Source organism: Hydra vulgaris, chromosome 08 (assembly GCF_038396675.1).
Source record: "Hydra vulgaris chromosome 08, alternate assembly HydraT2T_AEP".
Taxonomy (NCBI): domain Eukaryota; kingdom Metazoa; phylum Cnidaria; class Hydrozoa; order Anthoathecata; family Hydridae; genus Hydra; species Hydra vulgaris.
In genome coordinates, this window is record NC_088927.1 from 34859537 (window position 1) to 34931625 (window position 72089).

Genomic DNA, 72089 nt, shown 5'->3' on the forward strand with positions numbered 1-72089 from the left:
TCTCAAGCTGAGTTTTTATTTCTGAAAGTGCTTTTTATTAGTATGAATAAACTTAAAACTATTTTTTTGATTAAAATAATAATAAAAAAACACTGTTTCAGTTATTTTTAATTAATAGTTGATCCTGAAAAAGATTTTATTTTGAAAAATTGAATTCAAAAGATTCTATGAAAAAAACGGATCACATAATTTCAAAAATTTTGCGCCAAATTAAATTCCTTTAAGCTGAAGAATTTGAAATATTTCGCAAAAATTATATTCAGCTCATTAAATTCATTTAAGAAGACTAACCGGTAGTAATTTATAACTAATTTCGAATAACATTCTTATAGTTATAATAGTTATGATTTATTTAACAATAAAATAATTGAACCTGTCATTTTGAAAAGGGCACAAGTCCATTTATTTAAAGTATTAAAAATTAACAAAACATGGTTTTTAATAAAATAGTTTCTACACTACTAAAGAAATTAAACATAAAAGTAGATAAATCAAGAACATATATAACTTAAGTAACTTTTATTTTATATAAAAAAGTATAAATCATACAGAAGTTTTTAATTTAAATTTATTAACTAATTGTTAAAAGTTTTAAACTTGTGTCCTTTTCAAAATGACAGGTTCAATTGGCAGTTCCTCAAAAGTTTTCATAATGAAAAATGAAATCTCAAAAGATTCTATTGCAAATTAAGAGACCTTGTAGAAAAACAGTTGTTTGACTAAAAAAAAATTAGAATTGTTTTTTAAATAAGTAAACAAGTTTTTTAAACGAATTTTATTTTATCGATTAAATCCAGATTGTTTTTTACCACCATGATAGAGTTTAAGAAATCATTTGAAATGCGAGTACGTAAATGGCTATAAACCAAAGCAAATCCAGAGAAATCACGTTCAACTTTTACGCTGGAGAACGCTGCACCGTAAACTACTTGCGAAATTTCATAGAGCCGATCCCATTTTGTTTTTTGATTTTTCAACGTCTAATGTCACTCGCGCTTCATTAAGAGCCCATTTTAAAATTAGTTGACGAATATCTTCATCTGATTCTGAAGATGCATTAACAATACCTTGCCTTGTTCCTCCTCCGGTATATTCAATGAAACGGCGTACTTTTTCAGCTTCAACATCTTCTGAGTTCATCGGAATCATCTCTTCAGAAGTATTTGATGAATATGACGCATTTAATTGTATGGATTCTTCTGTTAATGAAGAATTTGACTGTTCTTGTCGAGTGCAAAGTTTTTGATGGATTTTGATCAACTGTATGATTCCTCTATTCAACAGTTCTGTATTGAACAGTTGATGACCCGATGTAAAGCAAAATCTAGGATCCAGAACTAAAGCAGCAATAAATGCTTCACATTTAAAAAAAACTTGTTCTCGTGTATTAATTGCGTTGGTCAGTAACAATTTTAATCCCAAATCACCTGCTGGAACTTCCTCGATTTCTATTTTCATTTGAATCCATCGAACGTAGAATTCACTCATTGATAATTTTGGTGATTCAAAATCCATCATGGCCAAATGTATTGGTAAAAATGCGTTGAAATATTCATCTATTAAGCTCCATGATGCATCATTTAACTTTAACTTGTCGTGTCTTATCATTTGATATGATTCTGCGTTGGTATGAAAATCTTTTATCATCAAAAAAGTGGAATCCCAACGAGGTGTAATGTCTATACGAGGCTTTTTTAGATTTTTATATGTATGAATCTATGCTACTTTTTTGGATTCATTAGCAACCTTTCTTATATTATTCAATGCATCTTCAAACATTGACGTTACGTCCTTGGCAGCTAGCTGACACACATGTGCGCCACAAAACATGGCTGAACAGAACAATCCTACCAATTTTTCAACGCAAACAGTGTGGGCTTTACTATAATTCCCTTCTTCATTCTCTAAAGCGCCAATATCAATTTCTTTGTCTTCAAAATCTATAAATTCGTCACCATAAATTTCAAGGATTACTTTCATTTGATCTTGTGCATTTTGGAGAATATTTGAAGCCTTCATCATATTCTTTCCCTGATCTGTGCAAGTTGTGGAGATACATTAGCACATTTTCCAAATTTTCCAATCACATTTTCCAATTGAGCAGCCAAAATTTCGCCAAACTGTCGACCTTCTTGAGTAATTATGCCTAAGGTTCTGTCAACTATTTCCCCGTCCTTGATATATCTGCAACTAACTCCAAACACGTTTCTTCCATATCGCGACGCACTATCAAACATCAACGACATAAGAACATTTTGAGTTTCCTCTCTTATTAGCGAAAAAATATTTTCACATGCATATTGAATGTAGCGTTTCATGCTGTGACGATTTATAAAAATATTGAATTTTTTGAGTGCATTTTTTACTAAAGACATTTGTCCGATTTTATCAGCTGATGCTAAAGACAAGTTACGGCGCATCATTAATCGAATCATTTCTCTAATTAATTGCTTTATATCAACTTCCAGCTTGATTCGTTTAATTAATTGAATTTCATCGTCATTTCGATGCCTTGTAGCTGGGGTAGCTTCAACTCATTCAATTTTGTCGGCTTTTTCTTTGTGTTTTCGAAGAAGGTGATCTTTGAGGTTACTTAATTTGCCTTTGTAAAATTTTTTGCACATTTTACATCATAACTATTATAACTATAAGTATATTATTCGTAATTAGTTATAAATTATTAGAATCTTTTGAATTCAATTTTTCATAATGAAACCTTTTTCAAGATCAACTATTAATTAAAAATAACTGATAATGTTTTTTTCTATTATTATTTTAATCAAAAGAATAATTTTAAGTTTAGTCATACTAATAAAAACCACTTTCAGTAATAAAAACTCAGCTTGAGATGGTTTTTAGATTCTTATAACGGGAAATCGCCAATACTAATTGATACTAATCAATACTATCAAATGATGCATCAATACTAGTCAATATTAGTCACTACTATCAAATGATGCATCGCTAAAAAGAGCAGAAAAAGACCTTTATGAAACAACTGATTTTTGCTTATAGGGATTAAAATAAAAGTTTTATAAAGCATAACTGATTGCAAAAAAGCAACAAATTTGTTAGACTATTTTCACTTTACTCTTTAAATTAAGCTGAAATGCGCAATAAATTTGTTAGATTGAGATAAAATAATATGTCAGACATAAAATTATGTCAAAATATGTCAATAGGAAATATGTCTGACATATTTTATGTCAGCAGAAATTAATTCAGACATAAAGTTATGTCAAAATATGTCCATAGAAAATATGTCTGACATGTTTTATTTCAGCAGAAAGTAATTCAGACATAAAATTATGTCAAAATATGTCCATAGAAAATATGTCTGACATATTTTATGTTAGCAGAAAATAATTCAGACATAAAAATATGTCCATAGAAAATATGTCTGACATATTTTATGTCAGCAGAAAATAATTCAAACATAAAGTTATGTCAAAATATGTCTATAGAAAATATGTGGGACATATTTTATGTCGGCAGAAAATGTCTAAAAATGGCTATTTCCACGATGGAAGAGATAAATTTCGTGTTTAAAAATATCTTTTTTCAAAAGGTTTTATTTCTTTAATTATAGTTTTAACACCTTAAAATTATTGTTAAAATAAATTTTGAGTAGAAAATGTTTGAACCGAGTAGATAAATTTGATGAATGTTAGCAACTGTTTGTTCTTTTTATTATTCGAAAAAGTGAGTAAAATTTGAGGGCGAGTTATTGCAATATTTTAAACAAAACATATCCATATTTTTGTTTAGAAAGAATCTTTGAGATTACATATATGTCTTGAGTAAAAAAACTTTTACTCTTTAAAAATAATTCAAGTGTTTTTTTGTCACATACACATCTGCAAAAATTACGTTGCGTCACTGAACTAAAAGCTAAAAAAGTTTAATTATCGCAATGAAATTATGCTTTATGGCAAGGTTTTTTTAGAAATTATATATTTTAATGTAAACTTTTAATAATTACTAAAAAAAAAATTGTATTAACATATAGTTATAGTTTAAAAGCTGTTGCGTCACTGAACCCATCGACGGGATAATTAGCGCTTTATAAAATAGCGCGGTAAGGAAGTCAAAATATCATCCAAAAAGTTCAGATTTCGTTGTGGGTTTTCAAATTTTTCAAATTCGAATAAATTTTTGCATTTTATTATTGTGAAAGGCTATTAGTAAATATTAGTAAACTTTTGGATTTATGTTAACATTTTCTTATAAAGTTGTACATTTTTAAGAAATGGAATCAAAATTAGAAGTAAAAAAAAAAACGTTATGCAGAATACCAAGCTAATTATGTTTCTCGGAATGCTAATAAAAAGAACGAAATGTCCAGAGTTAGATCTAAGAGATATCGAGAAAAATTGAAAGCCGATCCTAATAAAAAAGCAGCTTATGCTTTTTATGCAAATTAAGAGTTTTAAAAAGTCGCGCTTTAAAAAGAAAACTTTTAAATCAATATCAAAGACCAAGCTCATCTTTTAAAAACGTTCAACAAAGAGGAAAAGCATTGAAAAAAGTTTTAAAAGCACTACCAACTTCAAAGGAGAAACAATCTGAAATTCTTTCTATTCTTTCAAATAGCTCTGCTTGTAAAGATAATTCGGGTCTACCTCCAGCATATTTAAAGCTGTATGGTCTTTCTGAAAACGATGTTTTAGCAGTTGTAAACTTTTATAATGAAGATGAAGTTTCCCAAATATCACCAAACAAAAAGATGTCACTCGAATTCAATTATCTGACGGAAAAGCAAACAATATTCAGATACGTCATTTATATTATACGCTAAAAGAAGCTTTCGAGTTATTCAAGGAAAAGCATCTGCACATAAAAATTGGACTCAGCAAATTTTGCGACCTTCGTCCACGCAATGTAAAATCAGTTACAAACTCCGCATAATGTTTGTGTTTGTAGTTTACATGAAAATATGGGATTTGCCTTAAATGCATTAACAAAATCAATTCAAGCGCCTTCAATCAAAGTTGGATCTGAAATGGTAAATAACTTTGTTTGTGAACCGTACACATACGATTGCGCCTATGACAAATGCGTTGCATGCAAAGATATGAAACAGTTCGATAAACACTTGCAAACTGTTAATACATTTGGTTTCGAAGTATCTTGGGACGAGTGGAGAAAGCCTGAAACTAAAACATATGCAAACATTGAAAAAATTTCAAAAAAGTCTACTGTAACAGAACTCATCCAACACATATCAGCGATGCGTGATAAGTTCGTTAAACACGCATTTGTAAAGAAAAACCAATCAACAATTTTTAATAAACTGAAGGAGGTTTCGATGAGTGTTAATTCTGAAATTGCGGTAATCCAAATTGACTGGGCTGAAAACGCTAGGTGTTTCTATCAAAATGAGCCACAAGCGGCTCATTTTGGTCAAAATCAAGTTTCTATCATGACCCTAGCAGTCTGGAACATTGAGTTAAAAACATTTGCCATAGTTTCAGATTCAACTGATCATACTAAGTCTTCCGTTATACCGTACATTGACAAAATCCTTCACTTTATTCCTGATCAAGTCAAAAAAGTACACATGTTCAGCAATAATGCCACTTCTCAGTTCAAAAACAAAAGCATTATGGCTGCAATGGTTGTGTTTGAAAAACGTTTTCATAAAAAATTCTTCTGGCATTTCTTTGCAGCAATGCACGGGAAAGGAGTGGTTGACGGAATAGGAGCTACTGTTAAGCGAATCGCAGCCCTGAGAGTTAAAACTAGTCAATACGAAATCAGGTCAGCAGCAGATTTTGCGTTAGCATTACAAGATTTGCAAATATCTGTAATTCACATGTCAGAAAACGATACAAGACAACAAAAAAATGAACTTGGATTCAGTTTAATTTTAAGTTATTCAAGAAAAATCAAAGGTATATCAAAATCACATTATTTTTATGTTTAGAATGATAACGTTTTCCGATGCTTTTTTTTTTCTTTCTGTAAAATAAAACGTTATGAAAACTTTATTGTTTGTGGCTTTTTTTATGACTACCTTATTGCCAAATGAATAAATTACAACAAAAAAATCTAATAAGTCAAGTAAGAATTAAAATTTCAGCGAAAACTCCATTTAAAAGTATGCTGATGGCTTGGCAGTTTTTAGTAAAAAAAGCGGCCCTCAAATGGAAAAAATAAAAAAGCATATTGTCGAAATTTTTAAATGCAATGGCTTACGGATTTCTATACAATGCAACATGAAAATTGTTAACTACCTTGACGTGACTCTAAATCTTAGTGACTGCACTTTTAAACCTTATTTCAAACTTGATAATACATTACATTACATCCATGCTGATTCAAATCACCCGCCGAGTATATTAAAACAAATACCACGTTCGATTGAACTTAGATTATCTACAAATTCATCTAACAAAGAAATATTTCAAAATACTATTCCTCTATATAATGAAGCTTTATTAAAGTCTGGTTATAAATGTAGTCTAACATATAATCCTATAACAATATCAACTCCAAAACGGAACAGAGCCTGCAACATCATTTGGTTTAACCCTCCATTTAGTAAAAACGTTAGCACCAACGTGGGAAAATTTTTTTTGAAACTTATTGACAAACATTTTCCTAATAATAATAAACTGCATAAAATCTTTAACAGGAACACAGTCAAAGTTAGCTACAGTTGTATGCCAAGTGTAAAATCTATTATAAATTCGCACAACAAATACATTTTATGCAACAATACAAACCTTAATCAACAGGACTGTAACTGCTATAATAAAAATCTCTGTCTGTTGTTTAATAAATGTTTAACAAGCAATATTGTATATCAAGTAACTGTTACAACAGATAATCTTGATTCATTTTCTAATGAAAAAACCTACATTGGGATAAATGAGACTCCTTTTAAATTAAGATACGGTAATCACGTTAAATCATTTAACATCTCTAAATACAAAAATGATACTGAACTCTCAAAACATGTATGGAAGTTAAAAGAAGCTAACTTAGTCCTTATAGTTAAGTGGAAAATTCTCAGGCGATGTAAAGCATATAATCCAACATCCAAATCTTGCAAATTATGTCTCACCGAAAAATATGAAATTCTATATTATAAAAATAGTAATTTATTGAATAAAAGGAGTGAGATTGTTTATAAGTGTAGACATAGAAACAGATTCCTTCTTTCCCAATATGACACTGGCGATTAAAAAAGATGTTTTTTCCATATTATTATTATTATTATTACTATTATCATTATTATTACTATTATTATTATTTGATGTCAGAACTCATTCCATTGTTTTTTTTAATTTTGTAACGGTTTTTTAATACACGGTTTTCGAAATTCGAAAAAGTTGTAAAACACACTCATGTTAACAAACACACAAAAATTTCGAGTAAACTAACTTAAAAAACGGTACGTTTTATAAGGGAATCAAGCTGTTTCTTTGAATAGATTTTATATTTTGGTATGTTTTTGCAAAATGAAATAATTATTTTGAAATAAAAACTGCTAAATAAACTAACTATTTTGATTTATTATTTTTGCTTTAGTTTTAATAAGTAGTTATTGGTAAAATGGCATATCATTGCGTTGTAAAAAATTGTTCAAATGGAAGCTATAGACTTATGAAATGGAAATATGCAATATGCACTGAACATAAATGTAGAAAAAAGGATATTGCCTCGCCTTTTTATTTATTTCCTTTTTCCAACTATCAAAAAATCTCCCTCCCAACGTGAAATTTGGATCAAACTAATTAACCGCTTAAACACTAATAAAAAAAATGATTTTTTCTGCCCAAAGAAAGATGCACGAGTTTGTTCTAATTATTTTAAAGATAAAGAGCCTACTATTAAAAATCCTTATCCCACTGAGAACCTTGGATATGATTCTAGACATAAAGTTGCTCTTTTGTGTCCTAGCTCTCGACCTCTAAATAGAAACAGTTTAATAAATACCGACTCCACACAGCCCTTACTTAAAAAATTCAAATCAAATGTTAACTCCAATACATACTTTAATACAATAGTTGATCAAAATCAAGACACCATTTCTGTTAAACAGTTATGTTCTACTTCCTCGTTAATTAGTGTCAACTTCGCTACAAAAACCCTGTTGACTTTATGATTGAACCAGTACCAGTGGTAGTAGTAGATAAAAAAGAAAATAATATTAATTCACTTTAATCATAATGAGTTCACTCAAGCTCAAGAATCAACTTTTTTAAAAAGTAGCTTAAAAAAAACTATTGACAAATTACAAAAATTAAATCACAATCTTCTTTTAAAAAGAAGATTGTGATTTATTAAATCACAATCTTCTTTTAAAAAGAAGATTGTGATTTAATTTTTGAAAAAGACTTTTTCAAAACAAAAAATTACAAATTCAAGTAAATATAATTCAAGTAAATATAATTAAAAACAAAGTCAAAAATAATCTTCAAAAGAAAGTCTACAAAAAATTATTAACAAATGACAAAAAGTGTAACTTTTACACAAAGATTCCTTCCCTGAAAGTTTTTCACATTCTTCATGACCTTATAAAACCAATTGTACATCGTCGATTTAGTTACAAAACTGAAATGAAATGTTCTCCTAAAAAAAACCCTCATAAAATCACACCAAAAAAACTTGGAAGATGCAGAAAACTATGTTCACAAGATGAGTTTTTACTCGTTCTTATGAAATTACGTCTCGGACTCTTAAGCAATGACCTAGTTGATAGATTTAGTGTTTCTCTTGGCACTGTTTCAAAAATATTTAAATCGTGGATTAGAGGCATGTCACAGTATTTAAAATCATTCGTTTACTTTCCAGATGAAGAAAAAGTTTGCTTGAATCATCCTGATCGTTTTAAAAATAATCAAAGTCTGTTAGGAATATTTGACTGCTCTGAAATTTTTATTGAAACACCAAAAGATTTAGAACTGCAATCTGCAACATGGTCTGAGTACAAGCACCACAATACAATGAAGTTCCTTGTATCAGTTACATCCAGCTCTTTCATAAATTTTGTTTTGGAAGCATATACTGGAAGAATATCAGATAAAGCAATAACACTGGATTATAACTATCTTACAAAATTCCCTCCTTATTATTATATTGCTAGTGAGTGTGCTGCTTATAGGATACCTTTATTTCCCCACCTGGAAAATGAGGAGCTTCTCAAATGACACCTGAAGAAGTAGTAAAAACGAGTAATATTGCTAAACTCAGAATTCTCATTGAACAGATAATTAGAAGAATGAAAACTTTTTGAATAATTGGACAAGAATTTCCTATATCACTTCTTGATAATCTTAATGACATTATAGTGATTTGTGCAGCTCTTTCCAATTTTAAATGTTTAATCATGAAATAATACTTTATCGATGCTCCAAAACAAAAATTTGTTGGTCCAAGTATATATATATATATATATATATATATATATACTATATATATAAATGTATATATATATATATACACTATATATATATATATGTATGCATATATATATATGTTATATATAATATGTATATAATATATATATATATGTATTTTATATATATATATATATATATATAGCATATATATATATAAATATATATATATATATATATATATATATATATATATATATATATATAATACATATATATGCATACATATATATATATATATATTTATAACTATATATACTATAAATATATACTATATATATATATATATATATATATATATATATATATATATATATATATATATATATGTGTATGTATATATATGTATTATATATATATATTATATATATATATATATATATATATATATATATATATATATATATATATATATATATTATTGTTTTAAATTCTCTCTCTCTCTCTATATATATATACATATATATATATATATACATACATATATATATATATATATACATATATATATATATACATATATATATATATATATACATATATATATATATATATACATATATATATATATATACATATAAATATATACATATATATATATATACATATACATATATATATATACATATATATATATATATACATATATATATATATACATATATATATATACATATATATATATATATATATACATATATATATATATATATATATATACATATATATATATACATATATATATATATATACATATATATATATACATATATTATATACATACATATATATATATATATATATATATATATATATATATATATATATATATATATATATATGTATATATATATGTATATATATTATGCATTATTAGATACTTTAATATCGGCTGTAACTTTAGTCGGAAATTGCACTTGGTTTTTCATATACTTAGATAAACCCAATTTTTAGTCATCTCTGGATAGTGTGTTTTTTTAAAACCAGACTGCTCTTTAAATTCTCTAGATTTTAAAATAGGCTTGTTTGTATTTCAACATTGAATACTTAATCTTTTTATAAATAACTTGGAAATCCTTCATCCAGTGTGTTGTTAGTGAAAAATTTGATTTTCAAAGCAAGGTAAGTTTTTATTTTCGAAATTTTTTGCTTTTTGTGCTAGATAGTCATTTTTTTATTAAATTTGCTTAAGGATGTATGTATCTAATTTACTTTTGTTTATTTTTTATGTAAATAAATTACCCAATTTTAAAAATAAATGCTTCCCAACGAACTTACCCACAAGTAACCAGTTATTACTACCGATAATGGGCATTTGTGGTGTTGCACAATCCAATTTAGAATAAATGTTTTAAACACAAGTTTCTTAAACTACTATTGTCATTTTTTCAAAATATGGTTGAATTCTAATTTCATAAAATTTGACATTTTTTTTACTTAGTTATAATGATAATAAAGTGTAGTAAATTGTGCTTAAATGGCATAATAATTAATAAATCAATAACAATATAATTGAAATAGCTATGTCTTATTTATCGTAGATTAGTTGCTAATCTACGATAAATAAGATTTATTTAAGAATTAATACTTAGTAGTTTTTCTTTGTTTTTATTACGTTGCCTTGTTAATTATTAAATATATAAATCCTTTTTTTTTTATTTCAGTTTTTTGCAATAACTTGTTTTTGTGACATGGAGAAAATAATTAAAAAGGCAAAAGACTTTGAAGAGTTTCTTGGTTCCCACAAGTATAAACTACTTTCAAATGGTTTTGTGTACAATGTTTTTTTACAACAGAACAGAAATGCTACAGAAACAGCTAAATATTTAATTCAGCAATTTAGTAAAAATGAATGTAAAGTTTCATCATTAACACTATCAATTCTGAGAGTTAACAAAAAAATCCAGTTTTCTAAAAGACACATACATTATAGCTGGGATAGGATAGTTGTTTTTTTAAGTGAAGACTTCAAGTTTCCGCTAGCCAGGGCATCACTTCTCCCTGTTCAGCCAAAGACACCTCCTTCTGTGTCTCTATTAAAGACAAGGATTAACAGAGAATGTCATTCCTGTGAAAAAAGGAAACTTTATAATAAAGCCTTACTTACTCAAAACAAAAAGCTTAGGACAGTGATCAAAACAGTAAAAAAAGAGAAAACAACAATCAGTAAGACTTTTCAAGTTAAGAGAGTGAACCAACTAATTAAAAGAACCTCACGCCGGATCTCGAAATATCAGTTGAAGGCCCAAAAATATGAAGCTGATGTTATATCTTTAACAAAATCCCTGAAAAAGTTGAACCTCAAATGCAAAAGTTTGGTTAAAGAAAATAAAAGTTGTAAGAAGAAGATCCTGACATTAGAATTTACTATTTTAGATTTAGAAAAAAAACTTAGAGCTCAAGACTTAGCATTGAAAGAAAGTGATATTACCATAGACCAGCTAAACTGCGACATCAATCAAATTGAAAAGGGTTCAATTTTTACAAAAGAAAAGAAAAGTTTCAATGCCTCATTGCGTCTGGTTGTTTACCATTGCCTTGAAAGCAACGTGCCTGTAGATGCCATACCTAAAGTGATCATGTCATGTGCAAGTCTTGGTAACGTGAATTTGAAGCCTCAAGATCTCCCGAATCTGTCAACGATTGCGCAGATGTCCAGAGAAATGGGAGTAATTGCTCTGCTACAAGTGGCAGAAACAATAATAAATGCTGATGTTGTGACATTAGCATTTGATGCAACAACAATTAAGGGCATTCACATAAATCAAATTCATTTTGCTACTAAGCAACAAATCCTTACAGCCAGCATCACTGAATTACCAGGAGGCAAGGCAGAGGACTATGTAAAACACATTACTGATATCATTAAGGATTTAACCAACACATATGCAGCATATTATAAATTAGAGATTGCTGATGTAAGCAAAAAACTAATGGGCAAAATAATGTCAACGTTGACAGACAGGGCCTCGGTTAACCATGCAGCAGTTGTGAAGCTAAACAGCATACTTGAAAAAGAGCTGTTAGAGTTAAACTGTCATCTGCATCCACTTGATGGAATAGCCAGTGAGACCAGGAAAGCACTTCAAAAGCTGAATAATATAATACCCAGTACCACTTATGGGTCAGATTGCAGAGCTGCAAATCTTTTGTACAGCATTCAATGTTTGAATTATGTATTTGATCCAAATAATGTAAACAAACTGCATATTGTTACTTTTTTTATAAAATCAGAGTTTAATTGCTTGCTATATTTTAAGTCTGCATTATTGTATTTCAGATACAAGGCCAAAGGAGATCCGCATGGTTTTAAATCCTTTCTCAAGCAAAGTGGATTATCTTGCAGTACTTTTCCAAGGTATGTTGGCAACCGATTGCACATACTGTTTTGTTCAGCTGGCATTGTATACAGGTACTGACAATTGGTATTCAACTATCTAGTCCATGCATTTGATTTTCTAATAGCAAATGCATAATTTGTTTTATTCTGTTTTTAGGCACAGACAAATACTAGTCAACTATCTGGAGAAGTACTGCAACAACACGACTTTACTAAGGACATCTCTACTAAGAGATTTCAAGAATGAGGAGATAATGATCCATCTACAAGCCCTTGGACTCTGGGGCAAATTCTTAACTGGACCTTGGATGGCCCTTTTTTATGCAGAGGAAAAACAAAGAAACCATTTTGAATTGGTATGCAATTTTTTTTATTCTTACAATGTAATTTAAACATTTAATGCATGTATTAATTTATGATCTAAAAAAATAACTTCTAATAAAAAATAACTTCTTTTTAGGCTGAGTATCTCAAGTCTGCAATTAAGGTTGTGGAAATACTTTGTGATGAGCCGGAATTTCTATTGTCGTCACAGTTAGATGCATTTGGTTGCCCACTGATTTCTTTAGTTTATTAAGGCAGTTAGTGTCCCTATTAATAATATTTGGGCTGAGAAAACCCTTGGCATGATAGACTTTTTTACTCGCAGGGCGCCTAATGCTGAAATTTTTTTTTAGATGGCAAGACAAAGGTAAAGGTGAACAAATCTCTGGACTGGCTGTGTAATAATACAAAAAAAGAGCAAGAAAAAATAGTTAAATTTTGTATATCTAGGGGGCAGTTTCAAGAAAACAAAGTAAAGAGAGAAGGTTGAGAGGAGAAGAGTTAGCAAAGTTACGGTTAAAAGAAAAAGGTCAGAAGAGAGAAATGGAACAGAGAAATAGATTAGCTAGAGATATAAAAAAACTTATTTTAGAAAATAGTTTAGATATTGTACATAATTCCATTTTCTCTTCACTCTCAGAATACCAAAGAGTCAAAGTATTAGAAATGTTAAATGAGGATCCAGTTAAAATTGAAGGAGCTAGAGTTGAACATTTATGGAATGAGGAGGGGAATGAAGTAGCTTATAAGGGAAGAATAGTTATGAAGTTACCACCTGTTACTGGAAAAGTTGTTAGTTTTAGAATTGCATATTAGAAAGAGGATGAAGAAGAAGATGATGCAGAAGACTTTAAAATACCAGTAGATAGCCTCTTGGCTGACTTTGCTCTTGGTGATTTAATTTTCTATTGATTCAGGTTCTACATTTAGTTACCAGTATTTAAATATTAGAAAAATGTTTACAATAGTATTTTATTTTAGTTATGCATTTTAATTTTTTTGTTCTTTTGCACGTATCATTTTTTATGATTAATTGTGTTTAACTTTATGTTGTTGTCAATTTTACTTCATTTTAAAAGATTTTCAATATTATATTGATAATTAATATTTATATGAGCCTCCTTTCAGCAGACTAGTAATTTGTACCTTAAACATAAAGTTAATGTAATGAGTCATATACCTTAGAAAAATAAGTCTTCTTTGCACTTAGTTTGTGAACTATTAATTTGATCCATAAAAAATATAATAAATTAAAGATCTAATAATGATGAATCACTGTTTTAAATTTTATTACATTATCTCAGTCGGTTTTTTACTTATACAGATTTTAGTGCCAGTAACGCAAAATATTGGTCACGGTTTTTCTTAATTTTCTATAGCAGAAATTACCACTTTTACACGCGGAAAAAAAATCATAACTTCCGTCATAATTAACATAGACAGACAAATTAGGCGTCATTGGATAGCTCTCATTAAGCTCTATGTAACAGCATAAGTTTTGTAATTGTATTATTATATTGAATTTTTTATCAAAGTACCTAGCATTATATATAATTTATATAACATATTATTTTTATATAATATATAAATATATATAATATATATATCTTTAATAAAGATATATATATTATATATATTTATATATTATATAAAAATAATATGTTATATAAATAATAATATGTTATATATGTTGAATAAAGACTTTATTAAATAAAGAAAAATATATTGCCTTCCCACTAGAGTATCCAATGATCCAGATGTTGATTTTTCACGTACTGATAAAAAAGACTTTAATGCTATTACACTGAATAGTTTAAATTCATCAATAGATTGTTTTTGGAGTACTAAATCATCATTGTTACTCATTTTAATTGGATGTTTTGCCTGTGTTTCACTGCGATAATCTGTTTGTTTACTCAAAATTTTTTGTTTTGTATATTCTAGTATGTATATTTTGCATAACAAAAGTTGAATTTCGAAAACCGTGTATTGTATTTTTGAACGGTTTTTTCTTGATTTAAATATATGGCTGATGAGTGCCGCAAACAGCATGAAACTTTAAGTACCGTAAAAAAGTTGTTTTTTTTCATCTTACTTTTATATATATATATATATATATATATATATATATATATATATATATATATATATATATATATATATATACATACTTGGGTTTAAAAAATCTTTTAATAGAACATTGATCATGATTTCAGAAAAAAATACACCAGAATAAAGAATTGTAAGAAATTTGATTGCCTGGCACAACTTACTAAAAGGGAATACTTAGAATTTCCAGAATATAAAGTAAGTAAGAGATTTTTATGTTTGTAAATCTACGTCCTAATTAAAACGTTTAACTGATACTTACAAAAAAATATTTCTGGTCGGGTCAGGTTTCAGTTCATTGCAACTTTTGATATATGAATCTATTTATTTATGTGTGAATAAAGATATTATGCATTTGCTTTATGTATGTTTATGAAACTTTTATTTTTAGCTCATAGTGGATACTGTCAGAAATAGAAAAGCAAAATCAAAGGAGCTACGCAATATCATTATTATCCAAGAAAAAAATCAAACAAATCAGAAAATTTTGTATTGTAGTACCAGATATTTTGGCACACAATGGTCATATTACCAAGGTATTTTCAATTTATTCTATTCATTTTATTTGGTATTTATATTAGGTCTTTTCCAGGTATTAAGTCTATTTCTTTTTGTCTTTACTATGTGAGAATACATTTATACCTACAAATATAGATATAAGAATGCTGGTATAGCACAGAGAATTGACCCTAAACTGGTATCGGTTATTGACATGTATGTTAAAGAGGGTGTATTGAGCACAAAAGAAATGAAACGCTTAATAAAAATTCAATTAAAGAACAATTTCAATAAAGCTGGTCATGTTCTACCAGAATCCTCAAATAAAAGATTTTATCTTCGGAATTCCACTATTCACAATCACATAACAATTTCTAGACGAAAGTTATGCCAATCTCTTATTGATCAAGAATTTCTCCATTCAAAGATCAAGTAAAGGAGAGAATCTGATCCTACTATAAATTCTTTAGACCCAAAGGTTTGTTATTCTCTTATTGATCAGTTTTCTGTATATCCATTTCTGGATTGCTTTTAGTAAAACAATATTTTTAAATTTCTGGTCATTCTGTAAAAGACGTTACTGTAGACAGTGACCATGAAGATGACAATGTAAAATTAACAGGTACAAATGAAACATCCTTACTCTTTGTTTATCAAAACGGATGGCAGGAGAGATTGTTAGCTAAATATGGTAATGAACTGATATTGTTGGATACAACATATCCTACCACACGCTATGCATTGCCACTTTTATTTTTTGTGGTAAAAACCAACATTGATTATGAAGTGGTTGGGTTATTTGTGTGTGAAAACGAAACTGAGAGTTCTTTCAGTGAAGCTCTGTTGTATAAAAGGTCTTGGAATAATGACCTAAATCCAAAATATGGAATGTCAGATTATTGTGTTGAAGAAATTTATAGTTTAGAGAAAGTTTCTGTCGATGTGAGTTTAAATTTTTACTATTCATATTTCCTAAACTATAATAGATAATAAATTTTGTTTAAGCCACATTAAAGTGGAGTTTAAAATTTTAAAGTGCTGTTTTACCATCACTAAACTGTGCATCTCTGTAGTTTTGATATTAAAAAAACTACAGCCGTTCCTACTAAATATATTATAAATATAAAAAATCATAGTTTATGATAATTTTAAGTAGGATTTTTTTCTTCCTTTTTTATTGTATTGAATTGTTGATGGAGAAGTAGTTATTTTATTTAAACCAATATCCATTTTGAGTTGTGTTGTATTCATATGTGATTTTCACTGAGAACAGGTGTGCGACCGTTGGCTGAAAACAAAATCCAATAACTTAGCGCAAGAACGATTTAAGATCTTATGCTTACTTAGAATGATAGCCCGTGTAGATACACTTGAGATATGCGAGACTGAAATACAGAATTTGAAAAATTCTTCTTATTGAATAAATAATGAAGCTCTAAGAGATTATTTATCAAGATATTGGTTACCAATAAAGCATTTAAGTTTTTATTTGTTGAGGGTTTGAAACCTGAGTGAAACCTGCAAATGGAAAACTGTATAATTTTTGTTTTTTTCTTTTACCTCTCAAAAGTACACAGGCAACTACAGTTGAGGCTATTAATTACTCTAACTATTCTTTATTATTAGCGTTGGGTGAAAGCATATCGTCAGACTCATTTGTTGGTCAATTGCAAAACAAATAATGATGTAGAGCGACAACACAACACATTAAAGCATAAGTATCTTTTGAATCACAGAAATAGTTCTCTCAGTGGAATGTTATCTATAGTGATTGACAGTTTTCTTTCTGATAAGTATTAGAGGTATGATAAAATTAGCTGTTTTTCAGTTTTATAATAATTTTTTATTTATGTCGCCATTAAATAATTTTGTAATACATATTTTATAATGAAACAAGTTATTTATTTTTATAGCTATATCGACAGTAATAGATTAATGAGCTCTAAATACATGCATTATTCTGATGTTGATAATTGGATGATTGATTGCCCTCGACCAATGGTGAAGGATTGTCTAGTAAAAAAATTCCTTGCTGAGAATTTAGACATAACAGCACTTAAAGTTGAAGGATCTGGAAAATTCTGATTGCGATATTATAAAGACAACAAAGAACGAAATTATGTAGTAGATTTTGGAAATAAAGACAACATGCCTATTTGTACCTGCATGGATTGGAAAAACTCTTGTTATCCTTGCAAGCATTCTTTTGTCATTTTTTAAAAATTATCCTTATTTAAATTGGGAATCAGTTTCTCTTTTATACCAAATGTCTCCTTATCTAAATATTGATATTGATTTTGATCTTGATAAAGCAAAGGTAAAAGGATGTAATGATAAACTCAGTGCATCTACTTATTTCAATGAAACCTCCTGAGACAAATAAAGTGGGTGAAACGTTGGTAAAGGCTGATACTTAAAAGGTAAGAAATGCAGGAAGGAAGTCTATAACATGTGAATCCCTAAGAAGTCTTTTGATTGACTTAGGAAGTCTGAGTTTCTTAATTGAACATGATACTGATCTCCTTGAAAATACATATAAAGAGTTAAACAATCTCATCACAAGTGTGAAAAGTGATGTACCCAAAGAAAGTTGCTTGCCCCTACTACCAAATAAAATTTTAAAAATACCTATAATGAAAAGCTCCATTTAATATCATAAGCTAAGCTACTAGCGCCTAAAAAAAAGAGTTTGCAAAATAAACGTGTTGGGGAAAAAAAGGAAAAATTATTGGCAGCTTCCAAAATTGAGGTAACCTTGAAGCCAGAGGAAAAAAGCAACTTAGAAACTGAAGTTATCAATAATAATTTGATAGACTACGAAAACTTATAAGAATTTGCAGATAACATGATAATAATTTTCAGTGATGAGGAAAATGTAGATACAGATCAAAGATACTGCATAAGTAATATAAATCTTGGTCAGATTGACTTTTCAGATATATTAAATAATGAATGGCTATCTGACAATGTTATAAATATCTTTCAAAACATGATAAAAGATTAATTCAAAGAAAGTAAATGGCCTTCAAGGCACTGTGCTTGGGCAAAATCTTGCTTTCAGTACCTACATAAATAAACCCTTTGTTCAAGTTTTGCATGATGGTTGTAGTCACTGGGTAGCAGTTTCGACATATGGTTGTAAACCTGGTGAGGTTTTCTTGATGGACAGTTTGTTTCATGCTAAAGTTGCTAATCGTATAATAATAAAACAGATGTGCCATCATGAAATGCACATATGACAAGTTAACTGTTTGCGTATTACCAGTGCAACAACAATCAAATGGAGAAGATTGTGGTGTCTTTGCTATTGCTTTTATATATGATGTTGCAAGTACAAAAACAAAACCAGACAATCTAACATTTTCTATACCAGAAATAAATATTACATTGCATTAAAGTTAATGAAATTTCTTCGTTCCATCAATCGTTAGCAACTTGCAAGAGATGCTTTCAAAAAGACTTTTTAATTGAACTGTTTTGCAGTTGTAGGATGCCTTGGAATCCCATGGCAAATCAAAACAAAAATAAACAAATGGCACAGTGTAATCTGTGTAAACAGTGGTTCCACAGAATGTGTGAAAACATTCCAGATTTTGTCCTCTTTTTAAAGAACCGTAGATCATCATGGTTTTGTTATTGTTGTGCAAATACAGTTTCATGATTATTTATTGTATTAAGTAATACTATTCTTTACAATAAAACAGTGTTTTGTTCTATTAAAGTTGGTGAATTAAAATTATTACGTATACGTTGTAAAAGTCACGTAGATAAACGCGATGAAAGTCACGCATTCATTTATGGTTTTTAATGACTATTGTAGTTTTATAATTGTCATGGGAATTATAACTTTGTATTTATATACGATTTTATGTAATAGGAGAGAAGGTTGAAAAACGTTCAGATAGTTGTTTTTAATATATATATATAAACGAATACAAGAATGCAACAAGTTTTCTTTTGATTTCAACAGCCTTATTTAACATGATTTATTATAAACTGTAGTAATTCTTACAAGTTATCATAATGAAATGAATAAATTTAATTTTGAGTTTTTGAACAGTTCAACTTTTTCAGGTATGTTTCCTCATTGATTAAAATTGAATACATTCAATTTTAACCGAGATATTGGTAGTGTGATTGTTACTTATAAATTTAGATCTTAAAGATGGATTATGCAGTGTGGCAATTTAAGTTTGCACTCTTTATTATAGTTACATGGATGTAGAGTTTTATCTTTTGGCTTCGCGACTTTATCAGATTCTCATTTGCCTTATGTACTACAATTTTGTCAGTTGCCTTGTAAATTCAAAATAATATGTTTGATAGAGTTGCTATTATATATGTTTAATAGAGTTTTAATAAATATTGCTTCTCTATTAGTATTAGTCTATAGTCGTCTCTGAAGCCTATAAACTTTTTTTTTTAAATAAAAGATTTTTATGGTTTGTTTTTCAAAGTTGATAAACATTTGTCAGAATATTGGTAAGTGAAAATGTTGAAAAAATTCCTAATTGAAGTTATTCAAGCAATAAATGAGCTTCAATTATATTTTTTATTATTATGATAAATACTTTTTAATATTTATTTTTTATTTATTTATGTATATATATTTATAATATTTATTACTGTTATTGTTGGAAGCTCGTTGAAATGCTTCAAAGTTTGATTACTAATAAAAATTGGACTTTGATAGTCTACTTTTTATTGATTTGTTAGTTCATTTAATTATTTAGTTCTGCCATTTTGTAATATTCGACTATTTTGTTTTAGTCTGCCTACTGTGGAAATATGGTTTTAATTTAGTATATTTAGATGATTCCAAATTTACTTTATTGATCATAAGCCAACAGAATAGAGAAAGAAATTCAATACTATTATGGTACTAACTTTGTTTATTAGTAACATTCCAAAACTATTTATTGCTATTTGTCATGTGTTATTTTATTTTACTATATTGTATTTGTCTTGTTGAAAATATAAATTTTCTTTATACTCAAGTGATTTGTTATTTTGGGCGATACAACTTGAACAGCTCTCATCATTTTGCATTTCTGCTTGATTAGTGGCGTCTTTAAGTCATTTTAGTAGCGATGTTAAAAAAAAAATCATGCAATAGAAGTCAAAAATACAGCTACCAAAAGTAGCGATGTTAAAAGTACAAATCATAAAATAAAAGTCAAAAGTACAGCAACCAAAAATAGCGATGTTAAAAATACGTATTATAAAATAGAAGTCAAAAGTACACCTATAAAACTAGTGGTATTAAAAGTACAAATCATAAAATAGAAGTCAAAAGTACAGCTATAAAACTAGCGATATTAAAAGTACAAATCATGTAATAGAAGTCAAAAGTACAGCTACCAAAAGATATCGATTTTGAAAACGAGGCGTACTTTCGACTTCTACTTTATATTGCTAACCAAACTATACGACCATCCGTTTTATGATAACCATCTAAGTAGCAATACGTTATGGTTTAAAAACTTATTAACTTAAAAATGCAAGAAGCATCAAGCGTTTTTACAATAAAAATAATTAAAACTAAGTTATGCTGCATAACTTATGTATATGCATATAAAGATCATTGATATATTTTATTACTCGCTTTAAAAAAATATATAACATAGTCCCAAAGGGAAAGGGGGCTACTACTCCCTTTACCCCCCCCCCCCCTTTCCCTAAACCCGCCCTGCCAATAAGATGAAACTTCTGAAAAACATTTTCAAGTTTAAAAAATTTTAACTCCCAGAAACGTAGAAGTTACGTTTTACTTTCAAAGTAAATCGTTACTTCTATGATGAAATCGAAAGCAAAACATTTACTGTTGACTCTCAATGAAAATTAAAAATCAAACAGTTATTATTGACATTAAAAACATTTTGTATTGTTCAACCTCATTTTTCTATTTTGGACTAATCTAACGAAACAATTTTGGAGTAACCTATCGGCTAATTGTATAACAAAAACTTAGAAAATTTCTAGAAATCTTTGAGGTTGGTAACGCTAATTTAGAGCTACAAAATCATAATCAAACCCAACGTAGTGGTCTTCATAGAGTTTGTTTAAGATGGTTTTTCATTTAGTAATAAGCATTATTAGATTGGTTTGGACCGTGATTATGTCTATTTGGGCATGTTGCATATACTACAATAGTAAGTTATTTAGAAGCAATGCAGCAAAACGTTGCTATTTGTTTTTCAATAGTTTATTTTTGCAAATTTTATCGACTTTAGTTTTATTTATCGTTTTTTTATTGGATGAAAAATAAGACAACACAAAAAGAGTTTTTAACTTGGTTCAAAAGTTCTATATACAAAATTCTAATGAAAGTTATACACTTAAAAAATACAAATCATAATACTAATTAACTATATTATTAATATAAAAGTAATTATAAATATACAAATAACTATGTACTTAAGGCAAAAAAGTTGAAAAAGAGACATACACAAAAATCGACGGTGAAAGTTATATTGGCGATAAAAATGACATAAAAAACGACAAGAATATACCAGGTAATTAATTTTTACTTCACCTTTTACGTAAAGATTATAATTTGGAATTTTTGAATTTTATCTTAATGATATATTATTATTATTTATTTCGTCATTTTACACATTTTACAATGTTATCTATAAATTTAAACAAATGTATATAATTACAAGCTGACTGGGGCAAGTAGAAGTCAAAATGTCTTATCATCAAGCCCCTTCGTGAAATACAGAAAAATACAATAAAATTTTACATCTTCTAATATTATATAAAAGAGTGATATTAATAAGTTTAGAAAAAAAAAATTTAAAGGTTAAAAAAGAATTTAAAGTTAAAAAATTAATAAATTAAAATAATGTTAAAAAAGAAAAAAATTATCAAAAATAACAAATAAAAAAATTACAAATCAGTACATATTCGTATACATATTTAATATAATATTAAAAATAAATAAAATACATTAAAAATAAAAAGTTTAAAATTATTTCAATTTTAAAAAAAAATGAGAGAATGTACGTAATGTTTAAATTTTGTAAGTGTTTTTTTTATAGTTCTTTTAAATGTAGCAATAGATTTTATTTTTTTCATATTTTCGTCAAGAACCGAATTCCACAAGCGTGGTACCCGGCATATAGTCGAGAAAACAGATTTTTTGAGTGATGTTAGTGGGATGTAGTAATTACTTATTGAATGTCTAGTTTCATATTTATGATTAATTCGAGTGAAACTTTTAAAAAAATATTTTGGAATCATTTCATTTTGAAGTTTAAACATAAATAACAAGTTATGGTATATACAGTGTCTCAAAAAATTATCCGACCAAAAAAGTTTTTCCCAATAAAAAATGTTTACGCTCTAAATTATACTAAAAACAATGAATTAGCGATACTTATTTTGTCTGTCATTTTAATTCTATTGGGAATAGTATGTTATTAAGCGTTCATTATATTTGATTCATGCTTCAGTTGGTTTATTATTTGACCTAAAAGAAACTTAGTACTGAATAAGCTTGTAAAAAAATTATCCGACCAAGCCATATTTATGTAAGTTTAATTAATTTTATGTGAAATTTGTTGAAATATTTTAGCAAATTTTTATACAATTAATGAAATTGATAACAAAAAACTGTTTTTTTGTAGTAAAAAAAAAGTTTTGTATAAAAAAAAGGTTTAATGTTTTTTTAAGTAAAATGGTTGGAGGTAAACGTCACTGGACTGTTTCTCAGAGAAATTTAGCTGTCGATCTAGTCAATCAGGGTAAAACCTATCGTCAGGTGCAGCAAGAGACTGGAATTCCTCATAATACAGTATCCGACATAATGAAGAAGTATAATTTGATCGGAACAACAGCCACAAAAGAACGCCAGGGTCGTAAAAAAAAAACTTCTAAGAGTTTTGATAGAAACTTAATTATACAAGTCAAGAAAAATCGCTTCATTTCTGCTCGAAAACTGGCTGAGCAAGCTGAAGAGAATTATGGAATCAAATTATCCCATCAGACAATCAGAAATCGTATCCGAGAGCAGGGATTTCAAGGACGACTTGTGCGTAATAAACCATATTTGAGTAAGAAACACATGAAAAGAAGATTGGAGTTTGCTAAGAAGTTCAAAAACATGCCGTTAAGTTTCTGGAAAAAGATCCTGTGGAGCGACGAATCGAAATTCAACTTAAAGTCATCTGATGGAGCCCAAAAAGTTTGGAGAAAAGCCGGAGAAGCCTACAAATTAAGCTGCGTGAGAGGAACTGTCAAGTATGGTGGCGGTAACGTGATGGTATGGGGTTCAATGGCTTGGAAGGGTGTTAGAAAACTCCAATTTATTGATACTATAATGGATCAGGTGCAATACAGAAACATATTAAAGCAAAATTTGAAGTCATCTGCTCGAAAACTTCGGCTAGGATCTGATTTTACATTTCAGCAAGATAACGATCCCAAGCATTGTGCCACTAAAACAAAGGAGTGGTTTGCTGAAAATAATGTTGAGGTCTTGGAATGGCCTGCACAATCACCGGACCTTAATCCCATTGAACATTTGTGGGAAATTGTAGACCGAAAAATTGGAGATCGGTCATTTTCCAAAAAAGAAAACCTCAAAGTGGCAATTGAAGAAGCCTGGGAAAAGATTCAATCAGAAGAAACAAAATCTTTAGTCGAATCAATGCCTAGACGTCTAGAAGCTGTAATCCAAGCAAAGGGAGGCCCAACAAAGTATTAAAATAATTGTTTTGTTATATAGTAATTTATTATGGAACAAATAATGCATTTGGTCGAATATTTTTTTGACAATAAAAAAACGACCTAAGTTCATTTATTTAAAGACTGAAAACTTTGTGATTCATATTTTACATTGAAATAAAGAAAATCTATTTAAAAACATGTTCTTTTATTTTTATTAATCTTGAGTTTACCAAAAAAGTCTAAATTTACGAAAATACAGCACTTTTTTTAGGAAAAATATTTAAAAAAGTGTTTGGTCGGATAATTTTTTGAGACACTGTATTTAGTTTGTATACATTTAGAGCATTTATTTCTCGGCACTTTCGTATCTATTTGCGCCCAAAACTAATCTACTTGCTTGCTTTTGCTTTGTATAAATAATTTTTAGGAAAGATGAATGATTGTTTGTCCAGGCAATATTACAATAGTTAATATGACTATGTATAAATGAAAAGTATAAATTTTTTAAATATAAATTATTTAAAAGATGTTTTGTCTTGTACATAATCCCCAGAGTTTTTGAAACTTTGTTCTCAACTAGCTTTTCCAATTTAAATGTTCATCAAAAATTATTCCGAGTATTTTTATTGAAAAAAGTCTTTTTATTTTAATATTGTTAATTGTTAGTTCAGGTAATTTAAGTGGAAGGTTCTCTGATTTTGATGGTTTAGCAGACAAAATATATTTCGTTTTTTCAATATTTAATGAAAGTTTATTTGCTATAAACCACTCATTAAGATATATTAATTCTGTGTTTACAATATCAAAAATATTTTTTAAATTTGAGTCAGAAAAAACATTAGTGTCATCAGCAAAAATAATAAATTAAGTAATTTTGAAGAAAAATAAATATCATTAATAAATATCTTTGGGGAACTCCGCAACTTCAATGATTCAAATGGGGAACATGTTAAGTCATATTATGGTACTCCTTGTTTACGATTTTGTAAATAACATTGCAGTCACTTTAAGTTGGAGTGAACTACTCCATAATTGCGTAATTTATAAATAAGAAACTTGTGGTTGACAGTATCAAATGTTTTTAATAGATCTAGAAAAATTCCGAGTGTGTAACTGTTGTTATCAAAACCATTTAAAATTTGGTTAGCAAGATTAATTACTGCATGTCCCGTGGAATGGTTATTGCGAAAACCAAACTGTTTTTGATAAAGAATGCTTTTTTTTCAAGATAATTGTACAGTCTGTTGTGCATAATACGCTCTAGTATTTTAAAAAACAGGAAGTATGGAAATTGGTCTGTAGTTAGATTTTATCGAGTCATTTACCGCTTTTGTATATCGGAATTATTTTTGCTAATTTTAGTTGGTCAGGAAAAATGCCGTTTTTTAGGGAAAGATTAAAAATTTTAAAAAGAGGTTTCTTTATAATATCTGAGACCGCTTTTACAACATCAGGCTTAACTTCATCCAGACCCGCACTTTTATTTGTTTTTAGCATACTAATCGCTAGTCGAAGTTCATCAATTAAAAGCTCTGACTCCTCCATAAGGAATCAGATTTTTTCAAAAAGGATTTAAATGATTTTTTCCCCTCAGGAATTACACCAGCAAGGTTTTTTTCTATATTTATAAAAAAGTTATTAAATGTTTCTGCAATTTCTTTATTAACAAAAGCATCTCTAATATCATCTCTTTGCAATCTTTTTGGCAAATTATCACTTTTCACATTTCCCTCTCCTGTTATTTCTTTAATTACATTCCATGTTTTCCTTGCATTTTCAAATGTTTTATTAAGCAATGAAGAGTAGTAATTTTTTTTAGATTGCTTTTTTAACTTTTCAAAAGAATTTTTTATATTTTTTGTATTTTATTTCATTTTTGCAGTTCTTTTTTTTTTAATTTTTTGGTAAAGTTTTTGTTTCCTTTTTGACGACTTAATGAGTCCACTCGTCATCCACGGACTTAGCAAGTTTTTAGAATTGATAATTTTTTTTAATTTTGGAAAGACCTTTTCGTATTGCCTAGTGAACATGCAAATAGACATCCAGGAAAAAAGACATCCAAGAAACCAATAAAATTAAAAGGTCCTCCATTTCTAAGATATTTTAGGACGTTCAGATTCTGGTGGTGATTGTTGTATACCCCATACCCCCTGTATCCGTCACTGCTAAAGCACAGTAAATAAAAACAACTGTAAAGTAATACTAGTGGAAAAAGGAGTGGAGCCAAATAAATTTGAACTATGTTTTTTGCATAATTTTACCCATTAGATAAATATAAAATTGAAATCTAAAATAATAAAACTTTAATAGAAAAATAACAAATTAACAGAGTACAGCATTATATGTTGTCAAGTCCAAAAAAAAAAAAAAAGTCAGCTTTAGACATCTGTCCACTTAGTAATAGTCTAAGTAATTTTAAAAAAATATTTTAAAGAAGGGGTAGTCAACCTTTTCATACCTAACGCCCACTTTTTCACGTCAATTGGAATTAAATGCTCATACCGCCCGCCAGTGTTTAAACAATTTATAAAGTAGAGTTACAGAAAATTAAAGCACACAAATACATTATTTTAGTACGCTAGAAAAATATGTAAAACAATTTTCTGCATCATAACAAAGTACTTTATTTATCACATTATCACACATATCACACGAATCGTGCGTATCACACGTCCTCTACTTGAAAACTAATGATAGAACACATGTTTTTATATTAGTTTATTAATATTTTGAAATATATAGAAATATTAATTATATTGTATTTAAATGTATTTAACTCGTTTAATTTAAAGAGGATCCTTAAGACTGGTTCTGTAAAATTCTTTTTTCATAAAAATTTAGCGAAGATCTCCTTCATCAAAAGTATTTAAGCAGTTTCTTTTTTTGGCCATGATTAACAGCACTAAAGCCTGATTCTACTAGACATGAGGAATGATATCAATAAATTGAATAACTGTTTCCACATTAATTGATATAAGAGAGATAATTTTTTATTTTCCATAATTTTTCATATCCACCATTACCGAAATTCTGTTTACTTTCTTTATCATATTTGATTTCAAATAATTCTTCTTGACACTTTGCAAAATTTTTAATCTTCGAATCGTTTTTTCATGTCATTTAAGTACATTGAGATAACTATTAAATTTTTTGATATCCTCTGGAGAGACATCATCTTTTATAGATGATAATCCAGGAAACTAATAAAGTTCTCTTTTTAATAGACTACCCAGTGGGCATGCGTCGTCCGGAGGTTGTCTGAAAGACGTCTCCTGGACGTCCAGACGTTCGTAAGACGTCCGACGGACGTCCCCCGGACGACGCATGCCCACTGGGTATGACGAAAAAGTTCAAATTTGTCAATAAATAATGACACAATAATTTGGCAACTTATTAGAGTTTTATTAATGCCTTGTCGCTATAAATTAATACCATTAAATCTCTTGAAAATATTTGAAAAATTTTTTTTTGACTATTGGTGATTCCATTGCTACTTTCAAAAAATTGTATTGTACTGTCATATAATGCAACAAAACGAATAAATCTTTTGACAGCCATTAAACTTCTGTTTACAAAAGTAATCTTATAAAATCTTCATTATTATCATAAGATAGCAGCCAAAATCATTATTACCATGAGATAGCAGCCATAATATTATTGGCATTAGATTTGGTTTTATTTGCAACTCAAATTATTATACTTAATGATGAATGAAGACTTTCACCTAAATTTTTTCAAACAAGATGTTGTCTGTGTATCACACATTAAATACATGAAACATATTTTTTCTTTCTTGTATATATATGTTGATTATTTATTGTTAAACAGCAAAATAAATGTTAAAAAAAAGAAAAAGTTAATTCATTTTGTGTGCTGTAAAAACTGATGATTTAATAAAATAACGCCGAGTATTGTTGTATAGAAAATTAGCTGTGTTAAGGTACCTAAAATATAATAAAATAAAAAACAAAAGACGTCACTGCAATGTGAATTCAAATATCAAAATATACGTGAAGGTAAAAAAGCAAAATTTACATAATTTCTATAGACAAATCCGCAGTGTTATTTCATAATAAAAACATAAATAAATACTTGTTTTTAATAGTTTAAAGGATATACTTGCCTATAGGCAAATAAAAACTTTTGTCTCTAAAATCCATATTGGGATATATCCCAATATGGATTTTAGAGACAAAAGTTTTTAATCTATAATAAACCAAACTAAAAGTTTTCAAATACTTATAACTACATGTTTGTGCATAAAGGTAAAAGAATCCAACTTTCCATTTAATTCCTCGTCTCTTTTTTAATTTATATGATAAACTTAACAAATTGGATGTTCTTCCGCTTAGGAATCCTTGCCTTTAAAATCTTTGTTTGAAAAAACAATCCCGCGGCAAGTCATTTTATCAATACAATGTTATATTATATAAACTAGATGTCTTACTTGCGGGATTTTATTGGACAAAAAATGTAGCCGCTTTTTTTTGTTAATTACAATAACCCGCCATTTCGCGAGGTTAGAATTATCTTGCTCTATTTCCACATTTTTTTATTTTGAGATAAAACGATTTAAAAAATTAAAACTTTAGGAGATGGCATATAAAAAGATTTTTATTACGTTTTCTCCGCAACTTTTTTGATTCTACCTTAGTATAGTAGAAAATAATTATTTTGAGGTACATGACAAAATCAATAACTCGATTTTTTCAAAAAGTGGAGATAAAACAAAATAATTCTAACCTCGCGATTTGTAAAAAGGGCAAAAGTTGAAGCCGAAGTGAGGAATAAAAATTAAAAATGCAAGTCAAAAGTTCCCAATAAATTAAAGATAATTCAAAAACAAATTTTGATAGTTATAAAATACTTATAAAAGCTTTTTTATGAGCTTATAAATTATTAAATTTATATTAATATAAATTATTATGAGCCTATAAATTATAAAAAAGTATTTTAATTCATAAAAATGCTTCAAAAGTGTCGGTCGATTTACTGTTGTCGATTTCGTATTTAATCGAAAAAAAATTAGAGAACCATAAATAATTATTTTGCAAGTATTATAATTTCCGCTTAACACTTTTACTTAATAGTATTTTAATTTAAAATATATTTACTTTATTTAAGAAAAGAAAAGTTAAAAATATTTGTTTACAAATTTAATCCGTCATTTGTAAAACGAGCAAAAGTGGCTTCACTTTTCGGACATCTAGTTATTAAATATATCATGTAAAATAGTAGGGCAGGTCGATATTGAAACTGAGTTATTAGACCGGTAGAGACGTATTACTGCAAATTAAAATATCACTCTGAAGAAATTTTCGTATAATTGCTTAGTTTTTTGAGGAAAGCTAATTTTTCACGCATTTTAATATATACAAACAATGTTTTTAAAAAAGTTTCAAACAAAAATAGCGTTAAAACAATGCTTTGAGAGAAAACATTTTTAAAACATAATAATTTTTACATATTATTTAAAAGAAAACACGTTTTTATTTTATTTTTAAAATATATATCTAATTAAAGAATAATATTTTATATTTTTATAATAAGTTTTATTAAAATAAATAAATTTTTAGATCTGAAATGATAGAAACTACCGAATTAATTTTATTTTCTCCTAACATCATCTCAGTTAATAAACACGTGGTGGCGTAATTACTCATGTTAAATCAAAAATCTCTACAAATAAGAAAAAAACAACTGGCGGAAATTCATTTTTTTGCGTGTTTTTTAAGCTCAAAGTTCTAATTTACAGAAAATATAATTATTGTGGATTTTGTAGCAATATTGTTGAGAATGTAGGAAAATGATCCAATAAATCAGTCTGAATTATACCTAGAGGACTATTATAAAAACTGTTAGTTATGATGTTATCAAGTAGGGTGGAAGACTTATTTGTAACTCTTGTTGATTTGTTTATTGTTGGAATAAAGTTATTTTCTAAAAGAGTATTCATAAAGTTCTTAGCATTATTATTAGAAGCATAGTTGATTAGGTTAATGTTAAAATCTCCGACCAAATAAATATGTTTCCTGGAATTTTTAAGATGAGTTTTAAACTTTTTCATATTACCAGATGGTGGTCTATAAATACTATTTATAATTATGTCTTTTTTTTCAGTTTTATTTACTAATTCAATTACTATGTAACGACCTCTGTGTTACATTAACAGAAAGGTCGTTACATAAAATATAATTAAGTGAATTGTGGATAAAAATACTAACGCCCCAACCTCCATTAAATTCACGTGATTAGTGAATTGATGTATAATTAACTATTTCAAATTCATAATTTGATTAACCACTTTTACACCAAGTTTATAAAACGAAAGTTGGAAGTAAGAGTTAACGTTTTATATAAATACTTAAAATACAAGACTTGAAAGGTATAAAATGAATAAATTAAATTAACATGATACACAAAAATAAAATTAACAAAACAAAATTTAAATATACAAGTATATAGCCAAAAAAGTATTTTTTTAAATAAAAATTCGTAAAAACATAAATAAATCAAAATAATTAAATTTAAAAATACATAAGTATAAGAAAAAATACATAAGTATAAGCCGAACGTTCGGACGTTCAAAACAGCCGAACGTTCGGCTGTTTTGCCGAACGTTCAGCTCGGCCGAACCTTTACAAATGTGCAAATTTGACAATCATCATACATTTACCTAAATATAAATAAAATTTAACTCATTCGTACCATAGCTACAGTTTAAATGGATAAAGTTTTTATTGAAAAAATGCGTACCAATTGAACATAGAAGGACATAGGATTTTATAAATGTATTTCAATACAGTTTTAGTTTAAATTTTATTATGTATTTTCAATACAGAATAGATTTAATCGGACCATTTAACTTTTTATTATTTAACTTTTATTTCGCTGATTAAACAATATTACAATTTTTCATATAAAATAAATAACATCGTAAACATAAAAAACCTTTATAAAAAATGTTTTTAATCTTTTTAATTTATAATATATATATATATATATATATATATATATATATATATATATATATGTATGTATGTATATATATATATATATATATATATATATATATATATATATATATATATATATATATATATATATATATATATATATATATATATATATATATATATATATATACTTATATAATCAGTCAGGGACTCAAAGAAGATAAGGATGATGCGTTTATCATCACAACCTTTTCATCGGGCCCCTTTAGTCACTCATTGAAATAAAAATACAAATAAACTTTAATTTTTAAAGAAAAAAAAATTTAATAAAGCAAAACTCATTTGTGTGTGTGTGTGTGTGTGTGTGTGTGTGTGTGTGTGTGTGTGTGTGTGTGTGTGTGTGTGTGTGTGTGTGTGTGTGTGTGTGTGTGTGTGTGTGTGTGTGTAAAAAATTGAAAACACAAAAAAAAAAAAAAAAAAATTAAAACACATAAGAAGAAGAAAAAAATAAAAGATAAATAAAAAGAAAAAGTACAAAAAAATCTGAAAACAAATACTGTAAACTATAATATATATGTCAGGAATTAAGGAGATGGATTTTAGTTTATTGTTTAAACGATGAAATGCTTTTTAGGTCTTTAATATTTTTATTTTGGAAACGATTCCATATTCCATATTACTTGACTAAAATAATTGTAAAATAAATCATCAATTGAGTATTATTTTAGTTCATCACAAAAATCTAATATTATAAAATCACCATTTGTTAATCTTAAAATAACAACTAGTAATTTAAACGAAAAAAATATTTTATTGAACTTAAGTTTGTTAAACGCGTTGCTGTGGTAAAATAAATAAATTTCTCTATAGAGAAAGTTTCTTACAGGCTTGCTACTCAAATGGTTTAACTGATAAAAAATATTTGAAAGAAACAAACTTAGGGAAAAACATTATTATGGAGTTCCATAATAACGCTCCAATTAAGTATTTTGTTATTATTGTATAATTGTATTATGTAATAGTAATAACAATCACAAATCAATAATTTTAGAAAAATAAAATGTCAAAAACATGAAAATCAATTATCACTTCTTGCCCTGAAGTTATAATATATAAACATTAATTTTTCGCCTCATTCTGCTGATAGTTTGTTTCTACTTGGTTTATAAATGTTGCCACCTGTACTAAAAAGTCTTTCACTTTCAACTGAGGAAAGTTTTAAATTTCCTCTGTTGAAAGTTTTTAAGTTTTTTAAAGAGTTTCCACAATTTTTCCACCATAAAAGAGGACTTTCTTTTTCCATAAAAATAGGGAGTTTTAAATACTCTTCAATCTCCATGTTGATCATTTGCACATTAGAGTGTGATCTTTTAAACCTTTTGCTATCTTTAGTAATTAAAAAATTGGAATCACATTCATTTATAGTTGTAAGTTTGGAAACTAGCCGAAAGTATTCATTAAATTTTGGATACGCTGGTTTCACAAACACTTCATTTGTATCACTTATTTGGGGTTCTTCACAATCAGAATCAAAGGATTCAAGTTCTTAATTATGTTGCTGGATTTTTTTGCATCTGCTTATTTAGTCAATTTTTTATTACATTCTCATCTTCTTTTTGATACACTAATTTATATCTAAAATCACAAAAAGTGGAAAGACATAAATAATTATCATGTAAAAATGTACTCAGTCTTTTGTCTACTGACTCTTTCAATTGTTCAAATAAATTATTTGTACTTATTTGTAAAAAAGCCTAATGCTTGATTAAAAAATACTTTAAGAGCCATAATCGAAGGAATAACATCTGATAAAAATGCTTCACGTTTGCTGAGATTAACGGTTAAAGTTTTTAACGGTTCTAAAATATGAAAAACTTTATCTAATAAGCCCCATTGGAATGAATTTAATGTTGATTGAGTAGCATAATCAGCTGTATAAGTTGCCAAAAGAACTCTTTGATCAAGCATACTTCCAATCATATTGTAGGAACTATTCCATCTTGTAGTAACATCTTGTATTAACCTATGCTTATTTGTACCAAGTTGTTCCTGAATTGCTTCTAATTTTGCTGCTGCTGTTGGTGAATGGTGAAAATATGTTGCCAGATGTCTGCAACAAACTAAAATTTCTTTCACAGATTGTTGCAACAAAATTGAATCATGTATAAATAACTGTATTGTATGTATAAAACATGGCATTGACTTAAAACCATCGCCTCTAACACCAGCTACCATATTGGTAGCATTACCTTGTAAAACAATGTGAATTTTTGTGTGTGGAATTTTAAAACTTAGCAAACCTTTATGTAAATACTCACTTAAATTTTTTTCTGAATGACTTTTCTGGAAAATACATTACTCTGAGTACTGCTCTCTGTTTGGAAAATTCATTATTGAGCCAGTGTGCTTTCATGCCTTTGAAGGCAAATTTTTAACTATTTGCTGTCCAAATATCAGTTGTAAGGGAGATATAACCGGCAGCAGATATATTACTCTTGATTGAATTACAGATTACCATATATTTGTGGAACAATATTTTCACTTAAGTAACTCCTACTGAGTATTTGGTAATTAGAGCATATCTCTTCAATTAACTTTCTAAAACCAAGATCTTCTACAATTGTGTATGGTTGAATATCCAACGCCATCATTTCTCCAATACGATTGTGAATCTTGATTGCTTTATGGTCATTAATATCCCAGTCTAGAGCAAGCTAATATCATCTCACGTAAGCGAAGAGTGGATAAGGTGCGCATTCATTCTCGGGTTACCTGACGAAGCAAAAAAACAACTACAAGCTGCATGTTCAATATCAGCAATTTTGCTGTATCAGATCGCTGAAAAATCAAGAAGTTTGGTAATCTTACGTCGTAAAGAATCGTGTTTTGTTAGTTGCGTAAATCCTGTTGCCATCAGTCTAAGACAGGTTCCTCAAGGCCGGCGAAAAAAGACCATAACTTGCTACCGTTGCGGCGAGGATAAACATATCAGTCAAAACTGTAGCGAAGAAATTGAGAAGAAGAGGTGCTTTGTGTGTGGAATGGACATTCACCTGGCCCTGCTTTGCTATAAAAAGTGTACGAACTCAAAAAACATGGAAAGGAAGCCACCCATTTTTGTGCGAGCGACTTTCCAAAAAATTTAAAACCGCCAACTCTTTGCGTATATGTCAATGGAAGAAAAATAAAAAGCATTGTTGGATACTGGATGCTCCAAATCAATTTTAAGTCGGGATATTGTAAACGCAAAAAGTGTCAAACACGCAAGAGAAAAGGTTGTTATGATGAATGGAAACTCAATTGAAATAAAACACCAGATTACTGTTAATCTTTCTATAAATAATACCACCATCGATTTGGAATGCCTGCTGGCAGACATTGTTCCCGAATATCAAATGGTACTTGGTATGGACTCAATACAACTGCTTGGAGTTGTCCAAGTCGGGAGAGACGGCGAAACCATAAACTTCAATGTGGAACAACTAACTATCGGTGCTATTGCAGTTTCTCAAGAAAAAAAGAATGAAGTATCCTCACCTACTATTCTAGAGCTGATTGATATAGACTTCGTAGCAGAATTCAAAAATGGCGGTTGGAGCGTATCTTGGAAATGGCTGATGGAACCACCAACTTTAACAAACAAAATTCCAAACTATCATACCTCTGAGGACGTTGAAAGTGAGTGCGAAATGGAAATAAGTGAATGGATAGCACAGGGATGGCTAAAACCATTTGAAGGGAGATGTATTGGCATCATTCCATTGATGGCAGTAACTCAACGAAACAATTTTAAAGTACGTTCGGTGATGGACTACCGGGAGTTGAATCAATTTGTATCCAGTCATACTGCAAATTGCGACGTTTGCAGTACCAAACTTTGCAACTGAAGAAAGTTGGGAGAAAATCTTGAGATAATCGATTTAAAGAAAGCGTACCTGCAGATTCCTATCGACGAAGTTTTATGGAAATATCAAGTTGTGGAATATGAAGGGCAGTGTTACTGTCTAACAAGATTGGGTTTTGGTTTAAATGTGGCGCCCAGAATAATGACTAAAATCTTAAAAAAGGTATTATCCTTAGACAAATTTGCCGAGTCTGGGACGGATTCATTTATTGATGATATCATCGTCAATAATAATATAGTGTCAAGTTGCAGAGTTCAAGTACTCTTGAAAAAATATGGCTTGGATTCTAAGTTGCCAGAAAAACTTGTCGGTGGTTGTGTGCTTGGATTGCGAGTGTACAAACAATGCAACTAAGTCCGTTGGAAACGTGACAACATAACCAAAGTTCCTAAAGGAAAAATGACACGTTGGCAAATCCTTTTTAGGTGCATTTTCTTGGTACATTTTCCAATAGCAAATTGGTTGCGCCCTTCGTGCAGCTATCTAAAAAGGGTTTCGAGTAGTTGTGGATGGGACTCTTTGGTGAACGAATGTGTTGTCAAATTAGTAAGCAGTTTAAATGAAAGACTTACAAAGGAAGATCATTCATGGGTCATGGAACGTCAAAAACACTTCTGAAGCAACAGTGTGGTGCGATGCAAGCAGTGTAGCTGTTGGCATAGTTTTGGAAGTGGCTTGGAATAGTAGAAGACTGTTCATGGCTGAGGAAACAGGATGATACGGCTCACATTAATCTTGTAGAGTTAGAAGCCGTGATAAAAGGAATTAATCTAGCAACAAAATGGGGATTCGAATGTGTTACCATAAAGTGTGATTCGGCTACTGTTGTCGGTTGGTTGAATTCCTTAATTATTGGTGGCAAACCCGTTCGAGTACACGGTCTTGGAGAACCACTTGTCCGTCACCGGTTGTCGATAATTGAAGACCTTGCGAAGGAGTGCGGTATAAAATTAAAACTTTTCCTGGTAAAGTCAGCAGAAAATAAAGTCGCTGAATTAGTCGTGAAGTTGCGAAAGATGTTTATTTGTGAATCCTGCGCCAGTTAGATGGGAAGAAAGAAATCTTGAAGTTGGAAAGAGCTGGCATCGTTTAGCTATTGGCATAGCTAAACGATTAGCTATTGAATAAGGAGCAAGTTTGCAGTTTAGAGAAAGTTACAGAACGAGAAAGAAACAACAGTGTGCTTCCATTTACAAGAAATATTCCGTGAAAGAGGACCTCCGTGGCAAGTTCTACTTGACATCAGCAAGACTTTTCACTCAAAACTCGTTGGTAAATTATGCGCAGTGTCCATCCTGTTTCGCTGCGCTTACAGGCCATCTGGAAATGAAATTGTTGAACGTCATCATCGCACAAGCAAGGGTATGGCAGCCAGAAGTGGAAAAGATCCGTTAAAAATGGTATATGGTAAAACGTATCTCCAAGAAAAATGACGATGAAACATAGCTCCCCTACAAAGCTATATTTTTCTATGAGTCGAAACCACACACAATTTCTGCTAAAACTAACGAGGAAGTTCTCCACAACTATGCACAAGGACAACAAGTATTTATAAAACCACCTGACTCAAAATGTACGAGCGAATGGAACAGAGGAAGAGTCTCAGATGAAGGACGAGGAGTTTTGGTAGAAATCAATCTATTGCCAAGACACATGTCGGACGTCCGTCCTGCTCCAATTGTAGCTGACTCGTCTATTAGAGAATCGGAAGAACTCATAGCGGGTTCCAACTTCAAGATTACGTTCTTCCAATCTAATTAGCGCAGGATCCACCAATAAACATCTTTCGCAACTTTTCACGACTGATTCAACGTCTTTTCTACAAACTTTCTCCTTCGGATATGTATGTTTCATCAAATAAAGGGTTCCAATAATTGACGACCAAAGTGATGAAGATTATGAAACGACTTGCGAAATGCTAATTCGACGAAGGCTTCAAATACTTGGAAAATTGGTCGAGGATAACGCCATAAATGTAAATGTTACATGGGTACCAACAGCAAAAAATATTGCTATTTGAGTGATAATGTTAAATCAATGCATTAAAATGTATTTTTGATAATAGAGTAACAGTACAATTTGCCTAATATGGACTCCCTTGTGTCATCCTAATGTTGACCCAGATTCACATTCGGAATACATTTTACAGACTTGATCAATCTTTAATTATTATTGCTGTTTTTTTAACAACTCATTATTTCATGTCAAGAATGTTATCTGTAAACTGTATTTTTAAGAAATTTCTTTTTATATTTAGATCTTGAAAGCCAGGTTCAAAAAAAAATCACACTCAGAGTAATTTTAACCTGCAAGCACTACAACAAGCAGTATTTGACTACAACGTCAACGGTTTCTCTTGCGGTATTTGACTGCAACAAACTCTGGCCGGATATTAGAGATATGGTGGACAAAATTATTTCAATTATTTTTTTTTTACTAAAACGCTTTATACGTCAACGTTATTATTTTGCATTAAGACATATTTACTTTTATTGTAAATTTTATTACTAAATAATATTGAAAATTATTTAACAAACTTTATAAAACTTTAAAAACATGGATTTGAAATCTTTTAATTTCAAAAATTAACTTCTTAAAATAATGTAATAACTTAGAGCGTCAAGTTGGATAAAAAATATCACAGTAAAAGTAGATTCGGAAAAATTATCATCTTTATATAATAATGTGTTCTTAAAATCTATTACATGCACATGAATGACATTTTTAGGGTTTTTTATGTTATCCGCTCTAACAACCGTTATATTAAATAAAAAATGTTTAAGAAAAATTACAAGGATAAGAAAGCAACACTTGTATTAATTTATATATTACAAATCTGCTAATTATAGAGCTGGTTTGTTCAACAAATCTAGAACTTCACAAGGAAATTTATGCTTCAATTGTTACTAAACTTTAATTTTCTAAGAGATTTTCTAAGATGGGATCACTGGACACAAAGAGATGTTATGATGGGATCACTGGACACAAAGAGCCTATTAATCAAATCTTGGCTTGTATCTTTTCTCGAGGTCTTTCTGCTGAAACGTTTCCGAAAGTTTTAAAAGTCTTTGTTTTGCCTATTTAGGGCCTCTTCTGACATTATTCCAATCGGAAGGTGTTGTCTTGTAATTATGGCATGACCAGAAATATCTGAACAGATTGTGTCTTATAGTACCAAGAATACTTTGATATATATAGTTTTAGCGCAGTTATGAAAAAAATTTTAAATTTTGTAGAATCTATTTCGTAGAAATACAAGACAAGCCTTTAGCCTCTGGAAAACATCAAAAGAAATCTGCATCAGCACTTACCAATGATTCTTGTTTGTATTGCGGTGAATTATATCTTAGTTCCACTGATGCATTGATATAATGTTAAGGACCTTGTATTCAATGGGCTGAAGTGTCATGTGCAGGTGTTAATAGCAAGGATAGTCGCTTTATTTGTGAAAATTGTAGGCTTAACGATTAAAAGTCAAAGGAGCAGACAGTAATTAGCAATTAAAAAGTTAATGAAATTTCGACTATTAAAAAGTGGCAATTGAAAAGTAAAAATTGGCAACTAAAAAGTGAATGAAATAGTTGGTTAGGTCTTATTAATTAGGCATAGGCCTACTAGTATATTATCTTGAACATATTCTTGCTAGCTAATTTTACTATGCAATATTTTAGCTCCTTATACTAGTCTCTTTATTGGTGTTCGTTATCTTGTCTCTTTGTTTGTTATGATTGTTATGGTTTTTTAGAACAGTTTTTAAACTGCTTGTCGTTTTTATCATTAATACTTTTTTAACTCAGTAATTTAAATTAACTTAAATTAACTAAGCTGCATTTACTGATTCACTTAGCTACAGCTATGTGAGATTATAAAACTAACTAAAAAAATACTGTTTCCTAATGCGAATCCAGGGTCAACATTAGACATTTTGAAGAATACTGCCTTATATGGCCCCTAAAAGTAAAATTTAAAATAATAATTTTTCAATTTTTTCATTTTTTCATTTTCAAAATTTTAAATAATAATTTTTCTTAATATTCTGGTTAACAGCCAGAATATTAAGAAAAATTAAAAAGAGCAGAATATTAACCAAAATTAATTTAGAGCAGTCAACCCTATATATCTTAATTCGAAGTCCAAATCGTTGTAGTAAGAATGTTTGGCTTCTTATCTGAAGAGTTTTTATTTTAAAGATAAATATAACGTATCAAAAGTTTCCTCAAACAACAAACCAATTATAAGAAAAATCTCTTCAAAGAAATGTTTTTACTTACAATAATGCACCAATATATATATATATATATATATATATATATATATATATATATATATATATATATATATATATATATATATATATATATATATATATATATATATATATATATATATATATATATATATATATATATATATATATATATATATAGGTTTTATGGCAGTAACGTAAATTGAGGCGTTTTCCGGCCGGTCGACGTACACGGCAAATGCCATCGCTCCCAATGATGTTAAACTTCGATTCATCACTGAACAGGACAGTTCGCCATTTCTGCACATTCCAGTCAATATGAGATGTAGCAAACAGGAGTCTTTTCTTCTGGTTTTTTAGTGAAATCAGCGTTTTCTTTGCAGGGCGTCGAGAAAACAATCCGGCTTCAACAGCACGCCGTCTGATTGTTTGGTCCGATACAGGCAGCTCTAATTGCTTTTGTATCTCGACTGATGATATCCAGGGATCCTTCTTGACGGATCTGACGATCATAGAATCCTCTCTAGAAGTGGTGGAACGCGGTCTTCCACCTTTGTTATCTGCTGCCAACTTCCCCGAAGAACGATATTTGGAACATAGTCTTGATACGGTCCATTTTTTCACGCGATATTTATCACAAATACTTTTTTGTGACATTTCACTTAGGTAATCGCCAATAATTTTCTTTTTTACTTCCAATCCAAGACTGTCGGGAGCCATTTTTGCACTTGAAGTCATAAAAATAATAAAAATAAATAATCACGCTTCTCAAGGCTTACCGTGTTACATTTACCTTGTGATGATACAGTAATGCTCTGTGGAACACAACGTCTTGGTTGGATGTGGACTGTATTGATGTAATGAAACACTTGTTGTATTTCACTTTTTGTATTGATGTTCTTCGATAAAACACTTTGATAAAACTCACTTCGATAAACTGTCTTGATAATACTGACTGATTGACTTCCATATACTGACTGAATTGCAAGTCGATTTACATGTCTCTTATATAGTAAAATGAACCTGTGTGAACCTGTTCTGGAAGATTCTAGATGCTTCTCTTTGATGCTTCTGGAAGCTTCTGGATGCGTCTGGATGCTTCTGAATATTTCTGGATACTTCTGGATGCTACTGGACGCTTCCAGATGCTTCTTCTGGAAACTTCTGGAAGCTTCTGCATGCTTCTGGATACTTCTGGAAACTTCTGGGTACTTCCTTTAATTATTAAAAAACTTCCGTGACGTTGACACGGACCAGACTTAAGAAAATGAAACAAACCAAAAAAGTTGCACTTGTTTTGTCCGCTGCAAAATGGCACTTGTCAACGAAATTCTGCCTGTGTGCTGTCACCTGTCAGCTGATTGCTCATGTCATGGCATGCTATGACTCCAGACTCCTGAACTGTTTGCTGTGGTAATATAGTTCGTTTCGTTTTTAAGACATTTAAAATTAAGAACACTTTTTAGCATTGTTCGATGTTGGTTGCAAATGTTTTGTCCAATACTATATATATATATATATATATATATATATATATATATATATATATATATATATATATATATATATATATATATATATATATATATATATATATATATATATATATATATATATATATATATATATATATATATATATATATATATATATATATATATATATATATATATATATATATATATATATATATATATATAACTGTTCATATTGTATTTTAGCTTTAGTCTAACACTGAATTGCAGAACTTATTTGCTTGTTTCATCCTTACTATTGGTATGAAGTAACTGTTTGCTGTGGTAGTATAGTTCGTTTGGTTTTTAAGACATTTAAAATTAGGAACACTTTTTAGCATTGTTCGATGTTGGTTGCAAATGTTTTGTCCAATACTGTATATATGTATATATATATATATATATATATATATATATATATATATATATATATATATATATATATATATATATATATATATATATCCATACATATAACTGTTCATATTGTATTTTAGCTTTAGTCTAACACTGAATTGCAGAACTTATTTGCTTGTTTCATCCTTACTATTGGTATGAAGTATAAAAAAGATTTGAGTCGATTTTGGTTTGACTGGATTTAATTTTTATTGTAATATTATAATACTTGACTTAATTGCTTTTAGTAATCATTGCTTCAATTATTAATGTAGTTGCTCTTCCACCACCATTGCGATAACCAAAATCATTTGTTTAAATTAGTAATTAAAATTATAAGTAGTCATGCCCTTTAATACATAATTTGCACAGAGAGGTTAGAGGTTAGAGCGCTGAGTCTTAATCTTGATTATTGCACATAAGTTACGCAGGGCTGCCGAGAGATTTCATGACACCAGGGATAAATCATCTAGTAGTCGCCCCTTTAGGCATGCATGATTTAAAAAAAAAATTAAGTCAAAAGTATATACAATCACTCATATTTATGATTGCATACGCTTTTAAAATGATTTGTTTTTTAATGATTGTGTTTTACACGTTAAAATCATTATGGCAATAATTTAATAAACCCAATCTTGAAAAAATACGACTTATGCAACACAAATACAATATAAAATGGCTAGGATTATTAAACATATTCTTTAGAGACTAAAATAACACAAAACCGCTTTTTTATAACACTCTCTTCTCGCTTTTACCGGTTAAATATGTTATTTTGTTATCACACGATAAAAACTTAGCTAATTCATTTTCAACTGATAGCGTAATTAGATACAAATGGCGTTCTTTTCCAATGAACAGCCTTCATACAGTAAATGGCCCTACAATAGTTCTTGATCAACTTTAATTTATTGAAAGGTTGTTCATTCTATGCGACATATACTGGCACTGTATTAAAAAATGGAATTAGGATGCATACAGATGGGAAAATAGGCTGTAGACCGTTTGAATGTATTTGGTTTAGAATGCTCGAGGATTTTCCATAAGAAAAAAATGAAGACTCCTTTAATTAAAATTCATTATTTTTTTCATATTTCGTCGTCTTCTTTGACATTATCAGCGTAGAGTTGCGCCAATTTACGAGCTTTTATCATTGAAGAATCTGGTTCCTATTTTTTCAACCAGATGAACCAGATGATCTTGTTGAAAAAATCTTTACAATGTCAAATTTTGATTAAGTTTTTGAAATAAAATGATCATGGGAAACATTAAAGATGTTTACCTGAAATTGTTGCTCGGGGCTCTCACAGTGGTAGTGTTGCATTTGCAGGTTCATCATTTTGCTCTCTTCTTTTGTTTTGTTAAAATTTTAGTTTCAAAGCCAAGAGGATCTCCAATAGCTTTCGCTTCAACCAAAATATCAATTCATGATAAATGGATGCGACCAAGATCACTAATTAGCAGTTGAATAGGAATAACTTTGTCATTGATAGTTAGTGAAGTCTTCAACACAAAGAAAACAATTTTTTATCTACCAGCATTTTTATTGAAATTGAAGTGCAAAGAAAATAAAATATAAAAGTGGTTTGTTCTGTATGTGACACATTCGGGGTCCCATCGGTAATGGCCGTAAAGTATACTGCTTTTCTAACTTTCTTTAAAAGAACACACTGCACCAATGAAGCACATTCATATAACCTCATTCTGTGATTCCCATGAGAAGAAAAGAGTTAATCCAAGTTCTCTCTTTTTGGTAACTGCTAAGTTTTATGAGTTTTTTAATGTATTGTTATGATTTGAAATCCAAGAAAATTGCTTTCCTAGAGCAGAAGTTTAACTTGTTGCAATAATAATACAAGAAATGGTAAAAAAGTTAGTTGTTGATACTATAAAGAATAATTTTCAAATAAAAAGTTTAGTTGATCTCTAAATTCCATGTTTTCAGATGAAAAAAACAATGTTGCATCTAGAATACAGCGCAATATTTCACGCCACTTTGATAAACCATAATGATCTACTAATGATCAATGTCTTCTAGTGAAGATGTACTGCTTTAATGTAAAAAATAACAGTTCGACAAGGACAATTTTGTTTTTATTTCAGTAAATGAAAGTTTATAATTGATGCAGTAACAATCTGCTTGGATTTAGACAAAGTAGCTTGCCTTATTTGAAAATTAGATAGGTACATTTTCTTCATCATTTGGAACTTTTTGTACTACTATTTGTACGCATTTCATTATAAGTATCCTACGCATTTAATTATGAAATCAATCGGGAACTATTAAACAGGAGGCTGAATTTCATAAGTGCAAACTGGCATAATTGCAAAGCGTTGTAAAAACTGGTATAAGTGCGAACTAGCATATGTGCGAATTGGCATAAGTGTGCGAAACAAATTTGCAAACATTGGCATAAGTGCAAACTGGCATAAATGCAAACTGGCATAAGTGCGAAGTAGTTACAAAAACGGACATAATTACGAACTGGCGTAAGTGCAAATTTTCATAAGAATTTGCAAATGCTGGCATAAGTGTGAACTGGCGTAAGTGCAAAGCAGTTGCAAAAACTGGCACAAGTGCGAACTGGTATAAGAGCGAATTGGCATAAGTGCGCAAAAAGAATTGGAACTTTTGAACAATATCTGTTTAAAAAGCTTATACTTTTTAAAACTTTTTAGTTATCCGTATTAGTTATTTCAATATTGAGAGTAATCATTTCTGTTTTCATTAAAAAAAATTTAAAAAATAATTAAACAAAATTTATTAAATCAAATCAAGTTACCATCTCTAGCCTTTATCTCAACCAAGAGCCCCAAAGCAGGGGGTGTTTTAAGTCAGAGTTGGCTTATCCTAGCCTTCGCCTAAAAAAGCATATCCTACAAGGCAGTAGGACATAATGCATGTAGTATTATTGTACAAAAAGAGCACCTTATGGCATAAAACTATGTGAAGTATCCACATCAAATGAAATAACATTATTTTTTGTCATATTATAAAAAACCTATTGTTCAAACATAAAAATGTGGACATGTCTAGCTCTGAGCAAATATCAGCTGCACTGATTACTGCTCTCAGGGCCATCCCAAACAGGTTTTAAAGGAGAGAAGGGGGGGGGGGGATGAAGTATCTGTTTTTTGCCGACTAAAGCCAAAAAAAATTTTATGCCGACGAGCTTATCTGAATAAAAAAGAAAAAGATCCTTGCTAGTTGACATTTGCCGACTACAATTCCAATTTAGCCGGCTCCAGTGTTTCATATGCCGAATTGTAAATTTAGTAGGGAGGCTAGACAATCCTACGCCCCCCTCAGGACGCCTTTGACTGTACTTTATTATACAAAGTATAAAGACAACTACTGTAAAATTTGTATATTTAGCAGTTTATAAGACTATAAAAGCTCTTCATTAGTATTTTCATTTTATTTTAATACTTTTTGTTTTGTATTACAAACTTTATAACTAAAGTTTAATGTTTTTTATAAAATTAAATAAATTGAGTCTTTATTTTAAAACAACAAGTTTCACACTTTTGACGCCACACGCAACGCTATACTAATATATAAATAATATATAAACTTATTGATATAGACTTTCTATAAACTTTTGAATATTTGTATGTCAGTTCATTGTGGTAGTGTTAAGGTATTTTTTCACGTGTCTGATTATCTACGAGAACGAGAAAGGCAAGGAAAAAATAATCACGTGAGCATGCGTAGATTTAGGGCAAGAAAATCAAAATTTTCTTCAAGAATTTTCTTCAAGAAAATTAAGATTTTTCTAAAAACTTCGCTGGCTAACCAATTTTTAGTCGATATGCAAGAAGTTTAATATAATTTTGATGGAGAATAAAATTTTCATGAGAATCTTTCAACAGATAAAGAATTTTGTTTTCTACAAGAAAAAGTTTTTTAGTATTTAGTTTTAAAATTAATTTTACAAGAAGTAATTTTTTTAAAATATTTAGTTCTTAAAATTAATTTTTACTAGAAGCTATTATAAAAGGTCTTACCCCAAAACTTGTCATTAAACCAGAATATAATTTACTTGTTCTAATAGAGAAAGTTCTTCTCTAGGTAGATGTATTTTTACATTACGATATTTTTTTAATTATGATTACCTTTTGTTCAAACGAAGTTGAAGTAAAAGTGTTATTAGATAATTAGTTAGAGATAAATTACAGCAAAAACTACATCAAAACTTTTTTCGTAGAAAAAATGAATACTTATTAGCTCTACTTGATTGAATTATCAAAAGCTGCTACACATTCACTTCAATTTAATAAACTTATTTCGTCAACTACCAAATAGTTGTACCATAACTTTGACTGCCAACTATATATTTGGTAGTCGGCAAATGTCAGCTAACAAGAATCTTTTTCTTTTTTATTCAGATAAGCTAGTCGGCATAAACAATGTGTTGGCTTTAGTCGACAAAAAACAGATACGTCATCCCCCCTTCTCCTCTTCAAAATCTGTTTGGGATGACCCTGAGAGCAGTAATCAGTGCAGCTGATATTTGCTCAGAGCTAGACATGTCCACATTTTCATGTTTGAACAATAGGTTTTTTATAATATGACAAAAAATAATGTTATTTTACTTGATGTGGATACTTCACATAGTTTTATGCCATAAGGTGCTCTTTTTGTACAATAGTACTACATGCATTATGTCCTACTGCCTTGTAAGATATGCTTTTTTAGGCGAAGGCTAGAATAAGCCAACTCTGACTTAAAACAACCCCTGCTTTGAGGCTCTTGGTTGAGATAGAGGTTAGAGATGGTAACTTGATAAAAATACTTATCTTGGGGAGATATTAAACGCATCCTGCTATTGTCTTGTAAAAGGCCTCCTAGGCAAAAACTTAAAGGGTAAACTCTATTTGTTGACCAGCCTTGCACCCCTTTTTCATTTATCAGGTTGACGCAGATGTATTTATAATACATTGTTTCCAGTTTAGGATGTTGAATGCTGGGTCTTCTTGACTCAGTTCATGGGTTTTGCTTGTGTCTCTGTTCTTATGACTAGGCAACTCATTCTATTATCTCCTAATGAGGGTACAGCTCTAAAACTCAGTTTTATGGTTCTGAGGCCGGCTGTTAGTCAGATTTCCTGAACTCTGAGGTAGCTCTCAGAGAGGCTGATTTCATCAAAAGCTGTAAAATATCAGAGTACTTAAAGTGCCATGTTGCGCATAGATGGTATCCTTGTTCGTACTTTTGGTGTGGATTGTCAAGACCATATTTAGAGCCCTTTGTTACGGCTTAAGGTTCAAGGCGTTAAGGCCCACAACTTTTGCCTTTCTTAATCTCTAACACAAATACTCAACTTCCTCTTCATCATTAGAATCCCCCTATCATCGTACCTCTTACAACTACCTTGGCCCATGGGTTGAAACCTTTCATCTTCCTGCTGACAAATGTGCTTCTTACATAGGGCTATTGTTCTTGACATTTCTAAAGTTTTTGATAATGTTTATGAAGAAGCTGGCCTTCTTCATAAACTTTATTTTCACGGTGTATCAGGTAACATCTTTGAGATTATTGAATCCTTCCTTTCCAATTGTAGTATAAAAGTTGTCTTCGATGGACAGCATATAACTCTTCTTCATACCCTGTAACTTCAGGGGCTCCTCAAGGTTCTATCCTCGGCCCTTTACTTTTTTTAATTTACATTAACGATCTTTCAGATATTCTTACAACTAAAGTGGCATTGTTTGCTGATGATAAAATACTTGTCTTGATTAAAAGCCAACGCCTGGAGGGGGAATTTGAGCTTGAAAAAGATCTTACTTCTGCTACAGCATGGGGCTCACAGTGGTTGGTGAACTTTAATTCAGCTAAAACCAAATTTTTTTTAGCCAATCGTTATGGTAATAACTTAGATCTTCCTATATTTATGAACGATAATGTACTCGATGAATCATCTACCCATTATCTTCTAGGATTGATTCTTACTTCCAACCTTTCTTGGGAAATATATATCAAACCGATTTTAAAATTAGCATTTGCTAAGGTTGCATCTCTTTATCGTGTTCGACACTTTTTTACTCCGGATTCTATTCTTTATCTCTATAAATCTCAAATCCGTCCTTGTATGGAAAACTGTTGCCATATCTGGGGCGGATCTTCTAATGATGCTTTTTCTCTTTTAGACAAGGTGCAAAAACGCATTGTAAACATAGTTGGACTTGCAGTCAACCTTCATCCATTATCACATCGTCGTAATGTTGCTTCTATTTCTCTTTTTTATAAATACAATAATGAGCACTGCTTTAAAGAGATACTATAATGGATCTTGCTCTATAAACTTCATCATTTCTCTTCCAATAACTCCATTAGTGGTTGCTTGCAGCCTTGTTGGAAGCGAAAATGTTGAAAATATTTATAAATATATATATTTTTATTTGAAAAGAACGAGATTTTTCTTAATTTTCACGTTTTTCTGCAATTTACAAAATCGATTAATAAAAAAATCAAACCACTCAAAAGTTTATTTTTTCAATATAAGTATGTTCATTATGAATTATTCAAATAAATTAATAACAAATTATAAAAATTTTATTTAATATAATGGTATATAAGCAATATACGCGTTTAAACATTTAATGTATTTTTAGCTAGTTTTTATACCCTAAAGCACATCTATTAATATAAAATACAAGTTGTAAACAGCAAACCTTTAATTACTTATATAACTAAACTGTATATACAAAGTTTAGTTATGTAAGTCATTTTTAGTTTTTTAAAGTACGATTAGTTGAAGACTTAATATATTTATATACTAAAGACTTTATATATTACTTATTACTGAAGACTTTATATATTTATTTACTAAAGGATTTAGATAATTATAGTAATATAGGTCTTGAAAGGTAGAGAATTAATAATTATCAGATATGAATAAAGAATTAACAGATTGCTCAATTTAATTTTAACTAAATATTTTAAACATAATGGGTATATGTACCAATTTGTTTTAAAATATCTAGCCAATTGTGAATTTAGATAAGGCTGAAGATCTGCAACCATTACAATATTTGGAAAAAATCTTCAAAAATTATTTCTATGATGTCTAAAATGCTTAATTTTATATTCGAAAAACAGTAATTATATTCAATAATAGTGAAAAGCAATACAATTGTATTTAAGTTGTTCGATTTAACTTAATAAACGGGTAATAATAATAGTCACGGATAACCATCACCAAAGACCAAACATGTTTTTAAAATGTTTTTTATTGTTTTTAACACTATAAACACTTAAATTCATGAATATAAGTGTTTATCAAGGTTTCAATTGCCAAAGACTTCGGCAAATGGAAAATATTTAAAAAATAGGTATCTTGGAAATGTGAGTCGAACACTTTACCACTACCCTACTACTGCATTGTTCCTAAATTCTAAAGCTTTTATATTTTATATTGCATTTAAGAAAGTAAAAGCAAGTACATTCATATGAAGATGTTTTATTAACATTAAATGCATAACAAAATTATTTATCAGCAAAACACAAGTCGTTTTTAGTTTCAAAATAAAGTCGAATTTCCCTGAATTTTAGTTTAGTCAAAATATATTTATGTCGAGCTTCCCGACCATATACTTGGTGAAAGGCCTCTAACTAATTTGAAAGCGCGTTCTACGCTCTGCGCGTGAGAAGGAAATTCAGGTAAGTTTGGAACTTTTTAAGTTGCAAATTGCATCGATTTTGTTGTTATTCAACAATATTGTTGTTGCTGGTTCACTGCTTTTCTTAAAATCAATTAATTCAGTCCAAGAAGTTGCTTGAAAGTTTATGTCAACATTAGCAATATTTGTAACATGGCATTCTTTATATTTACTTATCCTGAGTTTTTTAATGACTAGTAACGCCTGTTCTCTTATGTTAGAATCTTCATCTTTAAGCATACAATATAAAAAGTTCTCAAGCAATAGACAATAGGTACTTTTTATAGGTTTTAAACAAGTATTGTGTATTTCCTCATCTTGCTTCCTTATCTGTTCTGTCATTTAAAAAATATACTTGGAGAATCCATAAATTTAGAAGACCTTTTGATAAGAAACCAAATATATGCATACACTTGTACAATAAAATTTACTAGCCTTACATGAATCATAGCTTTGTATGCTTACGAGTATACAAAGCCATGATTCAAATTGGTAAAGTCAACCATCTTGCGTTGTTTAGTGGACCAATTCTTCTTTTAAAAAATATAGGATTAACAAATCCTTTAGAAATTCTTAGACAATATTTTCCTCCTAATTTCCTTTATAAACATGCAACAGTTTCCGTTTTGAATCCTGAATTGTTTTGTTTTATCAAGAAGAAGGGCTTGTATTGAATTTAAATCATACATTTTCAGTAGATTATTTTTTAATATAAAATTTAGTAAATCTAGTGGTGATGTACACCATTCAACTCGTCTTGAAATTGATTTCAGTTCACTACATAGATCAACTGCATCGATGTCTTTAGAGTCTCCATGTTGCAAAGCTTTCTCAAGATTCAAGCACTCTGTAAACTGTGAACATCATAGAGAAAACCAAACAACGAACTTATTATTTGTATAAGAGTAAATCTTTCTTCAACCGATTGTATTGCTGTGTTAAAAATAGCAAAGTAAAAGTTTATTTTGAATTTTTCTTTTGGATCTTGAATAGGTTTGTTATCTCCTTCATACGTAAATTGTTTATTCTTTCTTCTGATACCGGTTAGTTCGGGTTCAAAAAGTGCAACCTCTAAACTGACTGCAATTTCAACTGCATCTACTAGTATTTCTTCTCCATTTCATTTCTGCCATTTACAAGAAACTTCTTTATTTTTTTAAGATAGTTTATGGCACTATGCATAAATAAATCTTTTGCCTGAAGTTGCTTACTATTCATATTGATCTCAAACAACACGTCGTACCACACAACCAGAGAAACGACAAACTTAAAACTAAAAATAGCGTTTGCAACAAACCGTGCATCTCCCCGCGTTGAATTACCAGATGCTCCTATTGTATTTGTGTCTCTCTGCCAGAGCATCGTAGATATCACCAAGTTGATAACGGAGAGGTTTTAAAGCATTAATTCGGCTTTCCCACCTTGTTTCACTCAGTGGTTTAACAATGAGATAAGAATCATGTCGTGTTTCTAATCTCACTGTTAACTTCCCCGCGACGATTTGATGCAGAAAAGAATACGTTTACACGTTGCACCAGATCAAAGAAGGCTGTTGCTTCTAAGCAACATTTAACAGCATGATTAATAGCCAAATTTAATGTATGGACACAGAAAGGAATAAACAATGCTCGGGGATTGACATCTAAAATTCTTCGTTGGACACCTTTGTTTTTCCCCATCATATTTCTGCCATTGTCACATCCTTGACTGCGTAAGTTTTCAATAGATAAAGACATCTTGCCTAAATGTTTAATGATAGTTTCAGCCATACCAGCACCAGTTGTCTCCTTTAGAGGCCCAAAATCTAAGAAATGTTCCTTTATAGATGCTGTTGCTGCAATGCCATTTTCTGAATTTGAAATCACATCCAAAAAGCGAATGATCATAGTTATTTGTTCAACATGACCAGCATCAGGTGTGAATCCTATAATTATTGAAAAGTACTTAGCATCACGAGCAGATGTTAGAACTTTTTGTTTGATTGCATTGGATAAAAGTTGAATCAATTCATTTTGTATGTTTTTGCCTTGGTAATGTACATGTGTTTCATTGTCTTTAATCTTTCGAAGATGCTCATCCATAACTGGTTAAACAAAGCTAAAAATTCCAGAAAGTTTCTCATGTGTCCCACGAAAAGCAAGATTTTGCATACCAAGAATTCTAACTAAGCTATCAGCCGTTTCAAGATTGGCTGCCATTACTGTTCTTCTTTTTTAGCAAGACGCAAATGTTCGGCATCAATTGTTTTATTGTTTCGCAGTCGTAGCTCAAACTCTTTTTATGACTGAAAATTCGCTAGATGTTCACTGCTTTTCTCATGCCCTGACAGAATTGCGGACATGTTTTTCGAACCATGTGAACCATTGGAAAAAAGAAATGACGCAGCTGTTGTGCTACTGGTAAACAGTCTGCAGCAGAAGCAACACACAGAGTCATTAGGGAAGACCGGAGCACGTTGGCCCGCTTTTTTTGTCCTTAATGTGTAACTTTTTAGCTTTTTGTTTTTTAACTTATTTTTTTTGGAAAAAGGTTGACTAGTCCCTAGACTATCCGGAAAAAATATTAATAAAAGTTCATAATAGCTTTTCAACACATTTAAAACTGTTTTTGTTAGGTCATATTGGGTGGGCCAACCTACCCCGTTAACGGGTTAGGTTGGCCCAAGGATTGGGGCAGATTGGCCCAAATACAACTTATAGTAGACTTTGAGGTGGGAAAACGTTTATTGAGCAAAAACGACTTTACAATTTGATGAAACAAACAACCTTATAACTCGATAAAACAACTTTAAAACAATAAACTACAAAAAAATGAAGTAAAAACAAAATACAACAATAACATTTTATTTAACAACAGTATAAACATTTATAATCTAACCCCTTACCCAGTGAAAAATAAAACCGCGTCCCACATGGGTTCCGCGTGGGTTCCGTGTGGGATTGATGGGATTTACGTGGGACGGATTTTCCCATGTGGTATCCGTATGGAAATTTGTCACCTTAAACCCATGTGGGTAATCCCACATGGGTTACATGTGGGAACCATATGGTATTTACACACATGGGAAATCCCACGTGGGTTTCATGTGGGATTTGCATGGGAATTAATTTGAAAGCTGGAAACTAAAAAAAAAAACTTTTTAAAAAAAACTAAAAAAAAGAAAATTTTAAATCGACATTGCATTGCGTTACATTTATATTGTGTGAAAATATTTTATATTAATATAGAGAATGGCAAGCAAGTATATAAGTACCACGAATAATGTTTATCTTTCTTTATAGAAATAAGATTAAGATTTGTGCAAATAGACGTATCATTAGGATAATATAATAGTTATTTGAATATAGATCTTGAGTATATTATCTGCTAACAATTAACTGATGAAAGTTCAAATGTTGTCAAAAACCAAGCATGCATGCATGAGACACTACAGTGTCCCACAAAAAAAATTCAGGTTTGAAAGTCAAAGAATTCCCAATTTTCTTTGTTAAAAAAGAAAAAAATAGGGTGGTGGTGGTGGGGGAGATAAGTTTCTGTAACTTTTTTTATGCTCCAAAACTTTTAACTTTAGATATAATAAGGTCCTTATGACTTAAGGGACTTACAAACTACATTGAGGAACAAAAACAGGATATTAACAGAAAATTTTCAATTTTTAATCTGGAGTACCACAGTGTTATTGGGAATAAAGCCTCTGGGTCCAGTTTTTAAAGTAATATAATCTAAAGTAATGTTTAAATAAAATAGTATACTTTAAAATGCATATAGTTATACATATAACTCCTGATATAGTTATACATATAACTCCTAATATAGTTATACATATAATTCCTGATATGGTTATACATATAACTTCTGATAGTTAACTATATGTATAACTAGTTATACATATAATTTGTTATAGAAACTTATTTTTTAAGGTTATGCTTGAACAAATTAGTACCAATTAATTCAAGTTTAAGATTTAGTTAAAGTTCAAGTTGAAGTTCTTATTTATTCATTGTTTTTGTTAATTTTATATTTATTTGTTCAAATTTGTTAATTAGTACTATTTCTTACTACAGTAAGAATGTTTATCATTGATGAACGTGATTTTATTTGTTAATTTTATTTTCAACATATTTTGACAACACCCTTTACATTTTAAATGATGACAGCTTTACTTTTCTATTGATGTTAAATTTATTACATTTCAATAACTCAGATTGTATCAAAACTGAATTATTGAAAGCTTTGTAGGGGTTTGTTGTATATCAAATGTCATTTTAAATAAAGTAAAAATAATATGTATATATATATATATATATATATATATATATATATATATATATATATATATATATATATATATATATATATATATATATATATATACAACATTAAAACAATAAAATTGATACAAAATTTCACTTTAAAATGAATACCATTAACATTGTGATGATAATAGCATTAGGAAACTAGTATTTATGTATTAATATTATACTATAAATAAATAGTTTTTTAATTCATTTTATAAAATAGGCTGACAACTGATAATTAATGGAAATAAATACAAATTATAAAAATCATGTAAACTTCATTTATTATTTCTAAATACTATATTAATGTTAGTCTACAAAGTTAAAATCAATTTAGAGCATTGTTATTAGTTCTTTTGCGATTCGCACTTCCACTTCTGTCTCTCAAATTTAAAAAATAGGTGGTCCAAGCTTGCTCAATAGGTAGGTTCTCATCATAACAATGCTTTTTTCTTACACTTTCTAAAGAGAAATATGGCAAATTGATTACTTATTTTACCTAAATCATAGGATCATCTATGCATAATGATGTCAGATGATGACCAGGTTTATTGAACACCTTCACCCTTTATCAAACTCAGTCAATTTTTTGCCATCTCCCATTAAAAATGATGTCAGTTTTTGTTATCATATTATGATGGTATATCTGAACTGTTAATATAATATAAAAAATGCATATACCATCAATTTTTTTCCGGTTCAATTATACGTTTATTCTCAACAGTACTAAAATAAAAATAAAAACACAAATTGTTCTTTCAGATAAGCAAGCTAATTTCTGAATTTAAATTGTTTTTCCTATGATCCTCAACAGTTTTAAGCAACAAAAGCAAGAAGTTTTTAGACCACATTGTTGGTGTAAACACCTCTAAAACCTGCTCAAAGCTAGCATAAATTGTTTTACTTTTTTTTAAATAAAATAATTTACTTTTTTTTTTTAATTCAATTTTTTAATTGACATTATTTTGGTCTCAACATTCCCTCCCCATTGTTAATTATTGTTAAACTCACACTGCCCCTCTATCTACTGGCATAGCCTAAATACTATATATATATATATATATATATATATATATATATATATATATATATATATATATATATATATATATATATATATATATTTGATATACAGCCATTTGATATACAGCAAATTCTTACAAACCTTACAATATTTCAGTAAAATTCAATCTGAGTTATTGAAACGTAATAAATTTAATATCAATAGAAAAGTAAAGCTATCATCATTTAAAATGTAAAGGGTGTTGTCAAAATATGTTGAAAGTAAAATTAAGTTACTAATAAAATCACGTTCAACAATGATAAATATTCTTACTGAAGTAAGAATTAGTACCAGTTAACAAATTTGAACAATTAAATATAAAATAGTGAAAAAACAATGAACAAATAAGAACTTGAACTTGAACTAAATCTTGAATTTGAATTAATTGGTACTAATTTGTTCAAGCATAACCTTAGAAAATAAGTTTATATAATAAATTTTATGTATAACTAGTTATACATATAGTTAACTGTCAGGAGTTATATGTATAACTGCATGCATTTTAAAGCATTTTATTTAATTTATATATTACTTTAGATCATATTACTTTGAATACTGGACCCAGCGACTTAATTCCCAATTACACTGGTACTCCAGATTAAAAATTGAAAAGTTTCTGTAAATATCCTGTTTTTGTTCCTCAATTTACTTCGTAAGTCCCTTAGTTTTATGATCCTTATTATATATAAAGTTAAAAGTTTTGGAGCCTAAAAAAAATTACGGAAACCTTCCTATCTCCCCCCTATTTTAATATTTTTTTTTAATAAAGAAAATTTGACTTTCAAACCAGCATTTCTTTGTGGGACACTGCAGTGTCCCATGCATGCATGCTTGGTTTTTGACAACATTTGAACTTGCATCAGTCAATTGTTTGCAGATAATATACTCAAGAACTATATTCAAATATCATATGAACATGTTAGAGAATGTTCATATGATATTTGAACATCACAAATTTAATAATATTGTTGTGATATGTTATATAAATAATACCATAATAGATTATGATATGAAAATAAGATAGGATATAAAGGCAATGATCAAAGAATAAATTTACTTATAGAAATTTAGATGTTTGTTTATTAGTTTCAGAATATTATATTATGTGTGACCGCGGCCTTCTATAATAACAGGCCTTGACATCGCGCAACAAATTTGTTAAACTGAAGGCCAATTCCTAATACTGCGTTTACATTTTCATCTTTTAACATTAGACGAAAGTTTGTGCTTTTTTAATAAATCTTTAAAATTTAATTGGTTTATAAATTAGATAGCGCAACTTCAAGACGATAACGTTGTAAGTTTCAAGGCGTTAACATTGTAAGGTAATAATATTGTCAAACTAACGATTAGTTTTTTTAAATACCTTAAAAAATGCCTTTGAAATGCTGTGTATCTCTGTGCAAGTCGGACTATCTCAACTTCAACTACAATATCAATTACAACTACAATGAAGTTTATACGATTGTTTGTGTATTGACTACAAGTTGCCAAGTATAAGGACATGATTGACTTCAAAAATAAGCTCAATGGAGGACCTAATTTCATAAATAGTATTTTTATGAATTTAAATCCATTAAAAAGAATTTCCATACTACTAATTGATGAGGTCTATGTCAAAGCTTCATTGCTTTACCAAAGAGGTGCTTTGTTTGGTCAAGCAGTAAACTACCCTGAAAAGTTAGCTAAAACAATTTTATCATGTATGATTAAATGTCTTTTTGGAGGTCCAGAATTTATATGTAGAGCTCAACCTGTTGCAAATCTTTCCTCTGAATTTCAGTTTGCTCAATGTCAACAAATTGTCTATACAATAAATAATATCGAAAATAGTAAGACACTGGTAATAATTACTGATGGTAACCGTGTAAATCAAAGATTTTTTGGAATGTTTAAAACAGTTGATAGTAAACCATGGTTAACAACATCAGGTATATATTTATTGTATGATTATGTGCATCTACTAGAATCTATACGAAACAATTGGTTGACAAAAAAGACTGGGGAACTTCAGTTTTTGAACAATAAAGAACTGGCTTTGGCTAAGTGGAGTGATTTAGAAACTGTATATAAAACTGAGTGTAATAGTCTTTTTAAACTCTCTAAACTTACAGCTAAATCAGTTTATCCAAAACCAATAGAGAGACAATCTGTAAAGTTTTGTTTGTCTGTTTTTTGCAAAAAAGCAGTAGCTGTATTAAAAACGCATCCAGAGATTGAAAATAAAGCATTTGAAGGTACTGCTGTATTTATTGAAAAAATAATTTTTTTTCGAATGTTGTTAATGTCAAAGCACCTGGTGCTGGCATTCGGTTTAAAAATGAATTATGCAAAGAAATCCACTCAGTTGGTGATCAACAGTTACAACTGCTACGAGATATTGCTGAACTGTCAAATTTTATGAAACCTACAGGTAAGCGTGTAAAACAGCTTACGCTAGATACTAGCAATGCAATAGCGCATTCATGTTATGGCTTTGTTGATCTTGTAGAAACTTTGATGAGTAATGGAGCAAAGTTTGTCTTATTAGGTTGGTTTTCAACAGATCCACTTGAAAAAGCTTTTTCTAAGCTTTGACAGGGATCTGGAGGTACTTACTTTATAAACGCTAAATCTGTATTTGAAAAAATTAATATTCAACTTACTAAATTGATATTACAACTTGACATTCCTGTTGATGGTATCGATGGTCATACTTGTGACATATGTTTTAGAGATATTTCTACTGATGAAAAAGAACTTCTGGATAATATACATGATCTTGAAAGCTCAGTTAATAAATCTACATTAGTGGCTATAGTTTACATAGCTGGCTATGTGCAAAAAAGCGAAATAAAAATTTATAATGATTCTACCAATTATTATTATAAATATGGAAGTTATCTGTATTGCCTAAACAGAGGCGGACTTGAAATTCCTTCTGATGCTCTTTTCTAATGGTCAATATTTTGCTTTTTTTTTTCAAGGTGCTACTGACCCTTTATACAGAATATTTTGTGTTACTCAGTTTTAGTTCATTACTGCTAAATATTAATTTAAAATCACAAAAAAACAATGCAGAGTATATTCTAATATTCTGCTAAAGAATTACTCACTAATTACCACTCCCAAAATACTAAAGCTATCATAAATTATGTGAAAATTAGTTTTGTAATTAATTATGCTATTTACTAGTTATGTTTTTTATTTTCTCATTAGCCTATATGTCTTTCAATATGTTTGGATTTGTATATATTTACCCTGTTGAGATATATTGATAAAACTTTTTTTTTGCTTGAATCAACTTTTGTTGGTGTTTTTTATTGTTGGTGATTTTTATTGTTACCATTTTTAGCAAAAAAAATTAAAAATACAGTTATCTTTTTAATATATAGATATAAACTTTGTTATGGTTCTGCTTGTTATTGATACTATTTAATATTACATAAATATTCTTAATGAAATTTGAAATACGAAAAATATGATTATCTTTTAACAACTTTTTGGTTTTCTTTTTATATTTCCGTCTTTACTAGAGATTATTATTAGAAAACATAGACTGCCATTACACCCTACCTAATATAAAAATATATCAATATAAGTAAAAGTGAAAGTTTAATCGGCCTTCAGTTTTTACGGCATTTTGCGCGATGTCAAGGCCTGTTATTATAGAAGGCCGTGTGTGTGACGAAAAAGTAAAGATACTTTTGCATCCAGTGGCTATTGCACCCAACGTCTACATCATTGAAAAAGTAGGTTTTTACATTTTTGTTTTTGTTTTTTTGTTTAACTACTTATCCTAATTGATCACTTTTTTTCAGGATTCTCCTCATGGGTTCAAGCTCATTACGCATAATATGTGTTCAATTACCCATAATACGTTAGTCATTGTAAGTAATAAATTAGGAAATAATTATTTGTGAAATATTGTAGTCATTAATGACTTCAACCTGGCTAATAATTAAAATTGCTCGACTAATAAGGTTCCTTATTAAAATTGCTCTCTCTCTCTCTCTCTCTCTCTCTCTTTGCCTCTCTGTCTCTCTCTCTCTCTCTCTCTCTCTCTCTATATATATATATATATATATTTATATATATTTTTATTTTTTTTTTTTTTTAGAAAATGTTTGAAGAAAGTTAGAAGATACTAAAAACCTTGGTATTATGCAAGCCGAAGCGATTTAATTAATTCAATCGCCAAAAAACGGCGTGTAAATCGCAAAAGAAAAAATAATATTTTTAATATTCATTTTGGATGTATTGATTAATAGCATTTATTTTAAAATAAATTCATTTTGCAACACGTTTTTTAATTTTATAAAATTTCGTCTTAATAGTTTATGGTAAATCCCACATAGGTTATAGGTGGAAAACATCACATGTAAAAGATCAAAAATGCTACACATTTTGAATACCAAATGGGATAAAGTAGCAAATACCAGATTAAGTTAAGCCTCTCTGAAAGCTTCGATGATTAATTTTAAATTACTATTTAAGTAATTTTTAAATTAAAAGAATTTTAAAAATTATCATAGAAGACTTTCATTTGTCTAGTATTGACTACTTTTATACCATTTGGATTAAAATATGTGGCATTTAAGATCTATAACATGTTGTATTTTCCACCTATATCCCATGTAGGATTTACCACATAAAACCCATGTGGGATTTACCATATGAAACCCACATGGGACAAAATAATAATCCCCATATGGGTTACATATGGTAAAAACCCACGCGTATCCCATATGGGATTTGTCATATGGAATCCATGTGGGATTTACCATATGAAACCCACATGGGACAAAATAATAATCCCCACGTGGGTTACATATGGAAAAAATCCACGCGTATCCCATGTGCGCTTTTTCACTGGGTTTGCGTCTTTTTCTACACAACTCACATGGGCCCAACACTAACAGCTTGAACACTGTATCCACACAGCACCTGAAAGGCTGTTTGAGAACGGTTTGAAGCAACTAAATCCACAGATTTCTGTTAAATAGATAAATTCCACTAGTTACTTGGAAACCACTAATTATGTTCCTTGGAGTTATAGCATTAGCCTAATGCTTAGGAATGCTAATGATTAGGAAGTGCTGTTTTTACTATACCAGGTATGTCATAGATAGTCATAGGTTGTTTGTTTACAGTAACACATGCATCTCATGCTGAGTTCACAAACTATTTAAAAGGACCATAAACACTTCTATCTAATGATTGTAATTTATGACTGCACTGTGCTGGAAAAGATAAAAGTGTGAAAATATTTTCTTTACAAAAATCAAGTATTGCTGCATTAAGATGAGAGCTGTGGTTGTTAATCAATAACAGACAAGGGCGATCATTGAAGCAACGTGCATGGATAGAAAAATGTTTGATATATTTAAGAAAATTTGTCTCTGTCATCCATCCTGAAAAATGTGCTGATCCATCACATCCTATTGGTCCATCAGGAGCCATAGTCACTAATGCTCCTCGTTCAGCTGATGTTACTCGATCTATCTGGCAAAAGCCCCTACGTGCAACAACACGATCAGGCCACTGCACTGTTGTGATTCCAGTCTCATCAATGTTCCAAATGTCTGAAGCACTTAACTTTAACCTAGTTAAAACATTGCTTAAGTTGTCAAAAAATAAATTTACTATAAATTTACTAATTATGTTTATTAAAACTTGTGCACCGAGCTAAACTTGCTGCTTGAGGTGAGCAAATAGAAAGCTTTGGATGCCTTTTTAGGAATCCGGAGAACCAATGACTACCAGCAGATTGAAGTTCTATCCATGAGTGAGGAATATTCCTGCTACAAGCAACAGCATATGTATAAGCAAACCGTCGAACTTCTTTAGGAGAAAGACCAAAGTAAATATCACTTGCTTTCATTAGGTATTCTTCAAGCAAAACTTCCTGCTTAGGTTTAAATACCTAAAGAAATATAAAATCTATATTACAAGGCGTATAACATCTATGTTATCAGGCGTATGTTCTGCATTAAGCTTTTGTACTGTTGCAGTAACATCAAACTCAAGTGTGTTATCACTGTTAGACTTTGAAAGAATCACTTGGCAATGAAGTTCTACTTCAGTTTGAACCGAAGCATTAGATGTAGATGGCAACTTTTTGGATATGCAATACCTTCCTAGAGTAGTACGTGGTATATTAAATTCTCTACTAACTGCTTGCTTTTATATTTTGTAACTTGTACCACTGCCAATAACATTGTTTCTTCGAACACTTTTCCACGTTGTGACTTGCAAATATAATTTCATACCATTTTTAGGTAGGTCTAAAAAAAATGCAAAAACCAAAAGTACCTTACTTTTATTACATGTTTTATATTTAACTATTTTTTTTATATTTAATTATTCATATACCTGCATACTTATATATTTAAAAAATTACATTTTATATTTTTCTTTTTTAAAATACTAAATACTTATTTACTTTTAATCATTAATAATTTACATAACTCATGTCATATTAAATTTATTTATCAAATATAAATTTAAGTGTTAAGCATGAAAAGTTAAGTGTATTAAGTATCAAGTATTAAATTTATATATGTAAATACTTACCTAGTAAATAACTAGTATGTAAAAGTTTAAATACCAATTAAATTTACATATATAAGTTATATTATAAGTTAAATTATATATATAATAATAATATATAAATATATACAATATTTAAGTTTAGACATATATGTAAATCTAAGTTAAATTTACATTTTATAATAAGATTATTTACCCAAATTTAAATATTATGTATTCGAGTGATATTTTCTTATTACCGACGTATAAAACTCATGGCCAACGAGCCCCGGTTGCATCGGGCCAATCTGCCCCATTGTCATGTTTAGAGTATGTATAACTTTCTCCTTAAACCATCAACTTATTTTGTGGGACATTATATACTAAAATAATCCTTACACTATAAGCTTTAAATATGGCATTTGAATAATGCTGTACTGTCAAACGTCAGTGAGTACAAACACGTTAAAAAAGTTTTTCAAAATTTACTTTGATGTATTAAAAATCGTTAAAACACACACTCAAATATGATCCGATAAATATGATTTTTCTTTTGGATTTAATTACTACCAACCCTCACTTAGATTCCCAGCTTGTTAAAGCGTCTAGCCTTTGAACAAACTCGAATGGGCCAACCTAACTCATGGGCCAACCATTTGCAACCCGTCGTTTACGATATTGCGCACTAGACAGGGTTTTTTTTTTTCTGCCATCGTGGATTGAAATAACAAAGGAAACTGCTAAAAATAATAAAAATGATCATCTCGTGCATCTTTAATATCTTTAAATTAAAATATTACTTTAACTTCCTTATAAAAGTTTTAAAGATACATTTTAAAACTTTTAAAGCTTCATACATATAAATAATAACACTCTATTAGTATAAAAACACAATATAAATCAGTTAATTTGTTACTATACTACTTCGTAATTGCTATCATAGAATATTTAATTAAAATTAGTTTCCTTACTATTTCTGAATTAAGACGCCAGCAAAAACAATTTTTTCAATAAACTTAAACGTGCTAAAGTTTTCTAAAAATGAGTAATGAAAACTTTGCATTGCATTAACTGCTACAAAATTTCATTCTGCATAAAAGTATAAAAAGAAAATCGCGTCAAATGAAACAAAAGTATCAAAGAAATTTAAAAGAGTACTTTTTCAAATCTCCTTAATTTAATTCAAAGTGATTTGAAAAAGATTTTAGCAATGTATTTTTTTTTTGAATGTATATATTTATTTTTTATGTAGCTAGTTTTAGTGCCACCCTAGAGGTTAACCAGGCCCTGATAACTATATCTTATATAAAATCCTAGATCCAGCTATTTCTAAAAAATGTTCTTCGTCATATAAGATATAAACTCCGACTAGAATATACACTATAAGTTAAATATTATTAAAAATAGTAAATTATCTATAAAAATGCTGCAAAATAATGTTTACTATGACAACACTAATGCTATTTGTTCGACACACGCATGCTTTTTATTTAATATTAGCCTGGATTGACAAAAACTGCTTAATTAACTCAACTTATTCAACGCGACTCGGTACATATCCGTAACCTAACGCATTCGCAGAATTTATTTTCGTCTTTTAAACAAGACGATGGATCAAGGTTAACTGGTCATAGATTATTCAGGTCATATTTCATATCTTAGAAATCAGGAGTGTATTTTCTCCTTAATTACTTTTAGCTGTTTTCAATTTTTTTAATCATAATTTTTGTTTAAATGTTGACGAAAAAAGCTTGAAAAACAAATAAATACGTAAGCCTAAATAATAAAAAGCAATAGGCATATGTAAGGTAAATGTTTTAGCATCCGAAAAACTTAAGTTTAGAATTCGAGTTAAGAATTCATCAGGAATACCGAAAAAATATCCACGTTAATGACTGGATTAACAGGGTTTGCAAAAGCGCATACTTATTTGCATTGGCTTTTTTTGGTCTTAGCGAACATGATATATTAAAGAAAACATAATATATTAAATCTTTTGCGAACATAAGTATAATAAAGCGAGTAGCAAGGCGCGATTAGAGTAACGATCTTGTGTCAAAATTACCAAGTGTCATCGGATTTATAACCCGTTCTCTGATTTATGCACTAAACGCCTTGTGAAAGAGACTTAATTTGAGACAAAATTAAGAAAAGGAAACCCTTATCAAAAACTGTTAAAATAAATACGAACAAAAAAAAACAATAGCTCCTTCACAGAAACATTTATTTTAGGCCTCAACAACATCAACATGTTTATCTTTTTTCAATAATCCCATAAAACTTTTCTTTTCTTGATCATGTTGGAAACGACCATGACCAAATTTAGAAGACGTGTCGATAAATTTCAAGGTTATTTTCTCATTGGCTTTACGAGAAGTTTGTGCAAGCAGAGACTAAATGAAATTATGAATAAAATTGCAATAAATATAATTTACTTGACTTAAGGGTGGCTTATATGTTAAAAAAAATTAAAAGGAAGAAATTACAACAATTCACATCTAATCTCAAAACTTCATTAGAATAAGAAACTTTAAAATTTCATAGATGTACTAATGTTAAAATTTATGGAAAAACACCAAATAAAGAATTTATAATTGTTTAAATCACAACATGTATAAGTATTGTGTAGAAAAAGCTAACACTTAAATTAAAAAAAAAATTGAAATTTAACTTAATTCGCTGACTTTAGTTTAGAGCCTTTATGAATCATGGATACTTAAATTTCCATTATTAAGAAAATACATATTTAAAATTTCTGTTACAATAAGCTTTTCAAGATGGAGCATAAAATACTTTAAGACAGGAAGTTCTAGCAAAAATTGAGAATATAATTTTAATTAGTATTCAAGCAAAATTTTTTGAAAAAAGAAGCAACCAAATTTGCGTATAATGGTATAATAAAAACATAAACATAAAAATCGATCATTTTAAATAAGCTTTGAAAAGCAATTACCTAGTTAATATAGTTAAAAAGAAACTGTAATTTACATTTTTATGTCATAATGATTTATAATTTTTCTTTAAAAAGAACGCAAAATAAACAATCTTGAAACAATATGTTTTTAACTTACTTTACGTAATGAAATGACTCGCTTTTTGGGACCAGGTATAGCACCTTTAAGCATGAGAAAATCTTCAGTTACCTCACCATAATGAGGAAAACCACCCTATAAAATAACATACAAAATCTTAAAACAGATCGTAACAAATACAAAATAAACTATCAGAAACATACACTAAAAAATAACTATTAAAATCTATTAACTGATATATATTTTTAAAATATAGTACAAAGTTTTTAATACCATTGGTGTTATAGTTTTTTCAGTGAGATCATAATCAGTTGATGCATTATTCTTAACAACTTTGTTATCTTTAGTATGTATACCACGTCCAATTCTGTAAACTTTCTTATTTCTTTCAACACGATGATGATAACCACACTGACCTGCACGAGGAACAGTGAAACCAATACGTGCTGGATGCCATGCACCAACACAGGCAACCTTTCGTAAACCTTTGTGAGTTTTCCGAGGGAGTTTTTTTGTACCCCATCTGTATGTCACTCCTATAAAGTTATTTATAGTTTAGCTTTTTTAAAAAATCTAAATAATCTTAAATTGAACACTTTTATAAACATTGCAATTGTTGAAAAATATGACACTGCACATTGTAAAAAACATAAGCACTAGATATTTGAACATAATCTTTTACAAAAATTCAAGTCAATTTCCATAAAATTTAGTATAACAAAATGATATAAATTTTAGTATAATAATAAAGTTTATAAAATAAGTACGTAGTACACTGATTGTTTATGCTAAGCCAAACTGAATTAATTTAAAACTTTATTAATAAAATTACCTTTAAATCCATGACCCTTAGTAATACCAATAGCATCAATCATTTCATCTTGTCCAAAAACATTACTAACACTTATTGTCTTTTCTAGATGATTTTTAGCCCAATTGACTTTGTCAGCTATTTTACCACCATTTATTTGAATTTCCATGATATGAGCTTTTTTTTGCTTTAATCCAACTAATTTTTGTTGGGTGTGGACTAAAACTCTTATCACTTTACAGTACTTAATCATCTTTTCAAGATCACGTTCAATGCTTTTTTTGCCATTCTCGTCAGTCCATTTTTTACTTGATTTGGTAAAAGCCTTATGCTTTGATTTATACCTATTTAATGGAAACATTGGAGCTCATCAGAATTCTCTGAGAGGAGAACCAATACTGAACAAAAATTTATTATATAATAACTGCATTTATTTAACCATTAGACAATTATTTTAACACTATTAATTTGTATTGAATTTTATTATACATAGCAAAATATTGAATACAACAAATAAATAAGTAACGTTGTATTGTAGGTTACTTTTTATAACATTATAATAACTCTTTATTTATTTATTTATTTATTTATATATATATATATATATATATATATATATATATATATATATATATATATATTTATATATATATATAACACATACCAGTTTTTGTAAAATCGACGTTTGCATTCGTCACTAAGATGTTCTGCCCATACAGTTGTTAATTGGCGCAGACCACGAGGTGTTTCTACATAACCAACAATTCCAACTATAACAATTGGAGGAGTTTCCAAAATTGTAACTGCTTCAACAACCTCTTTTTTGTGAACCTTCGAGCCTACACGATCTACTTCACGAACTATGTGAGTCATACCTGCTTTAAATCCAATAAAACCAGTCAAGTGACATGGTTTTGTTTCGTCATCCTTTGGAAAAGTTTTCATTCTAGCGAGTTGCTTTTTACTTCGTTTCCTTGGAAGAAACCCAAGGTTTCCATGACGAGGTGCCTCAAATTTACGATGAGACTAAAATTAAAAAATACAAAATATTTATAATGAATGCTTGAGAGCTAATAATAATTTAATAAATAACTTCTACGTATTTGTTTAAAATTAATAACTACGCAGTTTCAAAGCTTGACCTTAAATTATTCATAACTTCTGTAAAATCAAATAAATATGAATTGCATTAGAATATTTAGCGGTCTACGTAGACACAGTTATAATGATTACAAAAATAAAACAGGATAACAACATTTGTATATTAAGAATTCGCCTTACCATGTCGACGGATGTTTTAAGAGAATGTATGTAACGTCCGCGATACTGTGTTGTTCGTTGTATAATTTTAAAGACCATATATCATAATTTTAATATTAAGTTAATAATTTTTCTTCTGAAGAACTATATAAAATAAAAAATTTCTTATTTTATATTAGTTAGTTGCTAAAAAATTTATTGTAATTTTTTTTTTTTAAATGTATAATACTATTTTAAATAGTTCAATTTAAGTCTGTAGTATACATAATTAAAGTTCTTTATACACTACATATTAACGAAATCTTGCATTTTTATTTTTATAAAGTACGCAAAATTATTTTTAAAACGTACGTTTTAAAAATAATTTTGCGTACTTTATAAAAATAATTAATTTTCAAAGATAATAGCAAAATATGCTTTTAAGACTAGTTTTCTAAGTTGTTTTTTTTAAGAAAACGTTTTATATTTTCTTGAAATTTAATATATATATATATATATATATATATATATATATATATATATATATATATATATATATATATATATATATATATATATATACATATATATATACATATATATATACATATATATATACATATATATATATATATATATTCTTAATATTTTTATTAAATTGGTATTATATTTTCATAAAAAATGTTATTCATTTTCTTAAAAAATGTTTTATACTTTCATAAAAAATGTTATACTTTCTTAAAAAATGTTTTATATTTCGCAAAAACCATGTAATATAAAGAGATATTTTTATATAGCTCTTATATAAACATTGAATCAAATCACAAATTAGAAAATTTAGAATTTAAAAAAATTTCAGTGCTGCTCATAAATCACATAATCATAAAACGGGAAAATACACCAAGTTTCTTGTTGGGCAAGTAGATGAAAATTTGTCGTAGAGAAATCGTACTGGGCGTTTTGAATCAAAAATGTCATCTGCAAAAGACATTTCATATAAATCTTACTCATTTCTAGGTTCTTGGTTTGAGTTCACGAAAATAACTTTAATATAGACTAATCCATAATCATCTTTTATATGCTAATATAAGGCTAATGCATGGCTAGTACACACAGAACAAAACTATTCAATCAACAAAGCTTGCAAAACCATGCATAAAAAGTAATAGATTATATAAGTAGAAGGGATAATCCTTCCATTGGATGAAAAACACGAAAAACACGAGGGTTTTAAACTTGGAAAAACTAAAACTGTATCAAGTTCTTTTTTTTTTTTATGTTTGAATAACTTCTACAAATCTTTTCTTTAATGATTTTTTGATAACTTCAAATACCTTACTTTCTCCCCATGACTTATTCCTAGATTTATCAATTGAAGAGTTTGAAAGAGCCTTCAAATCTCTAAAAAGAAACAAAGCAATCGGTGCGGATGGAATAAACGGAAGCATAACTATGAAAGCTTGAAAGATATTCTATTTGAAGTTTTCTAAACATCTATACAACAAGAGGTTTTCCCAGATTTATTAGAAACTGCCAAAGTTATCCCGATTTATAAAAACGGAGAAAAATTAAACGTCGATAGTTATTGCTCTATTTCTATCTTTGCTACGTTTTCAAAAATATTAGAAAAAATCATCTTCGAACAGACATACTACTATTTGATTTCAAATAATTTAATAAAAATCGATTTGGCTTTAAAAAAAATATTTCAACTAAACAAGCCATTATTCAGTTTATACGTGAAGTCTCAAATTCTTTTGCTAAATCATAATATACACTTGGTGTTTTTGTCGATTTATCAAAGGCTTTTGGTACAGTCAATCATAATATCTTACTTAAAAAACTTGAGTTCTACAGAATAACTGGTAAATCAAATAGTATAAAAGCTACTTGCCAAATAGAAAGCAATTCGTTTACCACGGAGAAGAATTGCTTCCTATTGATCTTCAAAATAAAGCATTAATTGAAATAAAATGTGGTGTTCCACAGGGTTCCATCCTTGGTCCACTTCTCTTTTAAGTATACATCAACGATCTAAATGAAGCCTCGAACCTTGTAAGCATCATGTTTGTAGACGATACGAATTTATTTTTATCAAACAAAGACATTAACAAACTTTTTTCAAATATGAATAAAGAACTTATACAAATTTCTACTTGGTTTAAATGCAGTAAACTAACCTTAAATACTGACAAAACAAAGTGGATCCTTTTCCACTCCTCAACACAAAAACGTTTTTTGCCTAATAATTTACCTAAACTTTATATTGATAAAATAGAAATAAAAAAAGATTCCGTGTTTTAAAATTTCTAGGTATTTATCTTGTCAAAAATATGACATGGAAAACTCATATTGATTATATATCAACAAAAGTTGCAAAAAGTATTGGAATCGTCTATAAGGCCAGAAATTATTTAAATAAAAAAAATTTAAGAAAACTATACTACTAATTTATTTATAGCTATAAACTATGCAAATATTCCCTGGGAAAGTACAGGTAAAAGTAAGTTGCAACGTCTTTACCGCCATCAGAAACATGCAACGCAAAGAGTATATTTTTAAAATCGTTTTTCAAACACAAAGCCTATATTCAAAGATATGAATGTATTAAACTTAAATGAACTTAATTTGCATAATGCTTTATGTTTTACGTTTTGTTGTATGAACAACCCATTATTAAATGTTTTTAAAGATCTATTTACCTTTAAAGTAAAGAACAAATATAGTTTGTGAAATAAAAACTTTAAAATTTTTTTTTTTTTTAAATTTTTTAAAATTTAAAAGAACTCTTTTGTCAAACAAGGTTTAATCAATTTTGTATAGATCATCGAGCACCTTATCTCTGGAATAAAATTGTCCAGCCTAATTTAGATGCATCTATCTCTTTTTCTGTTTTTAAAAACAAATTAAAGAATATTATTTTTTCAACGGATAATATATTGAACTATTTTTTAGATATTATTTTAACCATTTATTTCAAATGTTTTGGATTGTTATTTTGTTATAAACTACCTGTATCATTTTATATTATATTTATACTGTAATTTTTATATGGTTTTGGCAACAAGATCGATATGATCTTCTTCCAGATTCTAAGTTTATATGCTTAAATTACACAACATGTAAATAATATAAACTAAAAAAAAAAACTAAAAAAAAAAAGTAACATATCCCTAAATTCGTTACTAGATATATTTTTGTGAACATCTTTGCAAAGTTATAACTTGCTTTCAAACAATTTCAATAACAAATATTTTAATAAAACTAAAACACGGTATTTAAAGTTTTTAGTTGTTTCGGAAGGCCCCGAAAAGTTCAAAAAGACTTAAATGGCATTTAAGTGACAAAAAATTGCCTATTCCTGATTCTTTTTTTCCAAAAAAAAATTAAAAAAAAAAAATGCTTAAATTGACTATAAGCTTAAAGTCATATTAGGCTACATGGTTTACGAAAACATGTTTTTAAAAACTTCTTATTTAAAGAGTTTTTTAAATATATATAACTATTATAAACATTATATATTTCAAACTTTAAGTTATATTTTATATATGCTGCTATATATTTCACGAAAAAACATGTTTCTTTTTTTTTTTTTAAAAAGAAACAAAAAATTTTCTTTAAAGAAAGTTCTATGGTAAAGTTTAACAGAGTATATTTCAAAATTTAACAAACAAATTAACATATTAAACCGAAAATATGTTTCATGTTTCATCAAAAAAGTAAAAAAAAAAAAAAAACTACAAAAATATAATTTAAGTATTTTTTGGTATTTAGTCATATATTTTCAATCACTGATCCCATGCGTTGATCCCATACATCGATCCCCAACTTCTTAAAGTTTTCTGAGTCAATGTCCTTAAACCATACTCGAATGATCTCTTTTTTAATTCTGGAAGGGATGTTGCACAGGCTCTCCGAATCTTGCTTTTCATTTGTTTCCAAGTGTTTTTGATAGGATTTAAGTCGGGTGAGTTTCCACTCTGTTCAAAAACGTTATTTGTTTTCTACGCACCTACTCCATCGATCTTGCTGATGTATGGCATCATTCATTATCCTACATGATAATTTCAGACTCATAGATGACATCTTACATAGATGACGTCTTACAGTTTTATCTATGAAACATTAATACAGCGTTCAAAATCCATTTTTCTGTTTTTAGGAAGAAAGTATAAAGTTCCAATATATTTTTTTTTTACAGCAAAAATAGCCTCATTACTCTCAACAATATGGCCAACAACAAATACAGCAAAGAAGATGTTGAAAATGATTTTAAACATCATTGAGAGCAGGGAATATTATTAATTGCCAAGATGGATGGTCAACTAGTGCACTTTAAAAAAATTCAATTATACTCTTTATATAAGATTCAATTACAAAATTGTTTTTTACTGTATTCAATTGTTGACAATTAATTATAATTAAAAAAAAAAAGAAACGCATGGCAGAAGGTCTTTGGCGAGATGAATGTAAATGATTCAACTACACGCTTTAAGTATGAAAACTTTTATAGATAAACTTTTAACCCAAATTGAAGAATGATTTCATGATTTTAGTAACTAAGTTATATAATTCGGTTGTTTTGATCCATTAAATTTATTTGAGGAAAATACAAATTCATTTAGGAGTTTATATGAATAGTACAGTAACTTATAAACATTGAAAAAGCAATTGTAACAGATTACACCATGTCTTCTAATTTTGTCTATACTCTACAAAATATGCTTGATTCTTTCTGTTACATCTGCTAATGATGAGAAAACGTTCTGTATACTGAAGATTATCAAAAATTTAAACGTAAATGTTATACAATATGGTCAAATAAAAACGAAACGTGAAAATGTTGTTCTATATCGTTATATAAATGTTATACTATATATAAATGTTATACAATACAAAACGCGAAAGTGTTGTAGGGTAGAGTGGGGTTAGTTAAGTAATTTTAAATAAATCTTACAGATTTCATAAACAGTGCGTCGGATTTCCTTAATATTTTCACGATTGAAAAGATAATTTAACCTGTTACAGAGTTGTTAACCGGAAGGTTTTATAAAACTAAAGAAAAAAAAATTCTTTCGAAGGGGATATTGATAACGAGAATTAACTTTTTTTGTATCGAAATAAACAAAATATTTAAAATCGCCGATTTTCATTTCGCAAGTAATCGTCAGGGCCGACGACACGGGTTTCGAAGTGGAGGGGCACAATCGTCAACTTCTAAAAAAAGTCCTCTAAATCTAAAAATTTGAAAAAAAAAAAAAGAAAAAAAGGCCCTTAATATTTACTTTGGGAAGTATTGATAAAAGATAAAAATAAAAGTTACTTTTGCAGAAAAACTTATAAAACACGTCATTGATGATGTATTTAATTATGTTTTATGAACAAAAAAATGTTTAATAAACTAAATAGCTAAGTGCTATTTATTTATTGATATTTTTAAGTGTTAAATGCGCATAAAAATTTTTATAAATAAATAACGGTATTCCTTATTTATACTTCTAAAATGTCGTTTAACGAAAAATAATTAAATAATGTAAATAACATGAATAAAACTAAAACAAATTAAAGCAAGTAGGATTAGTCATTCTACTTAGATAATCTGTTACTTTTTATGCATGGTTATGCAAACTTTGTTCATTGCATAGCTTTTTTTTGTGTGTACTAGCCATGTATTAGCTATATATTAGCATTTGAAAGATGACTATGGATTAGTCTATTAAATAATTAATAGATTTGTAATCTGTAGATTCGCCCCTGATTTAATGATCGCTATATATGTTTAATATATATATATATATATATATATATATATATATATATATATATATATATATATATATATATATATATATATATATAATTTATATATATATATATATATATATATATATATATATATATATATATATATATATATATATATATATAAATATATAAATACATATATAAATACACACACTCACACACACACACACACACACACACACACACACACACACACACACACACACACACACACACACACACACACACACACGCACACACATAGGCCTGTAAATCGAGCCAAACGAGCCAAACTTGCCAGGGCAAGTTTGGCTCGTTCAGG

At 28.9% G+C, this 72089-nt stretch overlaps 3 protein-coding genes and 1 long non-coding RNA gene across 7 annotated transcripts; 3 read left to right on the forward strand and 1 right to left on the reverse strand.

Annotated features, from left to right (window-relative positions):
- The first annotated feature begins 11083 nt into the window (after window positions 1-11083).
- LOC136083782 (uncharacterized) lies at window positions 11084-13463 on the forward strand. Its single transcript, XM_065803537.1, has 3 exons — window positions 11084-12819; window positions 12905-13103; window positions 13208-13463. Exons 1-3 carry the CDS (start codon window positions 11099-11101, stop codon window positions 13322-13324), a joined length of 2037 nt encoding a protein of 678 aa, XP_065659609.1. The 5' UTR covers window positions 11084-11098; the 3' UTR covers window positions 13325-13463.
- An 8119-nt stretch (window positions 13464-21582) lies between these two features.
- Window positions 21583-41619, forward strand: LOC105848556 (uncharacterized). 2 transcript variants are annotated; one of them, XR_010640083.1, is made up of 4 exons: window positions 21583-21830; window positions 22101-22193; window positions 41180-41257; window positions 41470-41619. It is a non-coding gene; the product is annotated as an uncharacterized LOC105848556 (long non-coding RNA). The 2 variants fall into 2 exon arrangements; XR_010640082.1 differs by having other exon boundaries at window positions 21584-21830; window positions 41180-41234.
- Window positions 41620-54663: 13044 nt separating this feature from the next.
- LOC136083783 (uncharacterized) lies at window positions 54664-58678 on the forward strand. 3 transcript variants are annotated; one of them, XM_065803539.1, is made up of 3 exons: window positions 54664-58122; window positions 58192-58260; window positions 58491-58678. In XM_065803539.1, exon 1 carries the CDS (start codon window positions 55896-55898, stop codon window positions 56793-56795), a length of 900 nt encoding a protein of 299 aa, XP_065659611.1. In that variant the 5' UTR covers window positions 54664-55895; the 3' UTR covers window positions 56796-58122; window positions 58192-58260; window positions 58491-58678. The 3 variants fall into 3 exon arrangements, with proteins under 3 accessions (XP_065659611.1, XP_065659610.1, XP_065659612.1); XM_065803538.1 differs by having other exon boundaries at window positions 54664-58260; XM_065803540.1 differs by lacking the exon at window positions 58192-58260.
- Window positions 58679-63108: 4430 nt separating this feature from the next.
- Window positions 63109-66153, reverse strand: LOC100199663 (large ribosomal subunit protein uL3). Its single transcript, XM_065803541.1, has 6 exons — window positions 66026-66153; window positions 65409-65770; window positions 64766-65088; window positions 64207-64469; window positions 63973-64068; window positions 63109-63294 (listed from the first exon to the last, which is right to left on the reverse strand). Exons 1-6 carry the CDS (start codon window positions 66101-66103, stop codon window positions 63130-63132), a joined length of 1287 nt encoding a protein of 428 aa, XP_065659613.1. The 5' UTR covers window positions 66104-66153; the 3' UTR covers window positions 63109-63129.
- Window positions 66154-72089: the final 5936 nt, after the last annotated feature.

Coding starts and splice junctions, on each gene's coding strand:
- LOC136083783 (XM_065803538.1), top strand. CDS start 55,896: ATGATTGACTTCAAAAATAAGCTCAATGGAGGACCTAATTTCATAAAT.
- LOC136083782 (XM_065803537.1), top strand. CDS start 11,099: ATGGAGAAAATAATTAAAAAGGCAAAAGACTTTGAAGAGTTTCTTGGT. Junction 12,820..12,904: donor TCAGCTGGCATTGTATACAG/GTACTGACAATT, acceptor TTCTGTTTTTAG/GCACAGACAAATACTAGTCA. Junction 13,104..13,207: donor AAAGAAACCATTTTGAATTG/GTATGCAATTTT, acceptor ACTTCTTTTTAG/GCTGAGTATCTCAAGTCTGC.
- LOC100199663 (XM_065803541.1), bottom strand. CDS start 66,103: ATGGTCTTTAAAATTATACAACGAACAACACAGTATCGCGGACGTTAC. Junction 64,470..64,765: donor TAAGGGTCATGGATTTAAAG/GTAATTTTATTA, acceptor ATAACTTTATAG/GAGTGACATACAGATGGGGT. Junction 64,069..64,206: donor AAAAAACTATAACACCAATG/GTATTAAAAACT, acceptor GTTATTTTATAG/GGTGGTTTTCCTCATTATGG.